Source organism: Anas acuta, chromosome Z (assembly GCF_963932015.1).
Source record: "Anas acuta chromosome Z, bAnaAcu1.1, whole genome shotgun sequence".
Lineage (NCBI taxonomy): Eukaryota > Metazoa > Chordata > Aves > Anseriformes > Anatidae > Anas > Anas acuta.
Window position 1 is genome coordinate 13,654,313 of NC_089017.1, and position 72,089 is coordinate 13,726,401.

The 72,089-nt window shown below is 40.7% G+C and overlaps 1 protein-coding gene across 1 annotated transcript; it reads right to left on the reverse strand.

The window, feature by feature from the left end:
• Positions 1-14,793: 14,793 nt before the first annotated feature.
• On the reverse strand, positions 14,794-52,616 carry LOC137847695 (chondroitin sulfate proteoglycan 4-like). The gene is made up of 10 exons (XM_068666026.1): positions 52,395-52,616; positions 43,549-43,712; positions 39,361-42,927; positions 37,998-38,468; positions 37,081-37,257; positions 31,900-32,098; positions 28,191-28,322; positions 24,154-24,326; positions 20,986-21,169; positions 14,794-20,461 (listed from the first exon to the last, which is right to left on the reverse strand). The coding sequence occupies exons 1-10, from the start codon at positions 52,477-52,479 to the stop codon at positions 18,408-18,410; spliced, it is 7,206 nt and encodes a 2,401-aa protein (XP_068522127.1). The 5' UTR covers positions 52,480-52,616; the 3' UTR covers positions 14,794-18,407.
• Between the last annotated feature and the right edge of the window lie 19,473 nt (positions 52,617-72,089).

A 72,089-nucleotide genomic window follows, 5' to 3' on the forward strand; every position in this document is an offset into this window, starting at 1 on the left:
CATGCTGTCTGCAGGTCTCCCCACTTAACACTGGGTTAAACCCAACCTTTCCATCTTCCTTCTGAAGTTGACGCAAAGGGTGAGAGACCTTCTCTCTCCACCAGCACCTTCCACTGAACACCAGAACAGCTAACTGCACCAGGGGGATTTGGGAGCCCCAGCACGCAGCTTTCTGGGCAGCTAACACAGGAAATTGGGACTTGCCTTTGGAAAAAAACTAGAAACACTGACAAGTTATTGTGCCTTTGGAATGAAACATAAAACTCATTTTTCCTGGATGGGAAGAGAACAAATGCAGTCAACAGCAGCACGATCCAGTGAAGCCAATTTTGCTGATTTTTTATTTTTTTATTTATTTATTTTTTATGAGCACACTGCATATACAAGATGAATAATTCTTAGAAAAACTCAGTGGATGGTTGCTGTTTTTCAAATTTTGCTATACAGCTCTTTAGGTACAATTGTGGCAAACATTCTTAACAACTTGGCTAAACACAACAATGCTGTGCAACTTTCAGAAAAAAGGAGTAGCATGAAGATAGTCTTCTTTGGTCACTTTATCATTCACATAAATCATCAAGGATTCTATAGAAATAAATAGATTAAGAAAAAAAATGAGAATAGAAAAGGAGTAATTTATTCTTTGTGCACTTCCAGAGTGCTTTGTTATTTAAACAGGGGGTCATATTTCTTGTTCTGATCATTTCCACTCTCATTTTTTTCCCTCTGTGTTTCCCTTTCATTCTTTAACCCTACATCAGGCCAAGAAAAATAAAATTGAGAAGGAGAGGTGCTCATGGAACAACCAGGAAAGCAAAACAATATGTGGGTGGAGGATGGAGGGAATGCACAACAGTGGATTCAGCTGTAAATTCATGTAGTTTGTAGCCTTGCCTTTTCAGACTGCCCAGCAAAATGCCACATTGCCCAACTTGGCTTGTTTCAATGAAAGAAAAACCCATGACTCTTGCAACCAGGAAATGTTGACATAATGGAGTTACTAAGAAAACCTAAACATTAGTCATTCTCCAAACTAGATGCATCACAAGCAAGGTTGCACAAACATTATTAACATTACTACCAACTGTTCTGTTGTCTTGACATGGACTGTGACAATCAGGCACCAATTTTTTGTTGGTGCATGAAACAAAGCAGTATATTCCCTTCAATACATTGAAAGGAAACATTGAGCCTGTGGTATGGATGTACCTGTGAAAAGAGAATAGGTTTATGGCAAGGAAGACTGCATTGCAGAGAATTGCCAGGACAGGTTCAGATATGGTGGGGTATCTTATTCCTCCAGCTGCTATTGTTAATATACATCTAAAGAAATTTAAATGACCATGAAGAGACATTAATCTTATATTCAAGAATTCTCTTTTAATATCAAAAGCCTGAACAATTAAATGCCTTTAAGCCTACACCACACTTTGATAACTAAAAGTCATCACTGAAGTAGTAGTAGCTGGATATATGGAAGACTGAATCAGTTAAATGCAATTACAGAACTGGATATATGTTGTATGAGGGCTCTGTGTCATGAACCGAGGAGAGGAAAGGAAGAATGAGCTGCATTATTTGACAAGGATGAACAAGGCAAGGACAGGAATAGAAAAATAGATAACAGATGTAGGATCTTACAGAGTTTTGGTGTTATGGGTAGCTTCTTCCCCTTGTGGTGGGAAAGGAGGGGGTGAGTGTCACTGCGGGCATGGGACCATCTGCGTGCAGCACGTTGGTGTGGTTTGTGTGAGCAGCAGTGGGAGTGAGAGGTGCAAAGGCAGAACAGCTGAGCCTGTACACCTGCCTTTGCATCTCAGCCCAGTGCTAAGCCACCTACAGCAACCTCTGCTGTCTGACCAGTTCTATCTGTTAGTTCCTCTATTTTCAGCAATTCATTTTCCATCATCTCCCATTTTCCCAAGAAAGGAATATGGCCGAATTACACCACTTTATACAAAATAAATAACTCAAAAAGTTGTTTGTTTGTTTTTTTTTTTTTTTGAAAACGTTAACATATAAAGCTTTGTAACAATTCAATGAAGATGAAGATTCTTACTCAGAAGTGAAAATTTTGAGGCAAAGATAAGGTTTTTATTTAACCATTGCTTTTTAACACCTTCATTTCTTAGGCTCATTGCTGTCTTGTAACTTCATTTTTAGGGTCAGAAAATGTGTGCAAATGATCCCCCACTAAAGCACTTTATCTAAAGGCGTGGACTAAGTCAATGCCAGTTAGGATTAGAAGCCAGGATTTCTAAAATTTTGGTCTTCCTGTTTAATTATCTCTATTTATCTATTCTCTCCTTTACAGATCATGCGATCACAGGGGAACCAAACAGCTACACATTTTGCCCATCATGTTAAAACAATGAAATATTTGGGTTTTATATTGAACTGGCATGTGAGGTGTATATGGACAAAATTGGAGTTGCTTCTCTTCTGTTCCTGCATACAGTTAAACTTGAGTCCTTGAATAAAAACATCCTCCATTACTACATCAACTTCAACTGAAGTAAGCATGAATTAAATAGAATGTATATTTTCCTGTGACAGTAAGTGACCACCAGTAATTTCTGGGTAATGAAAAAGATAGGTTTCACGGTGGAAAGGTCTCGGACGGGACTAACCACAAGCATGTGTCATTCATTATTCACTGTGAAGCTGAGAGGGGAAAGCTAGTCTGCCTTTAACATTTCAAAGCCAAAGGTCATATTCAAAACATTTTCAGGTTATTAGTAAAACTGAGGTTCTTACATCTGCTATAACCCCCTGAAATCTAAATACTTTGCCCTCTCTATATATATTAAAGTACACAGTTCTGGACATTAGCAATGTAATCCAGGCTCTTCAGTGTTGAAAAATATCCCTTTTGGAGTCATTGTCTTTCTAATTGAACTGCAAAAAAGGTTTCTTCTGGATAGCATTACCATCAAATGACTCTAAAAAGCATAAAACTACTGAATTACTGAATCTATTTAAACTCCACTCAGAGATCAGTTAGAAACCCCACTACAAATATGTTCTTCCTAAAAACAGGCTTTTGCTTCTAATTTGTGATTTCTGTGTTAAAAGAATTCTCTCAATTGTTTTAATCTCAACAGTTCAACTATCACAATTTAAAATAGCAATGAGGAAGAATAAGTGAGCTTTTTTAAAAAAGTATCCTCTTGCCTATGTATTTTGTGTCCTTTAATTTGACAAGTACATTTATTTCCAGACAAGGAATCTCAGGACAGGCACATAGCACCCGTCATGTGAGGTTTAATATTAGAAATACAACAATACCAAAAACTTGGCATTAGGGACACTCAAGATGCTTCTGTTTGCAAATTAAATAAATCAAACAGAAAAAAACCATAGTTTAATGGCCTAAAAAATTAAATTAACCCCATTCATTATGGAAAGGTTACTTACACTGCATACACCCCAGAGATTCTGGTCTCTTTACCGATTACTCTGGTAATTTCAATGATAGGGACACCTGTTCTCTGGACACATGGTTCAGGCTACCATCCTTATTTCATCTGGGACACTAAACAGCAGCCAGATGGCTGCTTGTTATAAGCCTTTTAGGAATTTGAATCCAAAGTGGGAAACAAAGTATGCTTTTCTGAGTTTCCCCAGAGAGTGAGCTGCATCCATACTGTGAAAATCCAGTACAAAACAGCTTAAAAATTTTCCTCATGTGAAATGGACATTTTTTAGCCTGACTTTGTAGGGTAATAAATAAGTTATTTTGTGAATAAATACCAATGTCATTTCATTTTCAAAAGGATTATTAATTTCTTCTGTTTAGAAGTGGTGAAGCACTTGAATTGTGTCCAACAGGGCAGGAGGAGAAGAACTGTGCTCTTGAAGTACTGCACTGTGAGTACATTGCTGGACTGTGACACAGGCAAGTGGTTGTAAGCACAAGGCAAATTGACTCTTTCAGTGTAATCATTAATTAACAAAATCCAAAGCAATTATTAGGCAACCTTTCCCATTGTGCTTTTTCTTTTCCAAATCAGAGCCTTAGTAGATCAAGAAAAACATCTGGGATGACACTATGTGCACCAGGGCTCCCATTTAAAACCTAAAGCATCTTCAGTTAGGCATCAAAATCCTTAGCAGGATACCTGTACAGTAGTCAAATTCAAAGATGTGAAGGGCATACTATAGCTCTTTTATGAATTTTGGAGAACATCAAGACAATTTTGCTTGTCAGAGCAAGGTGTGAACTAGGCAAGAGCCTCGTGAAAGGCTGCATTTTCATCCTACCACTTCAGAAGCCCATTCAGGAAGTCCATTCAGGAAGACGATTCCCATCACAGGTGAAGTCAGAGGCAGGAGATTGTCAGGGTGGGAGAAATTGCAGATCAGGAAGGAGGGATGTGTTTGGGAACTGAGATATGCCACCCTGTTAATTTCCTCTTCCCCAGACAAATGAGGTGGGCAGGATCCCTTTGCTTGGCTGCTGGCATTCCTTTTTCTACCTCATTGTATTGCTAGGGCACTTCTGTTTGACAAGGCTTATCATGAATTCATAGATTTTAAGTCTCTAAGCCTGTTTAAGCCTGTAACTCTCTTGGAGCTACAATACATATTCAAGAAAGACTTTCAGGCTTAATCTGAAGGCTTTTAAGTAAACACAAGCAGGATGACATTCCCAAGTACATTTTTGAAATGGTTAAGTTTTGTACCCAGAAATGTTTCCCATCATTTCTTCACAGTCAGCTTCATATGACTGTTTTTTTTGTTTTGTTTTGATTCTGTGAAGAGTCACCTGTAGTCAGAAATCTCTTCTCCAGAACTGCAATCTTCTAGGCCATCATCAAAGCAGATGACTTTGGTCACTTTTTTTCTGTGAAGAGAAAGCCTTCTCATAGTCTTCTCATAAGAGCATGAGGTTTGATTTCCTCAAGTATTCCCCTTCACTAAATCACCCTGTTTTAGATTCCTTTCCTACTTTAACTGTTTTACCAAACATGCACAACAGCATTGAAAAATCTGCTCCTTTCTGCTCTTCTTAATCCAGTACTGAGATAATACTTCATCCTTAAGCCACTTTGACATTCTTCTGCTTATAAGGTCAAGGATTATCCTTGTCTTTGATCTAATGCAAGACATTGCAGACCAGGTTGAACAGCTTTTTTTGCTGTCACCTATAGTCATCTACAGTTCCTGGTCAATGTCACTACTTTCTAGGAGACAAACTCAACTCTGACTTGTAGTCTTCCTTCAAACACAGTTATGTTTGAAGCTGGTTGCAGGTTTTTCAGAAGCTCAGTCTCTCAGTATCAACCTTTATTGTGTTTACATGGCAAGGTTTTGTTAGAGGGGGGCTGCAGGGGTGGCTGCAATAAGAAGAGCCCAGCAGCGGCCCCATGTTAGATAAGGGCGAGTTCCCTGGGAGAGAGAGGAGTGAGAAGCAGCCGTGCAGCCCCCCAGGTGAGTGCAGCAGGAGGGCAGGAGGTGCTGCAGGCAGGCAGCAGCAGTTCCCCTGCGGGCTGTGCAGGGAGAGGCCCCTGGTGGAGCAGGCTGTCCCCCTGCAGCCCATGGGTCCCCCATGGAGCAGATCTCCACGCTGCAGCCCCCCCATGGGTGGAGGAGCCCCCGGTGGAGCAGGTGGATGTGGCCTGGAGGAGGCTGCGGCCCATGGAGAGCCCCCGCAGGAGCAGGCCCCGGGCCAGAGCTGCAGCCTGTGGAGAGGAGCCCACGCAGGAGCAGGGGGTCTGGGGGGAGCTGCCACCCGTGGGGGCCCCTTGCTGGAGCAGTTTGCTCCTGGGGGATGGACCCCGTGGGACGGAGCCGTGTGGGAGCAGTGCTTGAAGAGCTGCTGCCTGTGGGCAGCCCCCGAAGGCTCAGTTGGGGAAGGACGGCATCCATGGGAGGGACCCCATGGGGAGCAGGGGCAGAGAGGGACCGAGAAGGAGTGGTGGAGACGAAGCATCAGGGACTGACCACAGTCCCCATTCCCCATTCCCCTGTGCCACTCAGGGGAGGAAGCAGGAGAGGGTGGATGAGATAAAGGTGTTTTTGGTTTGCTTCTAGTTTCTTGCTTGTTAGTGATAGGCAATAAATGGCATCAGTCTCCCTGTGCTGAGTCTGTCTTGCCTGTTAGAGAGCACTGTTAGAGAACTGTTGAGAGATCTCCCTGTCCTTATCTCAACCATTGAGCCCTTTTCATCGTATTTTCTCTCCCTTTCCCTTTGAGGAGGAGGAGTGAGAGTGTGGTTGTGGTGGAGTTCAGCTGCCCAGATGGGTGAAACCACCACAGAGTATCACAGGGAAGAGGAGAAACTGTAGCAGCATGGTAGCAGTTTATCTTTGACAATCACAGAGAACACATTTTAGAACTTAATTCCTCATTCTTCAGCCACCTACAAAACACCATTCTAGCATATCGCTTCTGTGTAGCTGTTTCACACATTTCAGTCTTTCAATATTTGCAACACTTGAAAACTTCTTTGAACTACAAATCTCCTTCTTCATTTTTAGCCTGGTTTCCTAAGGGAACAACCCCTGTGCAACTGTGCCATTTACCTGTCTCCCAACTCCAATATCAGTGCTACAGCCAACTTCATCCAACTTTGAAGGGGTGCTGAGATCTATAAGATACCATGTTCTTGCAAACTCCATGAAAAACGGCAGCTGAAAGGAGGAAAGAAGCCCTGTTTAGTATCTCCTGATGAGTGAAACACATGTTCAACTCAGCATCCTCTCTGTTTGAAGAGGCAGCAGCCATCTGGCCAGTGCATACACAGATTTTGGCCAATTTGGCAGGATGGGTAGCTCTGCATCAGCCAGAGAATACACCGAAACTTCACTGTGTGAGATACGTAGGAAGGAGCTGCAGGTGAGCCTGCAGAAGAGCAGGGGTCTGTAAAACACAACTCCATGGGAAGCTAGGCCTTGTTCATCTTGCTGTACGTCATCTTTCAGTTATTCCTCTTAAAGATATGACCATCTTTTTTTCATGAGGACAAGGAAAGGAGAACTACTGATAACTTTTGGCTACAATGTCAGATCACCACTGGCTTAGTTAGTTATCATACAACAAAAAAAGGAGTATCAGCACGATGAGAAACTAGAAAACTCCTTGGGAGCTCACAAAACTCCATAAAAAGATGACAGCATTATACTAATATTCTGTGTCACCTGGCCCAGTGCATACTGTCACTACCTCCCACTGTCGTTGCCATATGCAGATGGCTATGCAGTGTGCATGAAATATCTGAGCTGACCAAACTTTACAGCAGTTTCTATTAAATATTGCTCTCATTACACTTGATGAGGGATCTTGCTTTCCTTCTTTGTGCTCAGCAATATTGTCGTTAATCTATTCGTAGCTTTGACGCATACAGCTGCTTGTATCACTTCCAAAGTAATAAAGAAACAGGTTTTGAAATACCCTGACTAGAGAAAACTGTTGGGAAGTCACAAGGGACTTTGACATTGAAACCAGCACCTTTATAATTCTGTGATTCTATAATATTATTTCTATATTCATAAAAGCAGCTTCTAATAAAAGTTATGTCTGCAGCAAGGACAGGCAGTGTTCTCTTAAGGCTGTCTCCTGTGTTTTTAAAAACAATCCAAAATACCTTCTTATGAAGTGGTCCCAAGGAAGCTCAAAACCAGCATGGATTAAATGAAACTGTGATTTCATTCTGCACACATCTGACAGAGAGAATCTGGTGTGGTAGATTCACATCTGCTGCCAGCTGAGCTCTTTTATCGGGTGTTAAAATAACATTAGAAGCTGGAGCAGCAATGGGAAAACAACTTGTCAAGAAAGAAGCAGGCGTAGATTAATATAACTCGTTAAAACTGGAAAACAAAGTAAGCATTGTTGCAAAAGCAATGGGAAAAATTGTCTGCTGGGTAACTGCTGGATGACAGTAAAATGTCAGAAAAAGTGCTTTGCATGAGACTGCAAGGAAAGTTGTGATATGATTTCTCTGACACTGTTTATCTGAAAACAGAAAACAAAAACATCAAAAGCTGTAAAACAATGGGTAAGAAAGCCCCTGTCATTAACATCTAAGGGCAGTTCTCTGGAGAAGAACATTTATGCAATGCCTTTGTGAGAGTGTATTTGAATGCTCAGACACCGCCACTCTGGCAGTTAGCAGTTTTGTTTATAATAAATAATAAATTAATAAAGTCTGCAAGCTAGTGGGTTTTCAGGAGGAGGGGAGGTGTCAGTCAGAGAGGAATAAGATTTAAATCCAGATTTCCCCAGTGGTACACGGATGTCCCAGTCACTACATGTATGAAAACCATCCCTACCTGCCACCACCACCACTTTCCTTGAGTGTAGGGAGTTTGCAAACACAGTGGAAAGGGAGTTTGTATTTCACTTCGTTACCCTAGCCAAGGTGCAGACTACATCAAGAGGCCAAGACTTTACTTATTCTTCAGCTGCTGCATTTATATGCCCAGTAGCAGAAATAGGACTATTGAGAGATTTTGGGACATATTATTGCTGTCTAGCTTCATTGTCACTCTTGCACTGGTGGATAAATTTGCCAGAATGATGAAAAATTCAGGTCATTTTCTACACTGAATTGGTAGTCCTGGGCCCCAGCCCAGAGTCAAGTCTAAGGCAAGCCCAAAGACTGGCCAGTGTGATGGCAGCCTCTGCCCAGAGCTTCCTGCATGCTGATGTGTGCCGTGCTGTGCTGGACAGTGATGATGCAGCAGGTGCAGTGACACCCTAGTCCTTTTCCTGATTTGCCCTAAATGAACCGTAGAAATATAGAATCATTATGTTTGAAAAAGGCCTTCAAGATCATCTGGTCCAACCATCACCCTACCACCAATATCACCCACTAAAACATGTCTGTAGGCACCACATCCAAACTTTTCTTGAACACCCCAGGAACAGTGACTCCACCACTTCCCTGGGCAACCCATCCCAGTGCCTGACTGCTCATTCTGAGAAGAAATGTCTCCTACTTTCCAACTTAAACCTCCCCTGGTGCAACTTGAAGCCATTCCCTCTTGTCCTATCACAAGTTCTGTGCAAAAAGAGGCTGACCCCCAGCTCCCCACACCTTCCATTCAGGTCACTGTAGAGAGCTATGAGGTCTCCCCTGAGCCTGCTCTTCTCCAGACTAAACAACCCCAGTGCCCTCAGCTGCTCCCTATAGGACTTGTGTTCCAGGCCCTTCACCAGCTTTGTAGCCTTTCTCTGGACATGCTCCAGGGCCTCGGTGTCCTTCTTGTAGTGAGGGGCCCAAAACTGCACAGAGTAAGCAATCACTAGATGTTTCTCTTTTTTACAGTGTATGTGGTAAACACAGAGCAAAATCCCAGCATTCACTCCTGTTTCACCCCCTGTGACAGACCTCTCTGGGCTGGGTTTGGAAGAGAAAATTGACACAGAGAAGTCACTTCCAACCAGCCAAGCTACCAGTCAGCCGTGTAGCTGCATGAGCTCAAACACTGTGATTTCCAAAGGATGTACCAGTCCTGTGTGTCTGCCTGGGATGAACAAGAAACCAGGCCCTTTCCTGTGCCTGGGAAGTCTTCAAGGGCGGGCTGCAGAGGCCTTGCGTCAGGCGTCTCCTTTGCTCTGAGACACGTGCTCGTACGGAAGCCATTAGTCACTTGTGTCACTTGTTCCAGAGTGGTACAAAAGGTTGAGCTCAGAGCAGTTCTTTGTAAATATAAATGCCTCCTGGTAGAAAAACAAACAAGCAAACAAAACAACAACTTCCGTTCCTCTGTGGAAACTGTAAAAATGGAAATAAAATAGCTTCGTGAGATACTTGCTAGATCCACCTTTGGCATTTCTTAAGCATGTGCTGTCAGCATAACCAGTAGCATGACTTCCCCATGTGGTACTCAAGGGATATTTCCAGCTCCTCACTTCCCACAGAAGGGCAGTCCCAGTCTCACCAGACTCTCTGGAGGTCACACAAACAACCAGCTTCATCATTTTTGCTTTCATGTATGGATGGTATCAGTTGCCAAGAAAGAAATGCATCTATATTTCTCATCATCAGGAAGGAGTACAATGAAGGTGGTTATTGCTACTTATTTTAAAAAAACTCCGCTGGGAGACAGAGTTGTAGAAGAGTTGGTCTCTTTTTTTCCCAAATGAATAAAGGTTGGAGAAGTTGCCAACAGCAGCCCTGCCATTCCTTGTCAGCCTTGGGGGGATAGCTACAAAGCCTTTCAGTCATCAGAGTATTAGGAACTTACTGCTACAAAATCTGTGCGCTGGAATTGCTTCTCACGGAACTCTTATGTAAGGAAAAGGAACGTGTATTGTGAGCAGTGAACATTAAACCGTGTGACAGATCCATAGTGGAGACACATAAATGCTCTCCCTCAGCAGCCAGAACTGTTTGAAGGAAATGGCAGTACCCACAACTGACCATGACAGACAGTGCCAGTGAGGTAATGGGCAAAGATGAGTTTGGATATGTAGACCTGTTAGATCCATAGCTCATATCTCTAACACCTCAGAGGTGACGCACAGTTTACAAATAAATTATTACAATTTCTTCTGGCAGAGGATCTGATGTATGTATATGATTATATATTCTTGTTCTGTTTGTGCTAGACCTTCCTCATAATAAAAAAAAAAAGAAAGAATAATAATAATTAAAGTTTTTAAAAAGCACAAAAAGGAAGTTAAAATCTAAAGCAGGAACTGGGTATGTCTAGGTTTCTTAGCAGAGAACTGCCTTCTGGTCACAGCTGTTGGCCTGAGAATTTCCCAGCAAGGTGGAAGTGGGAAATCTGTGAAACCAGAGCGAAGGAGCTCTGCTACACAACAGCCCCTCCGAGCACCTCCTTCCCCTGCAGCTGTGCTCATTGGGGCACAGGAGGGGACCTCTCCCTGATGCCTGAAGCAGTGCAGAGAGGTCTCACAGAGCAAAGACTTTGCCCTTAGTTGCTGCGAGGGACACCCCAAACCCTGTTTTAGAAACTTCAAGGTAGCTTGGGAACCAAAGAAATGGGAATGGGGTATAAAGTATCTTTAAGTGTAACTTGTGGGTTCAGACTAGGGTAGGCCACATCTCCATTCAGTGGTGACCAACAGTAAAACCACTCTGCTAGCTCTTAGGTGGCACACAGAGAAGTACCAGGCTTCTGAGGCCAGATCCCATGCTTGGAGGCAAGAACCACCAAACAGATATCCCAGCATCCCAGGAATTAGCACAAAGGGGAAAGGCTAAATGATCCTAAGTCCTACAACCAGGAGCAAGGCGATTTAGGGTGGGAAAATTGGTAACTTGTCTCACTGATTCTTAAGCTGCAGCATTCCTAGCAGCATATAGGATCTTGGCTGGATAATCCTGTTAGGCCAAGAGATGGTATGAAGTAGGGAGCTGTTTGATTTTTCCTGCTAATTTGTACCACTTCTGCTTACTTCTACACCTGATCTAATTTTAGTCCTAGAGCTGATCTTTAACAGCATTTTGTGCAGCCATGTGTAAATGTGAACAGTCCTCAAGCTACTTTCATTTCTTTCGGGGGCAAGTTCAGCTCCATCTCCATCTGCATTAGTTCAGTGCTCCATGTCAGGACCTTTATCACCATGCTTTCAAATACCTTCCAGCATTTACAACTAACAAGAGTTACCACAGTAATTGTGGTAACAATCAGTCAAAACCTCAGAAAAGTTCACCCTGTTCCTTTCTGCATTTTGACCAAGACACTGGGAACACTGCAGCTCTATTTTTAAGGCAATATTCATGCCAACAGGCTTTAATATCTGTTATACCCTCTCCAACCCTGCTCGGCAAGACTGGGCAACGGTTATTTATATAAGGAAGGATTTTAGTGATGTGATCTGATGAATCCCCACAACTGGACTTCTTGACAGCCAGACACCTTTACAAGTCAACATTCAGTATGTTCATGCCATGGTAGGTTTAATTCAGCTAAATCTCATGTAAGCTGCAAAGAGATGCAGAAAAAAGAATAAAAAATAAAAAATATATATTTTTTTTCCTTGAATGTCAAGCAAACTTGTCATCTTGATTCCAAGTCTTCTCTGGCAGTGAGGTGACTTCCCCAAACCCTGTGGTGTGTCGTAGCTCTCTTCCCACAGGCACAGCTCAGCACACCTGCTCTGCCTTTCAAACAAGCCCACGGCTCTGCTGCTAATCAGAAACAGTGTGACCAGCAGGGCTAGGGAGGTGATCGTCCCCCTGTACTAGGCTCTGGTGAGGCCGCACCTTGAGTACTGTGTTCAGTTTTGGGCCCCTCGCTACAAGAAGGACATCGAGGTGCTTGAGCGGGTCCAGAGAAGGGCGACGAAGCTGGTGAGGGGCCTGGAGAACAAGTCCTACGAGGAGCGGCTGAAGGAGCTGGGCTTGTTCAGCCTGGAGAAGAGGAGGCTCAGGGGCAACCTTATCGCTCTCTACAGATACCTTAAAGGAGGCTGTAGTGAGGTGGGGGTTGGTCTATTCTCCCACGTGCTTGGTGACAGGACGAGGGGGAATGGGCTTAAGTTGTGCCAGGGGAGTTTAAGTTGGATGTTGGGAAGAACTTCTTTACCGAAAGGGTTGTTAGACACTGGAACAGGCTGACCGGGGAAGTGGTGGAGTCACCATCCCTGGAAGTCTTTAAAAGACGTTTAGATGTAGAACTTAGGGATATGGTTTAGTGGGGACTGCTGGTGTTAGGTCAGAGGCTGGACTCGATGATCTTGAGGTCTCTTCCAACCTAGAAATTCTGTGATTCTGTGATTCTGTTGTTTTAAAACTTCCCGTCTACCCCAGCAAATTCACTTCTGTCCTGTCCTCCTAGCTACCTGACTTTAATTAACATCTTCCCCAGCACTCCTAACACTTCCCCAACACTAACAAGGCAGCTTCCCCAGTGGCTTTGCATGTCTGAAACCAACTTCCTATGTGTCTCTGCCTTACTGATTCACCCTCATTTATACATATTTGAGATTAGCCTTGTATAGAAAATACCTGTGATGCTTCTGATTATTTTTAATTTTCTCTAGAATCTCAGCAATATGTTTTTCTGTGTTATACATAAAAGTTGATATGTAAGATAAAGTTTAATCAGTCATCTGCTAATAATTGAACTTATTTATTCTGATCTATTGCCTCTACTCTTTCAGGAAGCTGTGACGCTCAGTCCGTTCCATACCAGTGCTCAGTCAACTCAGTCTTCTTTTCTCCCCAGTGAATTTATGAGATATGACGCCTCTCTGTGAAGCCATGAAAATGTGATGCAGCTAAAACCTCAGTCTGCAAACAACTTCGTGTTTAGGTAGTGGTTACCAGCACGTAAAAAGCATTACCACAAAAATAACCAAGAAGCAAGACTGGAATTGAGGAAATGAGCGTGCAAAGCAAGCATTTCACCATACCGAGTCTCCCTACAAACAGATGTGAAACTATAGATTTCACCAGTTGCAATGAAAGAACATTTTGTTCTGGGACTGCATTTGGGATACACAAGCTCTGGCAGGAATGATTGTTTCGAACAAGTGAAGATAAATTAATAGAGTTTCCATTGAATATGCCAGGACAATTATTTTCAGCCCATTTAAAAATATTCACAGAATGTACTTCTACATAACATCACGAGGGCTGACTTGAAAAAAAAAAATGGTGCAGGCAGAATGTAGGCCTGTAGCTTAGGACACTGAAGTGTATTCACTACTGAATTTGGTCTCTCAGGTCTTAACAGGCCATTGCAGCACACACTGTAGCTGGTGCTTATGGATTTCTACGTTTGCTGACAGTCAAGGAGCTGCAGCATGGTGCAGGGGAAGCTGCTCTCCGGCTGCCACCAAAATTTCTAACATTTCAGAAAAGAAATTCCTCATCTCAAGTTACAGAAACAACCACAAACCATCTGAGTTCTGATTAAATAAAAATGAGAAACAGCTCAAACAAAGCATTTCATGTGGTAAGTGGGTAATAATATCTTAATTTAGTATCCTGAAGTTGGGACGCAGTTTTATTGTAAATTAAGTTTAAAATTGTATCAACCTAAAACACATAATTGTTCAAATTGTCCTTCTTCCTCCAGTTTAACAATCCTTCTCTGGTATAACTGGAGCAGAAGGTTTATTTGAACAATATCAGGCCTTTTCATTGTTGAAGTCAATCAGATCAGCATTTTCTGACCTAAAACATTTGAAGAATGATTTATAATCAGCTCCAGTACTGGGCCAGGACTCTCACAGTGTGAGCTCAGATGCTGAGATCTTCCCCAGAGAGGCAGCCAAGCAAGATGCACACCAGTTTATTTTGTAAGACCAGCTGCTTAAGTTTTCTCAGTATCTGGTTAGACACTTGGACCCACAATTAATATTAAAACAGCTCGGTAATTCAGCACTACTGAAGCAAATGGCTGACAGGTCATGAGAGGTTTCTCTACTGCCTTATGAAAGAGAGACAAGACAGCACTAGTATATTAACATTTAAAAAACTGATATTTTAAGACCTTCTAAACATGTGCATTGAAAGAGAAAAAAAAAAAAAAGGAAAAAAAAAAAACTTTAATCCTGAAATACACCCAACACAGTGCTGCCTGAGCCAGTTCAAACAAATGTGTTAATTTTGATGTTATGTTCATGCCAGTGCTGAACGCAGCCAGGTGGATGCATGATGAGGTTTCTCTCTTTTTCCGGCCATGTGCATTATGTTAGAGGCACAGTGCTGGGCACAGCACAACACAGACCTCAGCACGTGTCTCATTTAAAAAAGAAACATCTGAAAGCTCATTAGAGCACTGTTACTGGCAGTGGGATCCTGTTCTCTTCTTGCACCGCAGTACTCTGTAGGTCTTCAAAGAACACACGAAAACCTACGTGTGTGGATTATGAACAAAACAATTTATTGATTTTATATATATTTTCAAGGCACTTTTTTGCTGCAGTTTAAAACTCCATTTGGTAAGAAAGGGAATCCTTCATAAACCACATCTTCAAGAAATAAAACACACAGCTGCAGGACTAAGGAAACAACCAAAAAATTCAAAGCAGGTCTTGACCATAAACTAGCTATGTTCCTGGAATCACAAAAGGAATCCATAAGTACAAATCATTTGTTTTCCAGCAGACTTTTTTGATCGATAGTTATTTAGGAAACAGAGGATGAGACTAGCTCATTTAGAGTCAACAAGAAAAGACAGGCACCTCAGAAAAACAGCTCACCTCACCTGTATTAAATATCTACGTTTAAAAAAAAAAGATGAACTCTCCTCTGCCAGAGACTATTCTGTATTGTCCACAGGGAGAGCTTACATGAAGGCACTCAATTTTTTTAATACAGACTCAGGATACAATATTAAAGTAAAAAACATACATAATTATCAAATACAATTTTCAATATAACATTTTATATGATAGCCAGTAATCACTGATACAATATACTTCTCCATATAGAGTTCTCATCAGAATGTTCCAACATATGGCAGGTATTATGGCAAAGCTGTATCACAGCAGCACCAACTGAGAGAGCAAACTGATTGCTGGTACACTTCACTGATGAATTAGGCCTTTACATTGTTTTTAATAATTAAAAAAAAAAAAAAAAAAAAATCTCAGTGCTTTTGAAATTGAGCCAATACTCAAAATACTCAAAATCACTTGTCCCATACTGCCTGATTTACTTGAACATCTGTTGACAGGCAAAAGCATTTTTTTGAAATAGAGAACAAGGGTTTAGTCCATTATGTTTACATAAAAAAGAGCCAGCACAAAATCTGCAACCTTTTCAGTATTTTTCATGTACAATTTCTTGCTCTAAGCATATAAATACAGACATTCAGCAGGTCCATTCAGTTCTGGAGTTCTAAATCCATTGCTGTTATTTTGATTCACTTGATACTATGTAGTGATCTCATTTTTTACCATTATCATCATTACCGCAGCCTGATGTTACATCTCCACTGCACAGTGAACACAGCAACTTTGGGCTTCATTGTCTTTACAGTGATACACACTTAGCAACATATTTCACTTTCATATTTATATTCAGCTTTTCAGGGGTCCACAGGACTTTGTCATCAGACTCCAGCAGCATTATTTGGTACAGTGTTGGAAACACATCACTTAGTCTCACGGTAGGTGTTGGAGTACGACACCTCTTTTGCTGTTGACAGGAAGGTCTTGGTGGTAGAGAAGTATTAGACATGCTTGTTTAAGTGTCCAGGAAGTGTTGGATTATAGTTCTGTATTCCTTGTTGGAGTGGAGCCTTGAAGGAGGTACAAAGGGATCGGGTTCCTGCTACCAGCTAAAAGGCTTTGGAGGAAGGGTTTTGCAAATGCTCAGCTGACAGCTGGGATCTGGAGGAAGCTGCTGTTTGCTTGGAGCTAGCAGAAGAGGTCTCAGGAAATGGCAGGAGATGTGCAACTGCACCTCCACAAAGGATGCTGGGGTGTTCTTGCAATAGCTGACAGTACCACCGCTCTGACTGAGAGTTTCTAAAAACAGTCCCAAAGATTTTCTTTGGAAAAGTGGAAAAAGTCTATATATAGAGTTTTGTAACACAGGGCTGCAGCAGTCCATCTGCGACATCTCAACATCCCAGCCTTTTACACTGGCAGTGCTGGGTGAGCTCAAGCCTGCTTACAATGGCACCAAGGAAAAATGGTAATGACAGACAAAATTGTGTATTTGGGTTCAAATGTATTTTAGTCTGAGCATACAAAGGGTTCACATCCTTACTCACTATTGCTGTACTAACCCAACCAGCTGAAGATGTGTCCTGTATATTTCTCATAGACACTGACCTCTCTCCTGGGAGTGGGCTCTGAACAATGCATTGTTTCAAAATGCGCCAACTGAGGCTGCCTGTGGCAGAGGGAACGATTAGAAGGACTGCCCCCACTGCTTGTGTGTTTTGTTCCTGGGACATGGCAGTAAGCAGTGACTTAGTCTGGCCTTCCTCATGGGTGAAAATTTCCTTCAGCTGAAATATATAAATGTCAAAAACATAATCAAGCAGCAACAACAACAAATAAGTACCATGAAATGAATAGCACCAAGGATGTTCAGTCCCATACATTCATTCTACAAAAGCAAGACCGGCAGTACTTGGGCTCAAATGAAAATGTCATTCCAGTGTGAATAATAATAATGCAGCAGTGAGACATCTTGACACTGACCACAGTGTTTTTAGAGGCAAGCTAATTGGAAGCTGTAAAGCAAAGTACAAAAATAGATGAGAAGTTCAGTGGTCAATTTGTCCTCTGAAGTCAACAAGAATTTTGCAGTTTTCAGTGGAAGAAAGAACGGACCTTAACAGGAGGCTGCATATCACTACTGAGGTTGGATTTCCGTAAATATAAAAATATCCCCTTTACAGAGAAATTATTGCACATTTTATTAGCAGAGCTGAATTAGAGTAGGTAGTACTTGTCACGGGGTATAAGGCACATTTGATCTGCATTCTAGGAGATGAAGGGTAAATTGTGAAACTTCAGAAGGGAGTATGTTTTTAGTCACAGCATTGTTTCTGTCTCTAGTTCCTCAACACATGCTAGTGTGCAGCAAAGGACTTGATGCTTCTGTCATCTAGCTGAACTCACAAACTCCAGAGAGAGTTATCCTTGCTTCACTGAAGGCAGAATTTAGCCCTTATTCAGGAATATAAAATTTGATATGTACTTCCAGATATAACCTAAAGCTAAAGGTAATGCAGCAGACAGGCTGTCAGATACATTGTTTTTGCCATGTGGATTAGAGGTCATGGATGCATTTTACTAGTCTGCAGACATCAAAGACTAGATTTCAGCAATAAATAAGGAAAACAAAACAAAATAAACAAGAAAAAAGCAACTAACAAAAAAACCACCTCATAATGTTTTACCAGAACACTTATCCACTGCCACTGGTGTAAATTATTGCTGAGATGAATTCTAGATTTCAAGTTCGTTGACGCAGATGAACACTTGGCGAAATAACACAGCTTTGTTTCTTTAGTACTGGCCTTTGAACAGCCTTCAGGTCAAACCAACATTAAAGAGATTAGCACCTTGACAATTACTCGTAAAAACAGTTGAAAGTTCTTACAACAGAAATGACAGTTCAGGAAAGTACACAAAATCTTTATAGCAAACTTAGTTCTTCAAAATAATTATTATGTTAAAATACACATAATCCACAACAGAAGGTTCTACTTTATCCCTGTCATGGGAAATAAGAAATATTGTATACACAGGATGCACTCAAAATCTACAGTGACAAATTATGCACTGACTTAGGTAGGAATCTTGCTGAAGTATGAACTGTAAATCTTACTTTATGGCCACTGTAACCAGTAAGATTTTTATTATTATTTTGCAGGTATTTGGGTTTTACCTAATAAACAGTGCATCATTTGACTTATAATAAATAAGCATAATAAAGAACAAATTATATGTCAATAGTGTATACTCTCTTTTCCATGCTACCTCAATTAGCATGACCAAAAGTGGCCATGAACTACACCCAGTACTGATTGCGCTTCAAAGTTGGGTTTGTTTTTCGACAATACTGGATCATTTCAGGATCAAGGTTTAACCAGCTATTTTGCAAAGGCTGTCCTACAGTTGGAGACACCACCATAGGAAGTAGCTGTTCATGTCTTACTGCCATCGGTGTCGAGGCAGTACTTTGCTCAGCTCCCTTCAGGAGAGGGGTCACCGTAACAGTAGGCACAGTCAAGCTTCGTTCCAGACAATGACCTGGACTACTGAGGATTACATCCATCTGATTTTTGACAGGTGGTTTTGCCTTCTCTTTCTTCTGACACATTAGCAAAATGCACACAGAAATAACAGCAATGATAAGCAGCATAGACACCACGACCAGGGGGATAATGATGTACCAAGGGTTGCTGCTTTCACCTGCTTGCTCTCTGGGACTCTTGGCATCAGCCCGATCTGTGGTCTCAATCCCTGCAGATCCCCTCGTTCCCACTGCTAGGTTTAGCAATGGGCCTTCCTCATGTAGATTTCCCCAGCGATTCTGACCTGGGAACATGCTTGGGACGGTCTTCTGTGGTGCTACTGTGGGTTCTTCATTACGGGAGGAAACTGGTGCATCGTCCTTTGAGGTACTATGGATTTTTAAAGCGGTCGTGCTGGTTATGACAGGCACTTCAGCTGTAAAACCCTGCACAAGCAGAGGACTATATGGCACTATGGAATACTCAAAATGTCCAACAGCAGGCTGAACATCATCTGCCCTGAGCATAAATGTGAATGAGTCATTTAACAGATCAACGCCTGTCATATTTGCATCTATGTCAAGAAGCACAACACCTCTATCAATGTCAGCTTGGGTGAATGTCTGAATATCTTCAAACTCTGCATCATTCACAAACCTTTTTTTTACAATCCTTCCATGAGTTGGGGGCACTAGCACTTCAAATCTAGGATTACTGTTTGTTAAATTAGCGAGCTCAGAAGCATCCAGATCACTGCTTCTGAATTTATACACAGCTTTATTTGAAATCTGCATGTCAGATACGACTTGCACTAAGGGCTTCATTGTGATGTTCAGTACTTGTCCTGTCAGATTACTTTCTGCAGTGAATATCATAAACTCTAGTACTTCTTTGAACACAGTGAGATTTGTCAGGTGGTAAGACAGTCTTCCTGAGTACAAATCTGCTTGCTCAAATTTACTAACCTTCTCGTTTCCAATCATCAGGTGCCCATTCTTTAGAGGCTGAGTTATTTCATACATGATATTAGTGCTTCTTCCATTTGAGACAGCTGAAAGCTGCACATTAGTAATAGTGACAGATGTCTGGCCCTGTGGAAGTGCAACATTGGTAAGGTTGACCAGGACAAGAGCGATTGGTATTACTTCAAGACTGAAAAGTTTGTATAAAGGACGATGTTTACCATCAGTCACGCTGAAATAAAACACGCCAGAGGAAGAACTTCCATCCTGTACAAACCAAACCCTACCATTGTCGATATCAGCTTGTGTGAAATCCTGTATAGAGACACTGAGATTGCTCTTCATTGCTAAATAACCATTATTGGGGTTGCTAACTATGGTGTATTTAAGCTCAGCTGGGTTGTTATCTAGGTCTTCAACTTTCAGATTCTCTGACCCCAGCACTGACACATCTCCCTGCAGGACTCTCAAGTGCAGCCTTTTAGTCTTCAGTTCTGGAGCTTGATCATTCACTGGAACAACAGTAATATTAAATATCTCCTCCAAAACTTCACTATGGGGCTTTGTTGCAGACTTGGTCTTTAGGTTTAACCAAACAGCAAAAGTGAAATTGTCACTAAGCGATTCAGAATTATCGTGCATGTACACAATTCCAAATTTGTCCAGGATGTATTGGGAGAAATTAGGATTTTCTTTTGTAACATTCCTTTCTCCAACAATAATCACACCATGTAGGGGTAAAGATACAACTTGATACCAGACTTCATACATGGAGCGCTGTACCTCAGGTAGCTTTATCAACAGATTTGAGGCATCTAAATTTGTTTTGTTGATTAACACTCTACCTCCTTCCTGGACTATGGTACCTAGTAGAAACAAAAAGAGAGTCTTAGAAACTGACTGTTTCATAGCTGCAACGTTTCAGAAATTAGGTAATGTGTTTTAAAAATTTATGATGCTCAAAAAAGAGACTACGGAATCATATATTTCTCTTTCATGGTATCCTCGATTCCCAAATGTCATGGCTAGAAATATATTATCACTGTTCTTAAAATAGACTTGCATATAAGATATTACATATTCTATTGATCATAGAGCATGATTAAAGAAATATCAGTATCTCAAAGCTCCAGATGACTCTTTCATTATCTCTATTGTTACAGCAAAATGGAGGATACCGACTACAGCAGTAGGAAGAATCTAACATAGGTGGTTAATTGCATTTTTAAAGACGCAGTGATGCAACTACTATCTACACTATACTCTGTGATGAAAGTATTCCAGTCATTTGCTACCAAAGAAAAATTATCTTTCGTTTTTTCTCATTTGTTCATTGGAATGCTGACAGATCTTAAACAATCAGAAGGTCCAACCAGCACACCATCTTTACCTGTATTTGCTAGAAGACGACTGTTCTGACCATGCCTGGTAATTTCATACGAAATGACAATATGGAACACCTGGAGGTCCAGAGCTGACGGTGGAGAGGAGACAGTAAACGTAAAGAAATCTTCTGCACTCCAGGCAGCTGACTCTGCATCTAAGTGCTCATACATGATCACACCTTCATTCACCTGTTTTGGGGAAAAGATAGCAATAGGTATATGAGGAGATTAATTTTAAATACAGGAGCGTAAGGAGAGAAAAAAATCATAAGACATAAATCATAAGAAAAAAATCATTGTTCAAGAAAGGGTTTTGTAGCTTAGCTCACACACAACGGCTGTGTATGTAGCTTATATTATGAAGTTATTTTATCCTGCATTTCTCCCTTTGAACATACTCAGTGTTGCCAGACAAGTCTAGTTGAAAAACAGATTTATGCTAGATATAACCACGCATCTGTTCAGACCCAAAACCAAAAGCTAGTATTATCATACAGGATAATCACCAGCTGAAACTACACCAGAAGTTTAAGATCAATACCTTCATACACTGACACTTCAGTAGGATTCCTAAGAGTCACAAGACTAGAACACTTGCTATTTCTCATTCACTATTTCAGCTTTGCTTGATAATTCATTCTCTGACCTCAAGAAAAGACAAGCTACCCATTAAACCCTTTGCAACTTCCCAGGCAGCTACTGTAGGCTTGCCTGTATTAGTTTGTAATTGCCAAAGAGATCCCTGTCTATGATGGTGGCAGTTTTAAGTCTACAACTCGTAACATGGGTTACACAGCTTTGCAAACAAACTGAAGGAACTTATTAGCACATGTTCCCATGACATATGCTTGAAAGGTGTGAAAAAGAAATCCAAAAATCCCTGCTGCTATCAAGGATGAGGCACTTAAGCACTACAGAATCTGTAGCTACAGACAGAGCTAATCCTGAAACCACTGAAACAGCCCCCTCCAAGCTCACCAGGGAAACAGGCTTCCAGAGGCAAGTTTTCTCACCAGCTTCAAAACTGTCTGACCATACTGCCCATAGAATTCAGACTGATGTGCATGTCACCAGGTTTTCCCTATACTGATTTAATCCTTAATGGTTATTATGGGACCAAACACACAGAAGTGGTATTAAAATGTTGTGCTGCTTCAAGATAACCTTCCAAAGCATGCCTCTAGGACTTCAATTTGGAGAAAGCAAACTAATGTAACAAGAATAAGAATGACATCCTATAAATTCAGCGGTGTTTAGTTATCAACTGTTAATCTTTCTAGTTTTTATACCTTTTTTTTTTTTTTTAGTAAGTCACAAGTCCATGCTAATATCTGCACTGACAAGAAAATGGAATTGGTTAGCAGTGCCTTGTTTACCTCTGAAATGACTTTAAATGTAATGATGACATTGTGGCTTGCTGCAAGATGAAAACTCTTCTAAGTTATCATAGAACATACTGTCAGAGAGAAAAAACAACTCATTGAATTTAAAGAACAATTAATTTCTTTATATTGGCTACAAAACAACTGTTCTTGAAAAACTTCACTGGAATGCGATACTGATTTCAGCTTCTTCTTCTATTTTTTTTTTTTTTTGGCCACAAGGCAATAAGACACTGGACATAAGGAACATGCACCTCAGAAAACGTAATAAATTCTTTTTTAATCTAGCTGCATACTACTTCTCAGAAGTAAAATTCCAAGTTCTACAATACAGAATGGAGCCAATGAAGACAAACAACAAAACTAACCCAAAAACTTTCAAATTAAATCAGATTTACAAGCCTTTTGTTACCAAACAGAAACTGAAATTCTTATTCTCTGTGTAATGGAGAATATACAATGCTTGCAATATCATTGTCATTTTTTCACTGATATTTAACTTCATGTGGCTATAGCACACTAGACAGTGGAAGTTTATTTTGGATCTTTTTTCTTCCCCTTACTCCTCATTCTCTGCCAGAACAAATAGTGAGCTGGTTAGGATACCTTAATTTTACCTGCAATAAATCACTTAGCTCTACTTGTTTGAAGTGAAAGTGGCCAATACAAATACCTCCAACAGAGAAAAGACACACACACATTATTACATCTCAGATCCTTACACAATTTACGAAGTTCAAAGCAAAGTTATCTACACATTAGTAAGAATTAAAGCTATAGAGAAAAAGTGGCATGTTCTGACATGGCACCATCAAATAAACACATGTAGATCATTATCTGTAGGCAAAGAGATCTAAACTTCAAAACTCTACCTGAAAGATCTTGTCTGACATGCTTAACTGTTTCATTTAATGCTCATAAAAACCGTTCATTTTAGGAACAGAAGGAAACCGTGTCATTAGTCAGGTTGTTTCAAAGTTTGGTAGTAACTAACAAGAATGCCAACTTTTTTCTCAGTCTTGTTGGTCAAGTTTCTGTTTCTAAACAACAGATTTTCTCATTATTTCATTTACCAGTCACTTTTTAAATCTGTAAATGTAGATTAAATCCAAATTGTTTCTTATTTTTTCCTTCTGTAAAGTCAGATGATCGAGCTCCTTTTATCTCCCTTGCTAGGATTTTCTGAGAACAACTTACAGCGCGCAGAGCACACAGCTCCATTAAGACTCAGCCCACAGACGTAAGTCATCTCAGTTGCAGAAGAATGTTTTCCATCAAGTTACATGAGCTGCCATGTTTTAGCCATTCAAGTGCGGGACCCTGTATCACAGTTAAGATTCTTTAAACACTTAGTATCACAGCCAATCAAGCCAATAAAAGTCCTCTTGGGGACACCCATGAGGACTGTGCACAGCTGAAATGAATCTGTTACTTGGAGTTTTCATACGGCACAAGGCTACTCCTTCTGCCAAAAAGTCAAGGCTTCCAACCTCTGACTGCCGGTTAATGGCACCAAAACAGCTCTTCCCAAAAAATACTGTTACAAGCAAAACAGTGGAAATTGCCAAGACTCTGCTAGTATCCAGAGAGAGGGGAACAAAGGCTCTTCTTGCATTCATTACTACATGCCAGATATTTAATGACACAGCAAATCTGGGCAATCGCACTGATGGGTCACATATGCTCAGTTACTAAACAGATATAAATGGACCAGGCAAGGAAAAAGCAATTGGGATGCCCTTTGAAGTAACAATCTACCACTGAACTATCCAGTATAAAGTAAATGCTTACCATAGACTGTGTAAAACTGAGGATTTCCTGAGTGGTATTATCAGAATTTACTCTGATCAGCCTTCCAAGTTTGGGGGAAGTTACAATCATAAAAGTTATAGTTCTGTTTCCTGCATTGGTCACATCACTGGTTACAGCTTTCAGATCATGTTGTGAAATAGGTTTCCTGGAACCTAAAAACCATCAATTAAAAGTAGATTTGCAACAGCAATTTTTCACAAAATGGTAAAATTTTATATGTACAAATCACCCTTTCATCTAGTTATTCCATTTAGCATTTTAATAATGTTTTGTAAAATCATCAGGTTTACCCTTTTCCAATTACTTCCAAATCACACAACTCTTACACAATGAGTTCAATCAAAAAGCACATCAGTATAAAGTAACTTTGTTTTACAGAAATGGAAAGGTACAGTTATCTTCAGCACATGTAATTGCTAAATTCTAGTTTCTGCAAAGGCAACCTGAAGTAGAAAGTAGTGCATATATAAGAAGCCCTGCCCCTTTTTTTTTACATGTCTAGAACTGAATTTAACTCCAGCTGAAGTGACCGCTGGCAATGTATTTAGCAATCCCAGTTGCCCACAGAAGGCTGGTTGATTTGGCTGAGAAAAGCCTTAACAAAGCACATTTTTTAGTGAATGCACCCAAACCAAAATAAATAATTATCAAAAACTTGAACAACACTTTATTAATATGAAGGACAATTTTCATTGAATGAAGTTTAAAAAGTAAACACTGAATTAAACAAATAAGAAGGACACTGCACAACAGAAATAATGGCCTGAAATAAAGTATTATTAAGATGGATGGAGGACTGAGGGATTCTTTTAATACACAGCACTGTATTAACCAGTGCCTTCTGACTTGAAGATTATAAAGAGCTTTCTGGAATTTAGCCAAACCACGACAATTTTTGACATAGCTGTGACAAAAACAAATCTAATAGTTTCCTAGAATAAAATAAAATAAAAAAAAAGACTGGTTTAGTGATTTTTTGATGTACTGTTTCCTGATGATATACACTCAGAAAACTACAAAGGATGTTAACTAACACTTTTAGAAGAGCAATAGATTCACACAGTCCTGTTCCCTCTGAGCCCAATTCTGCCTCCCTTTATACATTTTTTTTCCTCATCAACAAGCTTTTATAGGCATCAGTGAAGAATTTCAGACACTAGCAATACATATCCTTCAGGTCTGCATTATCAGTCTATCTCCACTTAAGCTCGGTGTTTATAGATGAGTAAACCAAAATAAGATCTTTCTCCTGTAAAATTTGGAGGTGGGGAAGAAAAATCCTTGAAAAATCCTCTCACGCTATCCAATACAAGGAGTCTCCCTTCTTTTCTCTCTACTGTTCTCCCTCTTCTGTGTGACAGGCAGAAAGGGAAGCATGACCACGTGTTCAGACTACACCAGATGTGATCAGGAATGTAGAACAGAGAGCAAAAGTTCATCAGACCACGTGTATCTGGAAACAGAGTTATTTCTCAATAACTTCATTTATGCAAATCAGGCCCCAGTGCCATAACAAATTGAGACAGAGTAAATCACAAACACGGTTATGCTGTAGTGATGGATATACCCACTTCGAGTTTTCACAAAGCCCCTGGTCCTTCCCAACGGCCCTGACTTCTCTCAGGAGCTGTGGCTTGACCATGAGGGACTTCACAGTGCAGCAGAGGCTGAGATACCAAGCAGGGCCATGGGCACTGGAGACTCCCACACCCTCCTGTGAAGTGGGAACCTCCCCACATACAACCGTCTCCTGTGAGTGGTGAACACCCACACTAAAAGTGGGTGAGCACTTTTCTCCTGAGACACCAAAAACCTTCTCCAGCACCTGCAGTGGTTCTGCTCTGGTCCAACACCTCACCAGGGAAGCGATGGTTATTTGCCAGCCAGCAGAGTGGGCAAAGCAAAGGGAAGTGAGAGCACAGCCTGCCTCTTCCCCCGCCTAGGAGCTGAGAGGTCACACAGCAACACCACCCAAATTCTGCAGAAAGGATCAGAGACAGGGGATGGGTGACAGAGTAGGGCCAAGCTAATCTGTACAAGCGGAACACAATAGTTTAAGGCTGTTATCAGTACCTAATAACTTTGGCCTCTGTTTTTTCTGCCTACTTTTACAACTGGGAAACTACTCTGGTATGAGCATTCGGCCTATCACTACTAAATAGTTATGGATCGTCATGTGTGCTGACCAGCCTTGGCAGCTCTGCTTCTGAATACCTACAACTCTTTCCTTCTCTAAGGACAGCTCATCTTATTCCTTCTTCAGTCAATTGCTTCCCTGAAGAGAGAAAATCTTCACGTTCTAGATATCTAGCATACATAAGACAAACTCATGTATCTATCCGTCAGCTTACTGAGCTCACTGAATAAAATGATCTGCTGTTGGATAGAAGAAATCTCTAAACCATATAAACAAATCTGCTATATTCAATACAAAAGAAGAGAGTGGTACATGCTTTTATAAAATTGCAAAACAATATGCTTGAGAAAATAGTTTATACCCAGTCATGAAAACATGGCAAATTCTTCAGAAAATATTCAAGTTTTACTTCCCTAGAGGGAAGGTTCTTCAAGTTGTCTCTTAACATTTCCCACAGTGCTATAAAATATAGCTAAACACTGGCTATTGTCTTTATGTGTGGGGGTTAAGCAACCGGCACCATCACTGTTTTAATTGTCATTCCACAGTGAGCAAGTATCACTGAAACCTGTACAGCTCCAGAACGTCTTTAAAAATATCAGAAAGAGAACAGGTACAAAAGCTAGCAGTACTTTTTAAAACCAGTATAGGAATTCTGCTAACTCAAAGCAAGCAACTATTCAGCAGAAACTGTAGGCTTGGATAAATAACAGCCTGCAGCGCTGAAGGAAGCACTGTATCTTCCAAGCTGGAGAATGGATAGAAAATCTAGAAACTATTCCCTCTATAGAAGTATCAGGCACACTTTTCTTACAATTATCTTTGCTTTAAGAGGGAATTTCTGCAAATCCCTGTGCCTGAGGCAACCTTACACACTGAAATCACAGATTAATAAGCCTTTTAAGTGGATTTACGTGAATCTCATTTATACTGACTGAAGAAGATCATGCTGCTACAATCTCATTTTTTGTTGCCTGTGTTTAAATAGCTTTTGCTGCAAGCCTTTGTTTATGCAGTTTATATTCAGGAAGTCTTAGAAAGTGACATGCTCCTCTTCTGCATGAAATTAATAAATCAAGACACAGATTAATACCTATAGAGATTTCCCATCTCCCTCTGGCTTCCAAGAAAAAAGAAGGCAGCACAAACATGAAGTGTGATACAAGATGTTGCTGAGAGAAGGCTAATCTTTCTTTCTCCTTTAATTCTGCAATTAAAGTCAGATTACTAACTCAATGAGGGATTACTCTTGCTAATGCAAAGCAATATATGACTCTGGTGAGAATCTCTGTACTCGTCAACTCCTGTAGGAGTACAATTTCTTTAAATATAGTACTTAGCTGCTGACACAGCTTGCTGCAAATGCATGAATACAAATTTAAACTGTTCAATCTTTCTGATCCATCAGTGAGTCTCCGCTGCTCTCCGTAACTCTGCTCAAACAGTAAGAAAGTGAACTAGAAACCTGGTGAACTTAAGTGTGCTATTCAGAGTTCGGTGGACACAAGCTTCACTGTTTGCTCCAGGCAAAAATCCCAACCATCTAAAACAGCCTGAATACTCTAAGCAGCACTTTGCACCTCTAATTCTATGAATATTATATAGAGCTTTTAAATTAATCTGAATGAGGAATGTTGAGAGCTTAGGCAGACAGTGTTTATTGTCACACTGTGCTTATATATTTTACTGCCAAATTCCATCATCCCAAGCACACAGGCATATCAAAAATGTAAAGACCATAAAATAAAAACATTTGAAACAACATAACTGTTCTTTTAAAAAGCACAGAGATAAAATTTTTTTTCAAGTACAGCTATATATGGTCACCTATGCAATTTTATCAAGTGGACAAAATCATGATAAGGTGTTAAAAACAGACCTGGAAAGACTCCGAGTCCTTTGTTCACTTCAAGACTAATGACTAGAGTCCGAGCTGTGATGCTAAAGATCTGTCGTGGTGCAAAGTTCAAGCCATCTGTTACCTGAAAGTTGAAGCCTCCAGACATTGCTCCTGTAGATAACAAAAGCATAAATTTATTTAATTTTTAATCTTTTTTTTTTTTGTAATTTTTATTATTTTTCTATTTTTCATCTGAACACACACACGCTGGATACCTTTTGCTGTAGGCTACAAGTGAAATAAATGCCAAGTCATTCTAAAGCAGTTTTTGATCAGCAATTTTGTGTCTTAACTAGAATTGCATAAATTCAAAATGCAGAGAACTGCACACAAATGAGGAACTCCTGGCTATTACTTACACTGAAAGCCATATATACCACAGCTACAAATAAGCAGAGTGCCCCTTCCCTATTTCCCTCACTGACCTCAATAGACATGATACCCAGTTAAACTTGGAGAGAAACTAGCTCCCAGATTTTCTCCTCTTTTTACATCTTAGGAAGGACCCAAGCACTTAAACAGTCATTTTTGTCGTAAGAGTAATTTTGGGAGAAAAACAGAATACTAGAATACACTTTCATTTAAAATTTACATTTAAAGGACTGGATCAAATCACAGGTTGTTTGCTTTGCTTCTTTGCTCTCCTTCAGCTTTGTTGAATAGGATATGTTGTGACAGCCTAAATTATTTCAGAGGTTATGTTTACTCATAATAAATGCACATTTTTTTCTTTAATCTTAAGAGCTATATGTACTTTGGCACACGGTAATGGCAAAATATCTCCAGGAGACTGGGCAGATTCCTGTAAAAGTGCATCTTTTAAAACTGACTTACTGAGGTGTATAGTGCTTCCTAAGACTGCCTTCATGTTGATGGTGCCCAGGGTGTTTAACCAGGTAGAAAGAGAGAAGGAAAAATTAAAATATTAACTGTTGCAAATGGCTATCATTACCCTCCTGCTTGTTTTGCCTAATGCAGCTATGAGATATTGCTACATGAATATGTATCCTGAAAGTGAAATGTTGCCATGTATTTAAATTTAAAGATCAGAACTCCTTGCCTAACTCTAAATTAACCTATCAGAAGAATCAAATGTAGGTTCTAAGATTATAGTTCACAACTCCCCTAGGCTCCTCTCACAACTCCTCTTATATTCAGCCAGGCACCAAAGCAGCTCTGAAAAATCATGCCATACTGTTTTCTTATTTTAAGTCTTTATTCTCTAATGTTTTATTTTCATAAAAATGTACAAGCAGTTGCACATTTAAAGAGGCACTTAAGAGTCTACTAATTGCCTCAAGTTGGTCGAAAAAGGCTTACTCAGCTTCACTTGTTTTTTTGGCTAATGTAGAGCAACTGTCTGATTGACACAATCAGACATTTTGTCATTGACAGAGCCAGGAAGAGAACTAAATCCTGCTGCTACAGCGGAGCATGTATTGTTTTAACACAATTAATTTTTAAAGGGATATCTGATAGAGGTGATAAAAAGGACACCAGAATGAGTGTTGTAAAAACTGCACTGAGAAGACACTGAGGCTTCAGAACTGACAAGAGGTCATTTCAGTCCTTCCCTAAGAAAAAACAGTGGCAGGGTCTAAGGGCAGACCCCAAACTGCAAAAGCTGTGCAGGATCACCCTGGAGGGAAGCGAGGGTGGAAAAGGGAAGGCATTCTCACACTGAAAGAGTGGTACAGAAAAGGAAAGGTACGATCTGGTTCTGCATTATGCAACAGCGAACAAAAGATTTAAGGGGAAAACCTAAGAACAAAGGGGCCGATTTGAAACACAGCAGACAATAAGCAGCTTGATGTAATTCACGAGACAGCAAAGATGAAGGGAAAAAGTTATGAAGACTAATGTTAAAGGCATAAAAGCAATCTTTCTTTTGTACTGTAAAAGACCCTGAGGACAGAGAGTCAGTGCCATGTACAGTTAAAAAAACCCTCTTACAGCTGGAGCAAGCAATGCCAGTGGGTGGAAGAGCCAGTTCAGCCGAGAAGATGCTGCTCTTCCCCTTGGAAAGGCTCACGGTGAGTAGGAAAAGTAGAAGCCAGGCTGGGGAGAACATGAAATGGGCACACTTCCCGGCAGGAGCCAAGGAAGCTCATAGGCAACAGAGGACTGAAAATGGGGAACAGAGCAGCTGAGAAGGAGGTTAAGAAGCATCGTGATACCAACAGGTAAGGGAAGGCTCCAGGACAAGGCTGGGAATAAGATTAGCACAGCACGCACACTTAAAACAACAGTCCAGGTTGGAGGAGGAAAGAAAATCTCCGACTGAGGAAGGAAAAGAAGTGAAATGTCAAGAGTACTTTCTGAAACACTGAAGGTGATGATGCTGCCAGAGCAGCTGCAAGAGCTGATGCGTGACCTGGGCAATTTTACATTTCAGATTTACTGTACATCCCACACTCCCACTCACTGAAAAATGAAATTTGCTATTGTTTTTACTTTTGTTAATCACGATTCACTTCCTAAGGCTACAGATGTGCATTCGCCCTTTCTGGAACACAGAGTGAATTCATTTCCTCGCACTCAGACTACCATCTTCCTACCACCACTGAGGTTTTTACATATCAAAGCCCCTGTTGGAACAACATAAACAGCTTGGCTCACTTTTGCTATGTTCTTGACCTTTCATCTCCTGACCAAATTATTTGAGTAGGATAGTAACAGCTCACCAACAGCTGCTTGTAAAGCAACTTCAGCAACACATGCACTCAGCAAGATACTGCACTGGAAGAACACTTTAGAGCGCTTTAACCTGCATCAAGCCTCAAGGAGCCACAACACAGACCTGGAGAGACTGCAGGACGCAAGGGAGCCCTGGAAGTAATTCCACCTCACCCCAGGGCTGGTGAGGCAGTTCTGGACCTCTTCCACCTCCTTGCCCACAGCAGAAGGTTTATTCCTTCTCTAGCACCAACTTTCTTCTTCCAGCTGGTACAATACGGTAATAGAGCTGGGGCAGGAGAATAGCAGCTCCTGCCTCATAAAAACCCCACGTGTTCCTCAGACTGGAACCCCACTGGGAAGTTAATTCCTGCAGCTTCTCAGCACTGCCGCTTAAGGATCCAGGAGGCTGCCCTGACTTCTTTCATATGGCCCACATATTCTTTCTGTAGCAGCAGCATGAATAACCCAATCTCTAGCTCTTACCACTGGCTTAAAAGAGTCAATGGTTAAAGCTGAATTCATTCACAGCCTTAAGGGAGGTTCACATTACCCAGGTGAGCCACAACTTTATTTGCCCTGAGCTCGTTAGGAACATGAGGGTACTGTGACATGTCTCTGAGAGACTGCCAGTCCATGAATAACTCAGCAGTGCACCAAGACTAAAAAAAAAATAAAAATTGATTATCAATGACAATGGTCAAAAACATTGATTTTGTATCTCTGCAAGCTGCACGGTGATGTTCCCTTACTGCAAACAAAGGTTTCAGTTAGGAGACTGCTACCAACTGAACTTCTAGTGCTTCTTCCAACAGAACACCAGGCTTTCTTGGTGAGCATACACTTAAGTGTATGGGACCCTTCCTGTTTAGGTTGTGAGACCATGGATCACATAACTAGCTGTCTGAGATTTTTGTGACATGACAAGGAGATTCTCAAAGGATTACCAACACAAATAGACTGAATAGGAGCAGTATACTGTCAACAGGTGGTATTTTTTGAAACTACATACCATTGTGTACAAATAACAGCTGCCCTTCCAGTATATGAGCCTGAGTAAAATTAAGGATGCTCTTGTTTGGTGAATCCTTCAGAGCCAAGTGCCCATTGCTAGGTGGAGTAATTGAATATATCAGTTCTGATGGTGAGGAGTCCTTATCTTCTGCAAAGAGGTCATCAGCAGTTATTTCTGTGACTGAACCCACCCAGACCTAGAAAAACAAACAGAAATAAAAAATAAAGAATAAGAAATGCATGCATATGAAACACAGAAGATAAAAAAAAAGAATAAAGATTTATGCTGTACAGCACTAGCAGCTATGACAGATTTCCTTATTGTCCATCCAAATTTCTGATCATGGACTGGAATGGTTAATGCTGGCATGTGGTTTTCAAAAGCAAGATCACAAAATAAGACAAGCACAGATATACTCCATCAGTTTTGGTTTTTGAAAGCTGAAGCACAAGTGCTCTATTTGTCAAGCACTACCCAAACTCTTACAAACATAACAAAATTGTATTTTGATAACTGAGTCAAGCAGTTCCCATCCAACACATACACATGAATATTGGAGTCATGTACTTCACAGCAGTCACAGCATTCAATACACTCCACTTTCACTAGAAAAACGAAGAAAGAAGAAAGAAAAATAGTCCAAGGACAGCACAATCTCTAATACAAATGGAACACTTGTTGCTGCATTATTTCCTTTTAACACTGCACTAAAAGCCCTTTTTTAGTGTACCAAACAAAGTGTACCACAGAGATGCTCAGTCTGGTGGCAGAGGAAAGAACCATCACCTCTAACAGCTGCTTAGCACTTTGCAAGGTCACGCAGACAGGCAAAATAAATAACTAGTATTTGGGAAGATACTACAAAACCTAGTACTTATTTCTACTAAATCAACATGCTTGGTGGTTTTTGTTTTTGTTTTTGTTTTTTTAGCTTAAGATACACACAAACTGACAGATTCTTTTTTTTGAGCAGAAAGAACTAATGTCTCAGATTCATTCACATCTCACTAGATCATTTATTTGGAAGTGATAAGCAACAGCTCACTTTACTCTTCATCTCTTCTCTATATAGTTAGAATATAGACAAAAGTACTAACAACGGACAATATGTATTTATCACAAAATATAGTGAAATTTCTAAATATTCAGAATGTCTATGTCAATTCTTTCCATTTAGAGTTCGTATCACAGTGTATAATCTTAAAAGTCTGGGTTTTTAACAAACTTATCCTGAGGTTCAAAATACATATTGCATCATTCCTCTCTGTCTTCCTAGGGCCTCACATAACAAATATTTGGTAGAAACATCATACCAAGTGATTAAAGAGGAAATGTGATCCTTGAAGAACGGGCATTTTACTTCTGTCAGAAACAAAATTGTCAGCCAGATTTTTCCTTAAGTATCAATACTATTTTTTATTAAAAACTATGGATGAAATCCTATGGGTTTTTTTTTTTAAAGCCACTGGGATTTTTGCCATGACACTTCAATAGAAGAAAGATTTTGGCCTGGATTGTGTCACAAAATATATTCCACAGGAGAAGAGACATTAAGATGAAATTATATATTTTCTAATTAGGAAAATAAGTTTGGAAATGTATGTGTTACATTTTGTAGTGGAAAACATCTTGCAACCAGGAAATTGTTATTTTCTTCCTTTAAATATGTATTTCTCTGAAATGCAATTACTAGTATCTAAGTTTGACAGAAGATGCCACCTGTGAAAACACAGGATGAGAACTAAGCAAAGTCTGATTGACCAAAAGCAGCACCAAATGCGTACATCAGTGTCACTGGTTTCATAACGAGACCCTTTTGACTCATGTCAGCAGCACTCAATTCTGCACAGAAAGTAAGACGTCACATACAGAATATGCAAACGCATAAGAAAGGACAATGCAAATGTTATTGCATATGACTCGGGTTAAATGGAAGTTTGGAAAAAAAAAAAACTCTTATTAAAGGAAAAAATCAGCTTTTTTACCTATAAAGCCAGTGTTTATTGCAATTGTTCCAGCACACTAACACACAATGCTTTTTAAAGTACTGTACATGCTGAGGTCCTCTGTGACCTGTAACATGATCCTCAAGGAATGAAAGGAGATACAAGAGCTGGAAAGGGCTGTAGGGAAGCGGACACTCAGTGCTGCAAGTACTGTGCAAGTGGCTTACTTTCCACATCTGGGATCAAGCCCTCCTTGAAGAGCACCATGAAAACTGTATTTGAACTTCTAGGATGTAGCAATACACTAATTGTACATTTGCCTAACACATTCCACAGACCTGGTCCAAAAAAGGGTTCATGACCCTGCCCGCTGGGAAATAATCCATTCTGCTCTGCTTACAGCATTCAGCTTGTCAGTTATTCCTTCCGTGCTACATACTCCACCAGACAGTCTATATTCACAGCCATTTTAAAACTCCAGTAAGTGAATGATTTAAAGAAAAGAAAAGAAAAAAAAAATCAGTGTTTGATTTAAAAAAAAAAAAAATCTATTGTTAGGAAAATATGGCCCTCTTGTGGCAACAGGATGATGCAGTCATTTCAGAGCATCCCTACTGAAAAATATGTTTAAATGCAGAAACAAATGGAGCAAGTAAGGCCAGGATACTGATTATCTTAGTATTGTCACATTACCCTTTCCTGTCCCCGCTACAGCAAACAAACAAACAAAACATAAAAACAACAATAAAACCAACCAGAATTTTAGGAGATGATGCATAAAATGCTATATATGAATCCCATAAGCATTTATTGTTTTAATGGAAAAGCTATAAAATAAATGCAAGGATTACTAGCGAGCACAACAAAAGCTTTCACTAGAATAAAACTTTCTGTATCTCACATGTTATGTTAATGTAAATACTTCAGCATGTCATAAATTCTCAGCCAGAGGTTAAAAAATAAATAAATAAATAAATAAATAGATTGCTTTCACTTCCTAAAGAAAACCATAAACAACACCAGAAATATTTGGTTGTGTGTCCTTCTGAAACCCTCTGTGGTGTTCATAACCTTCACGTACACAATGGACACAGTGGTTTGAATAAGGGATGTTACAGATGCCTCAGAAGTACTGCTTTTTCTAGAGCAATGCACAGGTTATTACTCAACATTCATTCACCACTAGCAGCATCCCTGAGGAGCAGAGTCTGCTTGGTCAGCAAGCACCATCCTACACAGGAATGCCAACTCATTTCATCATTTAGCAGCACCATGAAAAATCCATTTTCTCCCTCCGATTTGGGATGTGCGAGGTTGCTTTGAAGAAGGATGATCTTAGCATATTCCTCCCAGTACGTAACTCACCTCTCACCTTTATTTCAGCATGCACATGCTGAACATATCCAACGTATGTGCATTATTACTACACACTCGTAACAAAACTAAAGCTTATTTCTCAGCAAAAGCTTACGCACGACCGGCAGACCACAGGCACAAAGGCAACATCACGGCTCTGGATATGCAAACTGCCTGCACAGCAGAGAGGACCAGCTTTGGCTAAGTTCAGCTGTGTTATCATTGTTCTTGTGAAGCTTGGACTTAAAAGCCATTTTTAGAAAAAGCCACGGGATGCACTGCAGTGCACTACTATGCCTCAGTGCTCTGAACAGACGGCAGTTCAAAGCCTGCACTGTACCAGAGGGGAGACACAGAAAGAGATCAGACTGACATACATCCCCCTTGTCTGCTACTAAATATTACCATATGCTGTGCTGTTATCTACAGGGTACAAATGTGATTAATTTAAGCAAGGAAGATTTTACTTTACCACTTGAATGCTTGTGAAGACAGTTTGTCCTTCTACCAGCACTGTCTGCATAGGGGTAGGGTGTCCTGTGCTGTGGGCACCTGCAGATTATCACAGGTTTGCTGCCATCACTGTGAAGATGCATGGTATTACCTCTATCGCTGCTTAAAAATTACAGCTTTTCTCCTGAAAAAATGCTGCATACACAACTCAAGGCTACGGTCACCTCCACAGTAACCCATTCTACCTAAGCAACACATGACTAAACATGTAAAATTAAATGTATGCTTTAGGTGTCACCAATTTTTAAACTGCAGCACTGGGAATGACGCAGCCTCAAAATAACCTGATGGGGAAGCGGGGAGGAAGGGGTATGAGGAAGAATGAGAGAACAAAATAAATAAAATGAATAAAATGAACAAAATAAATAAAATGAATAAAAGAACAAAAGAGAAAGCAAAAAAACAAAAAGCACTGAAGTGACAGTAGTGACTTTTTTCATCACTGGAAGATTAAAAAGCCAGCTGTGGTTATTAAGAGCAAAAAGCATAGCATCAGCCTACAGTTTTATAATTTTCTTCAGTAATTAGCAGGGGAAAAGAACTAGAAACAAGATAACACGTGATTTTTCTACCTCACCATATCGAACAATAATAGCTTCAGTGTCTGCAGTAATACCTCAGTGACCTCCACCAGCCTAGATTTTCACTGACTGCATTGTGTTATTACATAGTTGGAACTTTTTTAAAGACTGTCAAAGTCTTACTAAGGGAACATTCCTGTTCTGTATCAGGAATACCCAACACGTAGTTAATTAGCTAATGATGTGCAAGTGAGAATGTTGGTCCCTTCTCCTGTTCTGTCCTACTGGGGGTTCAGGGAGGAGCAACAGCAGGTTGCACCTCAGCAGGTCTGGCCCTTCAGTATATTTAATAGCAAGATGCACAGGAGCTGATAGCCATGAAAAGGCAACAGTAAGATATTTGTACTCATTATCAGTACTCCTGGTACTTTTTTAGCTGTCTTTATTAACAGCCCTGAAGACGCCCTAGTGAAGAAAATGGAAATACAGCAGTGCTCAAGGTACGAGCTGCCCAACCCCAAAAAGCCCTCTGTTAGCCCAAGAGACTTAATGTATCCTTAAAGTTACAAAAAAGCTCAGTGGGCCCTCTAGATAAACTTAGTCTGCTTTATAATACAGCAGCAGAAAACATTCCTCATTCTTCACCCTAAACACAAATTACCCATGTACTGCATCCCTTCGTTACAACTATTTGATTTAAATCCCAGGACTGCATTCCAAGGAATATTCCAACACTATTGCACTGAATATTCCAATAGATGCAAACCTCACATGCTGTTAATGAAAGCAAATTCAATGATACCAGATTAGAAATCAACATTTTAAAATGATGATAAACATACCTGAAGAATTCTGTTAACTTTTATAACAGGAGCTACATCATTTACTGCTTTAACTGTTACAAACACAGTCTGGGGCAAGCTTTGTTTCCACAGTTCTGTATTATTTACCATAACAGTAAAATTGTCTGTCAGTTCCTCACTGTTATCATGAATGTAGTAGATTAATTCTTGTTCCACCTGAAAAACAGAACAAACTGAAAAATGAGGAAGCTAAGAGAAAATAAATGTGATGTTAAAAAATAGAAGCATGTAAATCTAGTCATGCCCATCTGGATTTATAGCCTTATAACTTTTTATGACTTCCAAGAATTCATTTGCACTTGCCTTCAAGGAAAAATGGAAAACCCAATCCCACTGTATTTACCACAACATTTCCTTGGAGTTAACCAAAAATAGTGAGTAGTAACAGATGGTAACTTATTATACAGTTTTGCTTCTTAGAACTAACAAACTGCAAATTAGGTTGTCATGCACATACACATTCTCTGTGAGCAAAGAAATAACTTTAAAAATATATGTATTGTTTCCACTTCCCTCCTTGTTCAATCTACATACCATTTCCTCTGGTCAGCTCTTTCCAAGATGTACCCACTGCCTGCCTTAGGCTTCTGCAGTTCCATCTCTTACCTAGAGTGAGTTGCTCATCAATTTCTTATGATTATAGCACACTGGTATGTGTGACCAGTGGCACACAAGGCAGTGATGCAGTAGGCCACTAAAACTGGCCGCCTACCTCTCTACCCAAATTGACAAGAGAGCAACTGCAGCACTAACACTGCTACAAGGCCAGAACAAAGCTCAAACTCATGCATCTCACCACCTCCCATCAAACCCTCCCACTTCAGACAAAAATTCACATTTAGTAATACAAACAAACTAGAATCATTACTACAGTACAGTGAATATAAATGCATTACCTGTTTTCTGGTAAATTTGATTAACTTTATTCCAGGAACACGAGAATTTTCAATATACCCATGTTTTGGCTGCTCAACTAAAATAAATTCACAGCTGAGTCCTGCAAAGTGTCTACTAGAAATTTTTAGATAGTCTTCCACCAGGGCTTTTGAGCCACCTTCAATTACTGTGAAGTTCTGTACTTCCAAGGGAATCACTCTGGGAATGATGTCTACAGAGATTTCTATTCCTCTCACTGTTTGGACACCATTGGTCACATCCAGAGAAAAATGGTCATGTAGTTGGTCAGGAACTGTCTGCACATACTGAACCTTGCCCTCATCAACATCTTGCTGTGTGAAGGTCAGAACTGGCTTTTGGTCGGCACCGAGATAACTTCCTTCTGACGAAAATTTCCGAATGTATCCATATACTGGAAGCTGTCTTACTGTGAACACGATCTCAGATGAAGAGCTGTTTTCATGAGCAACCTAAATTTGAAAAACACACCCCAAGATCATTTAAACAGAAACACATGAAGTTATTTAATTATCTTCTGAATTTCTCATTTTTAACACTGGGATTATCAACCTAATTTTTGGCATTCCTGGTTTGGTTACAGGTGTATCTGCATATTTCTAATATGTAAAAATTCTTTAAGTACACATGCGTTAAATGGCATGGGAGTGTTTTGTAACTCCAAATATGGTTTGTAAATTGTAAAAGGACACACTCTGTAGTAAACTAATTGCCTGTAGACTTGTTAACTGTAGACTCCTGCTGGAAATGAAGACTTCAGCCAGCACAGCGATGTGCTGCAGCAGCCCCCTTGTGGTGGTTACTGTAAGGCTACATGCAAACAATAGGGAGGAAGGTATTAACCAACAAAATACAATCTCTTGTTAATGATTTCATGTTTTTAAAGTCTTATATACAATCCTCCATGTTAATGAGGATAGCTCCAAATGGAATGAAATGAAATCCTTTCTTCCTTGGCATATTCCACCAGTTCAACTAATGAACATACATACAAATGGTTGCCACATCTATAGCAAATATACAAGTAAAGCATCTACAAATATTAACTTTCTCAAGCACCAGTATGTAACAGAGTCAAAGACTACAGTCAGTCCTTCTCCTTCTTTAACATAACTGATTTTCTTTCCTAGGAATGAATGTTAGCTAGTGTCAGTGTCCTTACAGAATCAAGCATCCAGAACAAAGACATGCTAGTGAAAACCAAAAAGAGTTAAAAATGAAAGACAGTTTTGGTGAACAGAAAGAGTACAGATGCTGCAATCACTGAGAAAGCAGAGGAGAACACTCCCGACAAGATTGGAGAAACAGACAACACAATTAACTAACTTAATACAGTTAACTTACCTGCAGCTTTCCTTTACTGATTTTAACTGGTTTTCCTTCTTCAACTAAGAGATTGTTATTGTTCACAATCCTCGGTGGCCACTGATGACTTTCCAAATATATGCGAACATGTACACCAGCATCCAGAAGGACATCTTTAGCACGGACTGTAAAGTTAAATGTGTCAATAAGGTTGTTGCTGTCATCATGCCTGTAGGTCACGTAACCCTTTATCAGATCAAGTTGAGTGAAGGAATCTGTCGTTAAATTATTTACAAATATTCTTCCACATTTTGGGAAAGTGGATATCTTGTAGGTAATCTCATGATCATTTCTGATGTCTTGGTTTGTAACAGCACTTAGGTTAGCTGTTGTAAAAACTTCTTCTTTTCCTTTTTGAACCAGCAGGCCCGTATTATTTGCCAGCCTAACAAAAGGATCGGTGGCATTAACTTCTAGGAGGAAAGACGTATAGTGCTTGCCATCTGTCACAAAGAGCACAAAACGCCCAAAATCTGCACCACGGTGTATAAACAGGACTTGCTTTTGCTCCAGGTCTGCTTGCTTGAATTGGTAGAGCCTGTGCAATGTATCATTTGTTAGCACCAAATCCCCATTGGAAATGCCACGTCTAGTGTACAGCAACTGTCCATCGTCAAAGTCAGAATCAGGATCGTCATAGCAGAGGTCTGCCAAAGTTAACAATCGCTTACCATTTCTCACTACATTAAATACTTTATCGACTACACGTACTGGTTTTTCGTCATTCTTCAGCTGGACAGAAATGTTGAATCTAATTTCTACTGACAAAGATCCTGCTTCTGGATCAAAGTTTGCCCACTCCCCTGGTTCTTCACTGAAAGCTCTGGCAAGGAATTCATCAAACACTGTCTCAGAATCATCATGCACATACATAAGGCGCTTATCACTTATATCTTCACTAGTGAAAGAGGTGAGATTGTCATTACTCTCAAATGAACCTGAAAAATTAATGAGTTTTAGTTTCCCATGCTTAGGAAACTTTAAAACTTTGTATTGGAAAGTTCTATTATCCAGCGTTTGCACAAACAATTTTGTGCTTGTTATTAATTCTCCTTCACCTTCAGTAACAGTCAAGCCATTGTTAATCAACAAAACATTTCTGAAATCTGATTTGATGCAGACTTCGAATTCGTAGAAATTTGATTCCAGATATTTTGTTGAAATGAGGAATTTAAATGAATCACATTTGTCTTCATGGTATCTGCTGATTAACTCATACGCCACTTTTTGATCAGTAATATCTTTCTGGCTAAAGACTGAATGTTTTTTCAAAGGCTGGTCATTAAGCAGCATTTGTCCACTCTTTGGTAGGGATAGCAGTTTAAAATGAAGCTCGTCTTCAGGTATTTCTAGATCCACAAGCACAGCAAAAAGATTATCTGAATTCAGGTACTTCTTTCTTGATTTTTCAATTTCTAGAGGAGTATATTTCACTAAGCTGTACCTTAGCCATTTCACTTGGACTGGAAACACATACTCTTCACTGATTCTGTTTCCTATGCTAACTCTGAATTTAAATTGGTCAGTCACATTGTCCTGCTGAATTTCTTTAAAAGTGCTACAGTATCTCACACGGCTGCGCTGAACAGAGCGTTGAGAAAAAGAGCTGACTTGCTTCCATTCCCTGCCTGAATGCTGTCTTTGGACTTCCCCAAACTGGGGCGGCTCTGTGATCTCGTACCGTATCTCCAGCTCCTGCAGGTTGGCATTTGTTTCAACAGCCAGATGGCTAGGTGTGATCAGAGCTGCAGCACCCTGCAACAGTCTTATTCCTGAGCTGCTGACAACTTTGTAATCCAAAGGAACTGCCATGACACGTAACACAACAGTGTTGCTCACTTTCTCACCATCACTTGCCCTCAGAACAATCCTTGAGTTCTTGACACCTGTGTGAACAAAGAAAATATTACCTTTCCTTAAGTCCTCATTAGAAAAAGTAGCAATAGCTTTTCCAGGATGCTTTGAGTTTTCTAAAAATCCCGCATCTGCATTCATACTTCCAAGAACTGAAAGACTGAGGTCCAGAGGATCTGTATCATTATCTAACACTTTTATCAGGTCACTAGTCAAACGTTTCTTTGAGTTCTCTAACAGAAGAAGTACATTTCCCTCAGGCAGTGTGATCTCAGGAGCATCATTTACTGGAATGACGGTAATGTCAAACACATACTGCTCATTTCCTTGCAAGTACAGGGGCAGAGTGTTTCTGCTGCTGGCAGAAATAGAGAAATTAAAATGATCAGAAGTGTCCTCCGAGCCACCATGGACGTACAGGATCTTCCCTTGCCACAGGTCCTGCATAGTAAATGCATTTACCTCCTGCAGAGCTTCAGCATCCAATTTCAAGTTCCCATGTGAGGGTGATTGCTTTATTTCAAAAAGAACTTGTGACTGATGGATCCCAAGTTTCTGAAAGTCTAAGTTGACTTTAATATGTTTAGATTCAAGTGAAGCTTGTCCACCCTCTTGCACAATCAAGTTACTCAGAACTAAAAGGTGACTTTTATCTCCCTGGCCCAGTGAGACAGAGCTTTGAGAAGACATGGCAAATGTGGGGGCTGCTTTCGCAGTAGGATATTTTAAAGCCATCTCTAAAGAAAGATTTGTATTAAAAGCACTTTCCGTTTCACATCCAGCTGAGATGTCCTTTGTTACCAGAACATTCTTCAGAGATTTCTTTTCTGAATTGACTTTTAGGTCTCTCAAGCAACCTTTGAAGGACCCTCCTCTGGCATACTTTCCAGACACTGAGGGTAGCTCTAACTTAATCACTTCTGATCGTGTACTGTCATCTACGCCACCTACAAAGAGAGACCCCTTCAGAAGCAACTTGTTTTGTGGAGGGAATGATTTTTTCACAGTTTCTTCATCCAATGTCAGCTGTAAATATTGTGTGCTAAATTTCAGCTTCACATAGTGCCAATGACCATCATTGACTGGCATACGAGAGGAAAGCTGGGTTCTACTTTGATGCCTTCCAATACAGGCTTTAATTAATCCATCTTGCATTTCCATTGCAATGAAATTTCCTGCTTGCCCAGGATGATAAAGCAGCAAGCCACGTGCAGCTGAGGTTTGTAGTGCATACTCCACGATTCCCTCACCATCAACGTTCCACAATGGGAAAGAAACATAAGATCTGGAACTGAAGAAACTGATGGGTTCATCTTCACCTGCAAAGAATTCATCACTGCATCCCACCGAAACTTCATGAATACTTTTAAAGCCAGGAGAAGGTCTCAGGGGCATCAGGATGTCTAGCTGATTAAATGACACGTCATCAATACATCCTCGGAAGTTGGGCAGTGCTCCAACAAGGTCAGGAATGTCAAGTTCACTAGTACCACCTACATAGAATCCATGATCAATATTTAAGTCGTAGAGAATTCCAGGCATTTTTGCACTTGTTCTATCATGTTTATCAACTACCAAGGTGACGTTATCATGTTCATGATGCAGTTCAACCAGATGCCAAGCTAAATCATTCAGCTGAGATCTTTGCTGAGAATACAGTACTCGTTCCCCTGTGCCAAAGTTAATTCTCAACTGCCAAGAGACAGAATATTAAAAATACATCAAAATCCAATGTCATATTTTTTACAATCATATATTCATATAGACTTGAACAGTTACTTTTCATAATTTTTTGTATTTAGCGTATCATTTATAAAATGTAATTGGGAAAAAAAAAAAAAAGAAATCCCATTAAAATTCAGTCTGGGTTTACCTGTCATCACAACATTGACTTGTGTAATTGCAGAAGAGGGAATGAACTACACTCCAGTTCTCCTGAGACCAACAACTCCTGAGAACTCATGTGACAATGATGTTTCAAGAACTTGCCTTGCAGAATAACTATTATTTGGAACCAACACTTCTAAGATGCTAACAGCATTAAATCTGAAATGTTGCCCTTACTGAACCCTCATGCCTTGAACAGCAATCTTGATCTTAAACCTAGAGATCTAAGAGGCTTCAAGATAATTATTAAAAAGCTAGTTATCATTGTAAGAAGCACATACCACGTTTTGAAATTATCAATTATATTATACAAATTTTCCATTCTTTTTAACATAAGCTTCAGGAATTGTTACAGACAACAGCTTAAAGAAAACACTAAACAATAGAGGCTATGCATTTCTTTTTTACCATAGCCACAAATCTTACCTGCACCCTTCCTGACTGTAGCTCCATCAAACAATAATCTGTCTTCCCAGCTGCAAGAAAGAGCATTCCATGTGGCTTGCTTGTTCGAAACCGCAACTGTAAGGTTGTCTGTGAGGATGTTTCTGCCTTCTTCAATGCCACAAAGCTATCACCATAAAATGATACTAAAAGAAAGGAAAACAAGCAGATTTAGGTACACACACAGAATCTCGTCTATAAATATATTAAAAACTCATATTAACTCTCTCTATATTTATATCTGTATAAAAATAGACCTCATATATTAAATTCATCCAGTTCAAGCAACTGGGTAAGAGCCCTGCAGCCATACTAGTGTGAACAAGAACTGAATATAGCCCAGTATAGTATCTCCAACAATGACCACAGGGAATCATGGCAGAAGCATATTTAACATTTTTCTTCAAACACTGTCCTAGTTTCCAATTATTTTTCATTTCCGATGTTTTCATGAATTTGTCACAGTCTGCCTAAGTGCCACAGGATTTCTCCCTGAAGTACTCATCTGGTTTCTCTTTGGCCTCATGTAAACATCTTCATCTTCAAGATGTTTCCCCATGTCTCTGTCAGAGACATCCTCTGTCACCTCTGATGAGAAGACCAACAGGTCTCCTAGCGCCTGCAGAACCATATCCTTTCAAATGCTCCCATCTGTCTTTCAGGCTGTAGAGTCCTAGCTTCATCTCTTGGTTCCTATATGCAGCCTTCAACCATCCCTGCTGCCCTGTTGCCCAGTCACTTGGTTTTGTATAGAACTCCTGCAATATTTCACTCTCTTCTCCCCTCTTTACTGCCCTGAAGTACAGTAAAATCAATAAACTTCCTCATTTGACTACTCACTGCCTTTGCCATCTCCTTTATTACTATACTGAACAGCACAAATTGCAAGAGTGACTCCTGCACAGCTCAGCTGTTAACTTCTCTCCTATGCAAAATATCATTTACCCCTTCTTCCTACCTTTTAATCTAAAACTTATCACTCAGTGCCATTTAGTATAACCAAATATGAAGTTGCAGAGAGACGATATTTTTCAGTGTGACACTGGGCAACAGTTTGGTGTTTAAACTGCACTTCCTGAAAAAGAAAAAAATAAATGTAAGCTAAAGCTTTTGCCCTCCACAAAACACTTCAGCGTCAGAATTCATCACTGAAGGTGGGACTGGAAACTCAACAACAGCCTAGGCACTGATCCAACACCAGAGGAGATCTTGGGCCAAAACCACCTACTGTGCCTTGGCGTGATTTCTGCTTCAGTACCCACCAAACTAGGCAGCACGTTATTACAATATAGGAATCAAGTTCATCTTTTAGAATGATTTCTGGCTAAAACCATGTTATGAGTGACCTCAAAATGACTCCAGTGCCACAGTTTTAGAAAAGGGGACATTATGTCCTGCTCCATCTGATGTCACTTGTACCACTGTAGTGGGTTTACGTGGCAAGGTTTTGGTAGCAGGGGGCCATAGGGGCGGTTTCTGTGAGAAAGATCTAGAAGCTGCCCCATGTTTGGGAAGGGCCACATTGTTTTCCAGAGCTGAGCCAATAAGCAATGTTGTTTTGCGCCTCTGTGAGAGCATGTTTAAGACAGGAAAAAAACGCTGCGCCACACAGCAGCCGGGAGAGTCAAGGGAGTGAGGAACGGCACCAAGGTCAGTGTAGAAGGAGGGGGAGAGGTGCTCCAGGCGCCGGAGCAGAAGTCCCCTGCGGCCTGTGGTGAGGACCATGGTGAAGCAGGATGTCCCCCTGCAGCCCATGGAGTACCACGGTGGAGCAGGGTTCCACGCTGCAGCCCGTGGAGGAGACCACGGTGGAGCAGGTGGCCCTGCACCGACGGAGGCTGCCGCCTGTGGAAGACCCCTGCCGGAGCAGATTCCGGGCCGGACCTGTAGCCCGTGGAGAGGAGACCACGCAGGAGCAGGTGACCTGGCAGGAGCTGCTGCCCGTAGGGGAGCAAGGTTGGAGCAGTTTTCTCCTGAGGGATGGACCCCGTGGTACGGACCCATATCTGGAGCAGTTCTGGAAGAGCTGCTGCCTGTGGGAAGTCCACGCCGGATCAGTTCGTCAAGGACTGTATCCCGTGGGTGGGACCCCACAGCACAGGGGACGAGAGTGACCGAGAAGGAGCGGCAGAGAAGAAGTGCTGTAGACTGACCGTAACCCCCATTCCCCCGTTCCCCTGCGCCGCTCGGGAGGAGGAGGTGGAAGAGGGTGGATGGGGGGGAAGGTGCTTTTGGTTTCTTTCCTTTGTTTCTCACTTCTCTAGCTTGTTAGTAATGAGCAATAAATCTTAGTATCTGTCTTCTTATGCTGAGTCTGGTTTGCCCGTTACAATAATTATTGCATGATTTTCTTGTCCTTATCTCAATCCTTGAGTTTTTTTCACATATTTTCTCCCCATTCCTCTTTGAGGAGGGGGAGTGAAAGAGCGGCTGTGGTGGAGCTCGGCTGCCCACTCAAGCGGAACCACGACAACCACCATGGAAAATAGGTGGAGTTCAACCAACAATACCATCCCCAAAAGCTCCCTTGACATCGTAACACATGCGTTCAGTATATCATACAGGAAACAATTCCTTCAGACTGTGTGGGCAGACAATCCATTTTGCAATGTCAGTCCATGCCCCAAAGGGAAAAAGAAGGGTGGAAGCAGCTGAGAGTAAGAGTTTCATCTAGCTCAACTATGATTTCCCTTTGTGGGTATTTCTATGTGCTATATATACAACAGAACAGAACAGCTCAGTTGGAAGGGACCCTCAAAGAGCATCGAGTCCAACTGCCTGACCACTTCAGGGCTAACCAAAAGTTAAAGCATACTGCTGAGGGCATTGTCCAAACACCTCCTGAGCACAGACAGGCATGGGGCATCAGCCACCTCTCTAGGAAGCCTGTCCCAGTGTTTGACCACCCTCAGGGTAAATAATTTTTTCCTAATGTCCAGTCTGCACCTCCCCTGCTGCTGCTCTGTGCCTATCCTGCACATCCTGCCATCAGTTACCAGAGGGAGAGACTGGCATCTCCCAACACAGATACACAAAGCCTCAGAAAACAGAGGTCAAATCACTTGGGACATAAATTTAAAGATCTGCTCAACCTGAGTTACTGGCTAATTTGTGGTCCCCATCTCCCTTGTTTCTTCACTAGAGCACAGTCACAACTCCAATTAGAAAAAACACACAGGGGCTACAAATCCTTCCTAATATTTCTATCACGACAAGTTACACTTACATGAAAACCGTAAGTGTTGAGAATTTTGTTTCAAGTAATTTTACTGAGTATTCCTGACCAGCTCCATCCATAACAGCTTTCTTAGAAGTAAACACAAGAAGCCAGGCCAGACACAGCAGAAGGCTTCAGAATCACGCAGCAAGAGAGTCTTCACTCTTGTTACCGTGCAGAACCATTAGGCTGGCTCTTTGACCTTTCGCTTAGCTTCTTCTCTCTGCTGTTGAAAATATTACTGAATTCAACTACACTCTGCATTGCTTTTCTCTTGGTTTCTCTCCTCACTGTGCAAAGCAATCAAAGCCTCGTCTCTTTTCCATTTCCAAAACTAATAACCTCCAAAATGTACCTACAAAAAACGACCTCAAACAATCCACACAGTTATTACTTGTGTAGTGCACAAACATCCAAAACCAAAATCAAGACTAAAGACCTAAATGAAATACTGCATTTTTTTTTTCTACATTTTTCTGTATTTCTCATTTCAGACTCGATTGCATGTCTTCTCAGCAATGTAAAAGGACAAACTGATCTTGGAATCGCAATCCAATGCTCACTTCATAACTGGAAGTAATTTAATGCGGGCTTCACATTGCTCAACACCTTTCAGTCTACACTGTTGGCAGGAAACTGCCAAAGCTCTGCATATCTCAACCATATCTTTCCTTACCTTCTACACTCTCGTCCCAAAAAAAGTTGTAAGAGAAGGCTTAGGCTTGGACCTGTAACCCAAAAAGGCTTTTATATTCATGCCACATAGGTTTTTCAATCCACGTCAGTTGAAAAAGAGGGGCATTTTTTAGATGCTTGCCCTGCCACCTTTTGTATGAAAAACTCAAAATACACGATTTGATCTTCAAGCAGGAAAGAAAAAGACAACATTGCCATACAAGAGAGCATTTGGACAACGTTTTTGTCTTCAAAGTGTTCAGAAGGTATCGGTAAAAATACTTCCAGGCTTTATGAAAGTACAGCTTGAAGTCCCATTAAATGCCCTCAGTGATGCAATTTGAGGTAAACAATGAGAGACACCTTCAGTCTTAATGTGCTTCTGCTGTAACTAAGATGAAAAAAAATGGGAATGAAACAACACGAGGGCCTGGCAAGGGACAGCAAGAGAATGGGCAGCAGCAGCGTGCAGGGTGTAAAGAACAATGGAGCCTTACTATGTCTAACTGCTTTGTTTTTTCTTCCTGGTACTGGATTGCAGAGTTGTACCAATGGATGCGATAAACACCAAATGTTCCTAGATGCAGGCTGAACTGCTCCTTCTACACTGTGCAGGTCCCAACGTTTTTTCTGTTAAGCTAGAGGCAAAACAGCATGCAACCTCACACACAGATATAATAGAAAGTCTCCACCCTGGGAGAGAATTTGAGTGATGGAAGCAAGTGTTCAGAGACTATGAATACCAAATTTAAGCTGTTGTGATATTAATAACTTTTAAAAGCTCTGCTTCTTCTGATTGTACAGCACAAGTGAAGACATTAAAAAGGAAGATGCTTTCGGAGAAAGTGTACCAAATTCCAGTTCTATTTCCTTTCACCTTGAAGCTGCCATTAGTACATCTGAAATCGCTGTGACTACAGGAGAAGCCTAATACCAGAGTACATAAAAATGATTCAGAGAAAAAAATGCTGGGCTCCAACACCATTACACAATTATTTAAAAGTTTGTTAGTAATTTATACTAAACCTTTTGAAATACACACCTGCTGAGTGATGTGAAAAAGATGATAAATTAGGATAAAGTGAAGTGTTTGTTAGATGAAGCAATCTTCACTGAAAAATAATCCTTTCAGGCAGAATATTCTTACTAATATTCACCAGCATGACTAACATCTTCTTGCAAGTTTTGGAAAGGTTTACATATAATTTATAGTACATCAGTGATAAAAATCACTATTTTTAAAAAATACAATACAAATAGTAAAAGAAATAACCATTACAGTAAACCATACGTTTCATGGAGTTCTCAAGAGCTGCATCAAGTGGTAAGACAAGAGGAAATGGCCTTAAGTTGCACTAGGGGAGGTTTAGGTTGGGTACTAGGAAACATGTTTTCACTGAAAGGGTTGTAAGGCATTGGAACATGCTGCCCAGGGAAGCAGCTGAGTCACTATCCCTGGAGGTCTTGAGAAAACGTGTAGATGTAGTGCTTAGTGACATGGTTTAGAGGTGGAGTTGGCAGTGCTAGGTTAAAGGTTGGACTAGATCATCTTAGAGGTTTTTTCCAAACTAGATGATACTCTGATTCTAGATCATTCTGGTTATTCAAAGCTCACTCAAACTACAAGCTGGAAAAATAAAAAATGACAGCAAATACTTTAAGTAATCTCCCATTTGTTTTTTGCTTCTGATAGGTAATGAAGAAGAATCAGATCAGTAGCTGATTTTTCTCACATTCCTGATTGAAACCTGGCCTTATGTTAGAAAAATTTATCGTCTGTGTGTCTGCCCATTAAAACTAGATTGAACAGGCTTAAGAATACCAAGCAGAACATCATTAGCCTGATGAAATGAATAATACCCTTACATAGGTGTAATCTGATATTGATGATAATGCTCTTTTACAGTGAATCTCAATGTCTCTCTCTCTTGCAGAGAGAGGAAAATGTGAACCTCTTTCCAGCCTGATTCAGCAGCACTCACTAGTAATCACCTGGAAAAATAATCACAAAACATATCCTCACAATTAAAAATACACTCCTGTCTTCTTCATTTGATCTTACAGCTGGATGGAACCATATTTAAAATATTCCATTTTTAACCAAGAACTTGCTGCATCATAGATATGATCTAATTCAACCAGTGAGATGGAAAAACATTATAGGCACCACTGAATATCTTAGGTCATATGGCTTGCTTACAAATCTTTGGTGGGAAACTGGTTAAAAACCTTGTTCTAAACAAGGGGGAGAGGATATAAACTTTAGTCTCTCAGAATTCAGGTGCACTTCTTCCAAATATGCCTGATGATTAAATTACATGGAGATATTCATTGTTTCCTTCTCTCTTTAGCAAGGTTGCCTGAACGCTTTTGTGGTACCAGGTCTAAAAAGTACAAACATATTTCATTATTAAAATGCTTATGTTCTGCTCCACTTGAATGGTATGCAAAGATCACACCTGCACAAGCAGCCCGAGGGTGATCAAAATATTAATCAGGAGAAAAAAGGAAAAAAAAACAGAAGCTGTCAAACTGCACTCTGGAGGATGCATTTATTAAAGACCTGAAAGCAGAAGACATTCTGATACTTACAAATACCATGGCATGAGACTGTTGGGTTAATGTTGGAAGTGCCTCTTCCCAGATCACACAGTCTAAACTACATTCTCCAACACACAGTCCTGATACTTCATAGAACGGCAGTTTGGTTAATGAAATTTTGCTATGAGGACAAACAGAAGAAATAATGCAGCAGAATGACAGAAAGCAAACAGAGAGCCAAAGGATACTTCATAATGGAAAAGTACAACTTCTTTTGCTTCTTATTCAAGCTAGTAGCAGATGACATCGACAGCACTTCAGGGGCACGGGAAGAATGGACATGGAAAAGGACTGACAGATTTGCTGGGAAAGCCATTTACAGGTAATGTAACCATAGTGTTGAAGTGAATTCTCAGGGCTGATTCACACTTTACCACTGTTAGATTTAGAGTGAGATTTTGTGGGTAAATCAAATGCTAGTAAGAGTCTGCAAGCCTCTGATTCTTGCATGTAATGCAAAACTTACACAGTGAGACACATCCCTGTGTTGCATCCAGATGTGCTTCACACACCAGATTTCCAGATAAAAGATAGTCCTATAGTTGAAGCACTGAACATCAAATGAACAAAGGTAAAATGTTAATTTCTGGTTCCATCAAAGAAACATGCCAAAGAACTGTGCGAACCACTAACAACCTAATTTCAATTTACCGCCTAAAAGTTGTTAGCGCTTTGTTTTCCTTCCAGCCTCCAATTGTTTCTCAGTTCCTCACTAAGATCTTAGGGACAAAAATCAGTCTACCTCTGAGCATGGCTACAGTTACAGCAGCAACTGCAGTAAAGAGACAAGAGCTAGATTTTGACACACAGTCCTGGTACAGATGCCAGCCCATGGATGGTAGAGATCCGCATGACAGCTCTGCTGAAGCATCCTACATTGCTGCACTTGGGCTAGCACAAGCAGCAGGCTGTGATTCTGACATCCTACCTTGCAATCTGGAAATGTTCCCTGCAGCCCTGTATTTACCGTGCACTGCCCGGAATGCTGGGCACGGGCAGCTCTCACCACAACAGTGAGGCATGAAGTGGTTTGTCAACTTCTCAAAGTACTGTTTGCAAAACCATACTGGTTGGCCTAATATTGCTGCCAACAAAATCACTGACAAAACCCTTAGACCATGATATTTATGAAAATGCTACCAGCACTAGAGAAATTTCAGTGGCAATCTGATCTCCCAGACATCTGTGATAGCTCAGAGACACTTCTATGAGCAATAAAATATCCTCCCTACTCTGCATACAGGCTTCTTGTCCATGAAACCAGCAAGAACACTGTTTAGAGCACCATACATTGAAATCCTCTTGCAAAAAGACAAGGGAGGCATAAGAACTGAAGATTTTTTTAAAGTTACAATTAAGCATTAGGCGTTAGTTCCTAGCTAGTCTATGGATCTAGAGAAAACATTCACAGTACAGTCACAGACAGTGAGACACTTGTGATTTTTAAGGAAAGGGAGTTATAGCAATTAGTTCCTGTCGCATGGGATTGCAAAGCATACTAGACAGGTCAATTCTGCAACTGTTCACTGGTCAAATATTTAAGTGCATATTTAAATAGCAAATCTGATTATCATTCCTTGGTGCTGTAATTACAGTTCACTGGAAGATGAAAACAAAGAAATTTCAAGCTTAAGCTTTTGTCAGTGCCAGTGGTTTTGGTGACAGCTCTGGAGTAGCACCTCTATTTGCACCACCGTCAGGAAGAGTGGCAGGCCCTCGGCATGTGTGGTAAGCCAGACAGCTCAATCTGGATGCCAAAACCCGGCACCCGTTGTCACTGGTTGGTAATGAACATCGAGGCTTCTTGCAAGCCAGAACAGGGGAAGAACCACAGGGCATACCCTTGCACACGCCGTAGAGCTTTTCTCATGGCACATAACTTCAGTCATACTCACGACTGTTAAAAAAAGAATTTTACGCCAGTTGCTCGCTATGTGTTTGTATTAAAAAGACTCTGGGACTCTGTCGAGTCCCGCCATCAACCCTGCAGCAGGCGCAAAGCGAATCACGCCTCAGCGGGCAGGCTCGGCCTCCCCTTTGCAGAAACACCTTCCCCTCGCCCCCAAAAGCTGCTGCTGTCGAAAACAAAGCTATTTCTGCACGCCCACCGCCAGGTAAGCCCGGCTGCTCCCACCACAGGCCTCACACTCCGGGGGCTGGGTGCGGGGCTCGCCCCGCCGCAGCCCCCGCCCGAGCCTCCAGCCCCGCGGGGCGCCCCTCCATGGGGGCTCCCCTCCCGCAGGCGAAGCCCCCAGCGCCTCCCTCCCCCTCAACCAGCGCCCTGCCGGCCTGCCCGGAGCCCGGCGGCTCCCCGCGACATGGCGGCAGCCCCTACCTGCGAGGGCCGGCCGGCCGGCGGCCAGCAGCAGCAGCAGGAGCAGCAGCGCCGCCAGCAGCGGGGCGCTGGGCCCGGCCGCCATGCCGCGGACCGGCCGGGCAGCACCGGCCGCCCCCAGCAACCGGGGGCCCGGCACGGAGCTCGCCGCCCTCCCCCTGCCCCCAGTCCCGCCTCCCGCTACAGAAACACGGCGGGGGCGGCACCGGGAGGGTGGAGGGACGGCCCTGGGGCTGCCACAGGCGTCCTGTGGAATAGGGGTGGCTCCTCGCGGTGTGTTTCCATAGTTTTGTTTCACCGGGCTCGGCGGCGGTCCCCGGGTTGTCCCAGCTGAGCACAGGAGGAGAAGGGTGTGAAGCCCTGTGCAGAGCACTCGGCGTTGTGTTTGTGTCCAGCACTTCTCTCCAAGTCTGCTGCCATCGCTGCATCCCTCGGGCTGGAAGCACTCAAGGTGGTCAGCACACAAGGTGGTCAGCACTCCCACATGTGGCCTTGTCCCCACACGATTCCAAGGGTCAGTTCTGGTGTCCCCTCCAGATCACTCCTAACAAGATCACAGAAGGTTGGAAAAGACCTTCAAGATCAATCGTTTCAACCATCACCCTTCCACCAATGTCAATGTCACCCACTAAACCATGTCCCTAATCACCAGGTCCAACCTGGTTCTCCACCTTTAACCAGCTCTCAGGATATGTGACCCATTAGCCACAGACCTGGGAATAATTAACTGACAGACCTGGGAATGGACGGCACACACAGCCCTGGTGCTGTAGGAGAGTTGTCTTAAGCACACCATGTGGCTCAGTAAGCATTTCACCTGTAATTTTCATGGTTTCATTTTGTTTCAAAAATTTAGTTTTGGATTGCTAATTCTCTGATGGCACTGTATGACTCGGATCCTTACATCTAAAATTGATAAACTATGGTTTTTGTACTTCAGAAAACTATTTAAGTATAAATAAATTAAACCGTACACTGATCAAATACTCTAGTGAGGGTGCTATATGCATACAAGGAAAAGAAGTCTGAAATGGACATATAACAGGTAATAAACAGCACATCACAGTCCCTTTAAAGTCCCTTCAAAGAACAGAAGGAAGTAATCTAGGTATGTTGTACTTGTACCTTGTAAATACTATTGCCTTTTGTAATCATGAAATAAGAAGTCTTATCTACAGCTTTTTTACTGATTCTTTTTGTACCAGATATGGGATATAACTACAATCATACTTGCATAAAGAAGTAAGTCATGTTTTGTTGTAGAATGAATATACAGCAGGTAGACAAAACAAAGTGAAATTATTATAAGCTGTACAGAACTTAAACTAGACAGAGGAAATTCTGCATTTTGCACCTTATCAGTGGTGCCCTGTACTTGAAAGCACAAGGTTCTAGGTTTTTTTTGTTTGTTTTGTTTTGTTTTTTTAAGAGCATACTTGAACTACTTGTGTATAAGCCACTTATCATACTTAATTCAAATATGCAGACATACCCTTAGTTACATACATCATCCATGCCAGGAACAGCCTTGCAGTCATAAAATTTTCTCTGATATAATCAGCTGGCAGGGTGCTTTCTAATGTGTCTCAACAGGTCAGTTGTTTTTTTAACTTGTTACTTCACTTACACATAGAACTGGAATTTGTGAGATGAAATGCTACACTAAATAAGCAGAATAAGTAACCTAGATAATATTCCAAGGCTGCAGAAATAAGAAAAGTTGTGATGGAATGAATCTCTTCTGGGTCAGCTGTCTGGTTCCTCTCTTCCTTTGAGGTTTGTAGTCATCATTTAGTCTAGATTTTCATTAGAAATTTTTGGCAGGCTTTGCTGTCTTCACAATTTTAGAATAATGTGCTTGGGTGGAAGCCATGTCCAGTGGGAAATCATAGGGAGTGATCTTCACCCAGATATTATTTAACAGATTTATTAAAAATCTCAAAGTCAGAGACCTGATAAACTTCTTTCTTTTCAGACTGGTGCTCTAAGAAGATTTGTACAAACCTTGAGAAGGAGATACTAAAAATGTATCAAGATAGTCCAGGATTCAAACAAGAAGGTCAAAAGCAAAAAGGATATAACGTGGAATAAAGATCCATAATGTGTCTGAAGCTGGAAAAGCAGGCCTGCAGGTGTGTGTCAGTGAAACTCTGTGCTTCTGATGGAAAACCTTGGGGAAAAAATTGCTTTTGCACTGACCATGTATTGCACAGGTATGACAATGTATCCCCAGTTAGGAATGATAGTGCTGAGCAAGACATTTGGATGAGAGGCAAGAGACAGGTAAAATGGCAGTATCCTGTACATGCGGAGGTGTAGAACTATACATTATTTTTAAATACTTTGTGATTCATGTCATAGGATGAAATTGGAGGACATGATACATTTGTTTTAAGGTATGTACAATTTAAAGTCTATTCCACATTGTAGTTTGATATAGTCACAAAAATATACTCAGTCAGTTAATGTGGTCTGTAACTCTACTGAGTAACTCTGCAATCACTGAACTAATTTTGTCATTAAATTGACATTTTTTAGTATGCTCATTTTCACATTACTTCTTGTCCAAAGAAAAGTAATCCACTCAATGTATGAGAAAGTTCAGCCTGGAGAAGAGAAGGCTCAGTGGGAATCTCATCAATGGGTACAAAGAGCTGATAGCAGTGTGTGCAGAATAAGGAGCCAGACTTAGCGGTATCGAGTGGAAAGATAAAAGGCAAAGGGGAAAAAAATGAAATAATGGAAATTCTATTTAAATACAAGAATCTTTCTCACATTGAGGGTGGTCGAACGCTGGAACAGGTTTCCCGGAGAGACTCACAGAATCGCAGAATCACAGAATTTCTAGGTTGGAAGAGACCTCAAGATCATCGAGTCCAACCTCTGACCTAACACTAACAGTCCCCACTAAACCATATCCCTAAGCTTTACATCTTAACGTCTTTTAAAGACTTCCAGGGATGGTGACTCCACCACCTCCCTGGGCAGCCTGTTCCAGTGTCTAACAACCCTTTCGGTAAAGAAGTTCTTCCTAACATCTAACCTAAAACTCCCCTGGCACAACTTAAGACCATTCCCCCTCATCCTGTCACCAGGCACGTGGGAGAACAGGCCAACCCCCACCTCACTACAGCCTCCTTTAAGGTATCTGTAGAGAGCAATAAGGTCGCCCCTGAGCCTCCTCTTCTCCAGGCTGAACAAGCCCAGCTCCTTCAGCCGCTCCTCGTAGGACTTGTTCTCCAGGCCCCTCACCAGCTTCGTCGCCCTTCTCTGAACCCGCTCAAGCACCTCGATGTCCTTCTTGTAGCGAGGGGCCCATCCTTAGTGATGTTCATCCTTAGTGACTAGTGACTCCATCCTTAGTGATGTTCAAAACTTTGTAGGGCACAGCCCTGAAAAACCTGATGTAGGTGACCCTAGTCTGAGAAGAGGAATCAGACAAGATAGCCTCCAGATGTGCCTTCCAGCCTCTGCTGTCCTGTGATGCTGTGACTCAGGCAGACACTTCATGGCCATGTAAAACAGGTATTAAGAGACTTCTGAGAAAAGAAAGGCCACATTCTGACGAAGGCCCAAGTGACCTATAGCTTTAATCCACATTTTCTTATGTCCTTCAGGAGTTCCCAAAAAGTCCTACTTGCTTTCAGTGAGACTTGTGTGGTTTGTTTTTTTTAAGAAGTGTAAATCTGAATTCTTCTTTGATTTTAAGCCTTGCATCCTTAGTTCCTGGAAAGCTTTTATTTATTTATTTTTGTTTGTTGGTAGGTTTGGTTTGTTGGTTTGGTTTGGGTTTTTGTTTATTTGTTTTGTTTTTATCATCTTTGGCATTTATTACTTAGGATTTTTTGTCTTCAAAGTGTAACAGTACTTGTTCCCTAAACAAATTCCTGGTCATGCAGTCAGACGGGCAGAAATCCAGTATGTAATTTTTTCTGTTTTCTGTTTGTTCTTCTTCCTCTGTAGGATTATTACTGTATGCCAAATGGATATCCTGTAGTCTTGACCTCCATGTGGAATATTTCTGTGAAAATACAAAAAATTTTCCAGCTAGTAAATAGATTCTTTCCTACTAATATTGGAGGTAAGCTTGCCTGCAGGTGACAGTCAGTCAGTCTATCGGTTAAAGCAGAATGTGTGGTATTACTGAGCTCTATAATACCCTGCACATTAGTTCCTTTCTATCAATTCCTTTCTGTTGGTTTTGGTTGGATAAAGATTTTACTGAGAAGAAAGCAGTTTCATGTCATACCAGAAACTACTTTAGAAATTAGTTTCTATTCAATTTTCAATGAACAATACTCTTTGCAAATTTCTGCTGCAGCCAAGACTTTCTTAGGGCCCTCATAGGTTTTCGGCCAATTTCATAAGCCAAAATTGTCCCCACATTTTGAAAAAAATTATATCAGATTTCTTTGGTTTTGGTTAAATTATGCTGATATGACAGTAGTGTAATTATAACAAACAATGAGAAGACAAATATTAATTATTCTGATGGGAAAGATTGAATGCTGCCTGCAAGCAGTTAGGAGATGTCCTGTCCTAATAACTTAAAGATTTCCAGCTAAACAGAAGAAATTAATAATCTTTAGGAAAAAAAAAAAAAAAAAAAAAAACGGTGGAAAATGAATAATTTATTGTGTTAAAATGGCTTTTTTATTATTATTTCAGTCTTAATTTTAATTTAACACTGTATCAGGTGGCAAATATTCACTTGGATTTTCTGAGTGAGGGGTCAACACTGTGGACTGAAGCTCTGAGGCATGTTAGACACAAGTTACTGATGTATGCTCCGTAGTCATCAAAAACAGACACAGAACTCCAGTGGTCCATGCAGTTCCATAAAGAGCTTGGCTGTAAAGACACTAGAGGGAGTCCTGAGGCTGCAATATAATCTTATTCCTGTATTTCTTAAGTAAATGGTACCCTATAAATAAAAATGTTGTTGAAATACAGCTTCTGGGAAAAATGAAGAGGTGTTTCGATTCAAGTAGGATCAAATGGTATTCAAATTCTAAATTCCGAGTTTTCCAATGATTCATTTAATAAGCCAAGTGAATTTAAAAAGGGCATTGTTAATAAGGACTTTATTTTTCCAGTAAAGAGAATATGTAAAGTCACCATTCAAAATGGAGTAAAAGAATCTCTTAGATTTTTCTTCAGTGAGTTGTCTTACCAGAGATATAAAATCTCTCTACAAAATCTGTGCTCTTCTTGTAATCCCTCATTATCTTGTGATCTTACACAAGTTAGACCATGTAAATTTTCAAGCTGGACAACTGAATTCATATTTACCTTGAAGATCAGGTTACATATTTATAGTAAAAATAATTTTACAAGAAGTGCATAGGTGAGTTGGGAGCACAAGTTACTGTGGGATGCTGATCCATGCATATTCCTAAACCACTTCAGCAACTTTGACAATTCTGTTTTAGGTGTCTGAAAGAGAAATTTGTGTGCACCCAGGACTGGCTGTCCTCAGTTGCTCAGAACGAATGTTCATCCTGTGAGATAGCCTAAGTTCATCAGTGAGATAGCCTAAAGCAAGTTAAGATGCTGTGTTCGATACAAAGGAAGAGGGTAGTGTTGGCCTTTCTTCCCCTTGGTGGCTCATGCATCAGATCAAGATTTCTTAGCCTGCTTCAGGTATTCTCCATATAATCCCTGCCCTTTCCAAGACATCACAGAGTGCTCAGGTCTTGCTCCTCTCTTGATGTTGGGTGAGCTCTATTAGAGAGATCTGAAGGTATGTTCAGTAATAGATCATCCAAGGAACAAAAATTTGTATTTTTCAGTAATAGAATAATACAAAAATTTGTATTATTCAGTCATAGATCATCCAAGGAACAGAGGGCTGGAACTCCTCTGTTCCAGCCAGAGTGGCACAACATGGGAGGCTCAGTACAGGAGGCTGCAGCTGCTACTGGGAGGAAGAGGTTTTGCTGTTGCAGGACACAGAGAAGTTGGTGGGGTGACACTGGTGGGCATTGGTGCCCTTCGTCTGCACAGCAATAGCGTGCCATGGAGAAGTTCTTAATGGTAGTCCTCCCTGGACTGTTCATGTGGTCAGCCCAAAAGAGATGTAGTACTGTTACAAGAGCAAGAGGAAAATCACATCCACCTAGCAGGCCAGCTGCTGTGCGTTCTCTCTGTTGCTAATCAGGGCGTGTGGGCCTAACCATTCTCCTCCTCCCCATTTTTTCCCTGTGGATAATAAGGCCCAAGTAATCGGTTTGATTCTGTGCAACAGGCTGTGTGATGGACCTGCTGTCCTCATGTTCATGCCTAAACTATTATGGCTGCTTTACTACCCCAATGAAAGATGCACCTCCTGACAGTACACTACAGTTTTAGAAAAAACATGCCATGAAGAAGCATGAGTTTGTATTATGAGGCTGCTATGCTGTAGCCTCTTCTTTAATCCCTGTAGGGTATGTGTCAGTGAACACAGGGTGCTCTATATGTGGTCTCTTCTAGTAAAAGATCAACCATAGTGCCAGATTTATTGCAATGGCTGGGTACTGCAGTGGTTTCACCCCTGCGGTAAACGTTGGGGATGCTCTCCTGACAATCCTGAAGAAGCTCCAAGAGCCAGAGTGTGGCTACGAGCAGCTTTGGAACGGAGGACCATTCAGGAGCTAACAGGAGAAGATGTGTTAGGTGCCTTTCTTTTGGGACACCAGATACTGTGTTTGGACAGAATATCTTTAGATCATGGCAGCCCACCCAGCCTACTGGTTCCCAAAATCAGGTCCTTAGAAAATCCGGTAGTGCTATCAAAGGGTGTTAGTGATGGCAGCTGAATTTTGGGGTACCAGCTCAAATTAATTAGGCATAAGAATCTGCCCACCCAGAGTTATTTTTTAAAACAGCAGCTTAAAACTGCCTCCTTTTTGTTTTGATTTTGAGTACAACCTCTAGTCATTTCTTAGCAACACATTTTCTTAATTTACAAGGTACACTGATGAGTATATTAGTTTGCATAATAAGTGTTATTGAAAAATCTGTGATTATTAAAACAGATGTGGGAATTCATTCAGTGTACTGAACGATGCAGCATCTTTAATTTGTGTTATTTTTCTTGTTTGTTCAGTTTCAGTATGCGGAAATGCGTTTCTGTATCTCAGATAGTTACAGACATAAGTGCAGGAGTCTGAACAGTCACACTGGCATAAAGAAAATATTTATTTGCCCCAAGTTCAGTGTTAAGTGTTGTAGTTCAGTGTCCTCTCCTCTGCAGATCCATATGCAAGTCTCAGGTCATTTCTTTCGAGGGAACCTGTGTAAAGCTTCCGACTCCAGCAGTATCCCCAGAGAGAATCTCTCAAAACTGGGAGTCCTGAACCAGGTCTTCACCCCTGTCTGCCAAAGCAAAACAATCTGCAGCCAGACAGAAGTCCAACAAAAGAAAAACAGAAAAATAACTACAGCAAAACTATGCAAATAATCTTAGCACAGGGAGAAGACTAAAACTCAGCCTTTGTATAGGTCAAAGGAGGGAGAGGAGCTTGAGGGGATGGTGCTGAAGAAAATGCTTTCATTCCCCTGCCTTCAGCACGCTGAAAGAGAGAAGCAAATCCCCAGAGAGGGCCTCAGTTCCAGGGCAGTGGCATGTGGACTCCCTCAGGATATCTGAGGAAATTAAGTTCTTAGGTTTTAGTGAAAAACATCATCTAATTCCATGGCATGGCTGATTTAGTGACTACCTAGGGATCAGACACTGCACCAGCCCATTTACAAGCAACATGTGCCAGAATGCTGAATAGAAGTAGTGAAACTGAGAAGAACCTTTCATACAGGTTGTCTTTTAAGTTGTGTTTTTCTTTCTTTCTTTCTTTCTTTCTTTCTTTCTTTCTTTCTTTCTTTCTTTCTTTCTTTCTTTCTTTCTTTCTTTCTTTCTTTCTTTCTTTCTTTCTTTCTTTCTTTCTTTCTTTCTTTCTTTCTTTCTTTCCTGATACACTTTGCTTCACTGATTTCTACAGTTTTACTAATCTTTTTGGTTTCTGAAGGTTATCTATGCTACTCTGGTTGATCGGTAACTTTGTTGTTTGTAACTCTTCAGCCAGACCCTTACTCTCTAGGAAAATCATTTATATTCATCTATACTGACCTGTTTTTCTCATTTGCCTGTGCAAACAATCCAGATTCTTCCAATAATGGTAATATATCTTTCTTACACCATGTGAATCCTAGATTAGTGAGAATTGTCCTCAGCATCATTGTTATCCTGTCTACACATCTGGTGCCTTTGCAAGCGCTGCTTTTAACATCATTAGAAATGAGTGCTGTCTTTACAGCCATTATGCTCTCATACTCGCATGGCTCCCATTCTTGTCGCCTATTTTGAAAAGTGCATTTGCAAATGTATTTTGTATGGCTTTGCTTTTGAAATTACTTACCAAATGGCAGCTGTAGTAGGTTCACACCATTACTATGCAGAAAGCTGTCTCTTTCTGTAAATCAATACCCTCCGTTGATAGTAGCTTTTACATCTGAATTGGGTTCCTGTTGTGCATCCATTTTACACAACTGCTGCTGGGCTTGCTAAATTATCTCTGACTCATGCTAGGTATTTTCACAGTCCTCACAATTTTGACTGTTTTGCTCTTTTAAAGCACTTGCACTGGAAGTAATGAGAACTGCTCTTTTTTCTGTTGGCCATGGGTACAGAATAATGTTGGCTGTGGAAGCATAACAGCATAGGATGGAAAGGACCACCTGGATCATTAAATCCCAATCCCAACTACTGCAGACATTACCTCATGTAATAATCTCTGTTTTTCATTTATTGAGCTCTATCTTAAAAACATTCAGATGGCTTGGTCTCATCCCTGTCCCAAGCCTGACTCCCCCTCTACAGAACTGCCACATGACATGGTTATCTTCACGGTCTGGAAACTTCTGATTTTAAGTTCCTTACGGGCAGCTGGTATCTCGCTTATGCCAACACTGCTTTTTCATCAGAACAGTTACCAGCCCCTTGGTGTTGAGACCTTTCCTCAATGTATTTGTAGAGAGCAGTGGTTTCTCTCAGCGTGGCTGAGCAAGCCTTGCTCACCTAACCTCCTCTCGTAAATTTGGCTCCCCGTACCCTTGCCGTTATCATCCTGGTGGCTGTCATCACCCTGCTAACCAGGGGTTGCAGCTTTCTCTCCCTGTGCTGATAACCATCTCTCCATGGCAGGTCAGCCCAATAGGAATTGCCAGACTACAACCATGCTTCCCTTTTCTGGATGTGTGATGCACCACGGGGACTGGCGTTGGCCTGGTGCCGTGGTAGGATTTAGCACACTTTTTGCAGCAACCTGGAGCCTGTTTAGTGCACAGTGCATCATGTGCACTATTGTGCCTCTTTATTCCTTAATGTCTGGATATCACCATTTATTTCACATGCATTTTCAAAGCCGTGCTGTTTGCTTTTTGCTGCATCTAAATTAGTTACCTCATTGCAATTTTTTCTCAAGGACTCTGCCAGTTCTCCTCTGTCACTTCATCATAAACATTTATTTACCTTGGGTAACCAAAGTGCTCTGGTAAGCGGTTGAGAAACAACTGTAGCCCAGTGGGTCAGGGAATAGTAAAATAGTGAAATGGCGAACTGAAATGAGGTGTGGGGGACTGAGTTGCAGAGTAGACTGTATGTAGATCAGTATCTAGGTTTTGAATATGTTAGGGATATGTTTGTGCAATGTTTTTTATATATGTTTAGGTTTGCCACAGAAGTGAACTTGGAAGAGTGGGATTTGAAGGTTGGGCTGGTGGCTTGGTGCCAAGGTGTTTGGGAGCAGGTGAGAGGATCCGGGAAAGTACAGGAAGGACTTTGACTGAAGAAGAGATAAGAAGAACATCAAAAAGAAGGTTAAATTAGCATCTTTGATCAAGTAGACACTACAAACTCAGAGATGGATGTCCTTGAGCGGGAAAACAAACAATAGTACTGAACTAAAGGTCTCCTAACACCAGAAAAAGCATTTTCATTGAGATTGACAGGGCTGGGATTTACTCCAGAAAGTTTGAATCTTGTACACATAGAAACAGGGAGATATGACAGGTCTTGAGGTGACATGGTCACCAGTAAATTCTAGCTGATTCCAAACAGCTAGAGATTTTGCAGGGTGGAGGGACAAGTACTTTCATAGCTTCAGTTTTTGTCACTTTGTGGTTAAATTGTTATCTGTTCAGGTTTCTCAGTGTTTCCCAGCCAGGTCAGTTCCTCGTACAAAGAAGAACAAGATTGTTTTAATTTTTAATCCCTTAATTTCCTTAAGAAGGAGGAGATCAGTTTTTAAAGCCACCTCTTAACACTTCAAGCATGTTTGACTCATCCTGTCTGGCAGATCCTTCAGTGCCCTAATCAACCCGCTGCGAACACTTCGTTCTGGTGTGTGGTATTCAACCCTGAGAGTACACTTTGGAAGCAGCCTGGTTATTGTATCCCACCCCACTGTCCAGACCATCTGAGTGGGAGCCAGTTCACTCTGCCTTGTTACTACTGAGGAATGTTTTAGTGGTTTGGGTGGCCCTGCAGGAGCTGGAAGGGAGTAAGACATACTCTGAAACCAGCATGAGTTACAGTTTTGGATAAGCACAGACTTTCACATCTGTAAATGGTGGCAATGGTACCTACTCCATTTTATGGAATATCTTGAACACTAAAGGTAGTGTTCCTGTAGACTGCTATGGGGGATATACTGGACTCTGAATTCCTTCCCCGCCTTGTGTGTAAGCAGTCAATAACCCTAACAGTCACCTGCCCCAGTGTCAGTGGACATAGTTCCACATCTCCTACACACCTGCCCAGCCACCCATTCAGGTAGGGGCTGCATCTGCTCCAGTATCAGTGACATTGTTCTGTTTTTTTCCAGCTGAGGCCAATCACATGCCATTCTGTGCATCTGCTCTAGGCTGATCACTGATGGAAGCTTGTTCCCTTGCTGTTATTCAGCTAGGAAAGTTTGACACAAAACAATGCATAGCGAAAAGATCTTCTGAGAGACATCAGGTTTCACCCTTGAGAGCTGCCATAACCAAATCACCTGTCTGTGTTCACGAAGGACTGCTTGTATAAAAAGAAATGTGAACGCAAGCCCTGTCTGATCAGAGGTGATGGTAGGATGAATCTGCAATGCCTTTCAATGTAAAATATTGATCAAATAGTCTGATATTTAGTTTTTCTTTTCATCTTTTACTGGTCGTCTCAGATCTATGTGGTCCTGCTGTCCTTCAACTAGTTCTTCAAGGTTTTAGGAAGAGAGGGATTGCTTTTCTCTTCAGTAGTTTAGAAATGATAGCTCTCATCTGCAGTCTTTTCCGCACTTTCCAGCTGTGCTCAACCCATCAGTAGCACCATCAGCATTAGTAAAACCTGTGTCCTAGTTTTAAACTAGGTCTCTAAACTTGCAGTGACAACCTAAACAGTAGGTATGGTCCTTCCAGCCAGAGCAACCTATGGATATGCTGGCTGAAGCAGAAGCCTGGAGACCCACCAGCACTCTGGACTGCAGCATCATACCAGTGGACCTGAGTTAGCGCTGAGAACAGAAATAGGGACAGGTGAGCCGAGTGCTAGTATTACATCCTGAACTGTACCCAGGCAGCTTTGAAGATATGTCCACTCCCTGAGACAGTTTCAGATTACAAGATTCTTCACACCACAGGAGTCACAAGCAACCATAGATGAATTGTTTCAAAACAGAGAGAGTTGGGTGCTCATGTCAGTCCAACTTCTGCAGGAATCAGGGAGGTCTGGAAAGGGTTGTGGGTGGTGGGTAATGAAAATAAAGAGAAAGAGTTGTTGACAAGGAAAAAAAAAAGAAAAAAAAAGCGTAAAGGAAAAAGGAGCAGAAGTGAAAGAATTTCTTACTTGCTTGCTTCCTTGCTTCCTTGCTTCCTTCCTTACCTTCATTCCCGTCTGCCTTGAAGGTACTAGATATGTGTGTGGCTGTGATGTAGATACTGGAAGGAAGAGAAAACAGAAGTTTCACTGATCATTTATTTCTACTGTCTATCAGCATCCTCTTTAAGGCCAGGGTTATACAGAGGGTTTATAATTATTTCCTAGGCAGTCAGAGTCCTGTCTCCCTTCAAAGGCAGGGAAAGTCTCTTCCTTACATTGCCCATGCTCTTCCTTACATTGCCCATGGAGGCTCTAGATTTGTATTATTTGTATAGAAGAACAAAACTTTTTATTGTAGCATATTCCAGCCATGCTTCTTCTGCAAATACTTTAACTTTTAAGCACAGCATGTCTGGTTTATTTTGGCTTCCTTACACTTTTTTGCCCAGGATATGAGGAAAATAGACATGCATCTCCACTGCGCTCTTCTCAGCTCCGTGTTCTCAGCACACAGCTGTGCAATTTGCTGGAGACAAGGTTGCTTCTTCTGGCAGGGTTGATCTTATGATCTTATGGCAGTGAGACCCCTTTGAGGCAGATATTGACCAAAATGTCCCAAAACTAGAACAAGTTTTGTTTTCCCAGTATCGTCCCAATTTTCCCATTAACAGTGGCAGAGGTCAGCCAAATCTAATATGATCCCTGCAAGAACATCTCAAGCCTAACTCCTTGTGTGGGTGTTTCCTATAGGATAGACTGCCCATGAAGACTGCCTGACTCCTGCCTCGCTCGTACTCGTGTGGCACCACTGAATCCAGTCAAATCCCGCTGTTCAAAATCCACTGACAACAAGAGCAGCATCCAACCCCCTGCTGCTCTGCGTTTTACAGGTCTGAGTAATTTTTTCCAAACCGCTTCTGACTCCACTTCAGGACTATAAAACTGATGCTCATAAAATAAAATGCTTGATAGATCAAGTGAGATATTTTTGTAATTCTTAAAGAGTGAAGAGTTTTGAAAGAAAGCAATTGGTTGCCTTCCTTTGTGTGAATGCGGTTTTTCATATGGAAAAAACAGAATTAGTCATTTGATAGCTGACATTTGAATAGTGTTATGTTGCAGATAGTCATTTTTCCCTCAAATATGGTGTGGAGGCTTTTTTCATTAAAAAAAAAAAAAAAAAAAAAAAAAGCCACAGCTTTTAGCCCTGTGATCCAATGAAAATAATTAGAAGTAAGAAAGGGAATCCCTATGGATTGTAGCAGTCCAAGTTTCTTTGACTTCACGAGTACCTGCTGTTTTGACCATCAGAATCCATCTATTGTAAAAATGTTCATAACATTTGGTTTTACTCACAGAGGTAGTTTTAATCCTTCACCTGATAGTCAAACAGGGATTTTGCCAGTACAGGCAGAGTTGGAGCTCTATTTTGCAATTGCTCAGAAGCCTCTAAATGCAATGTGACTTCAAAAAAGACCCAGTGAGAGCATTTCTTTCCCTGATATATAATCTTCTCTGTATGATATTCCCACCTCTGTGCAGTAGTCCTCAAGAGAAATGAAAAACAAAGGGATATGCACTTATTCTATTATTTACCTCTTCCGACAATACCACCATGCAAGGCTTGAAGCTCTCTGTCATCCAGCAGCAGGAAGAATTTCCTTAGCGCTTCCAGCCCTTTTTCCCTAAAGTGTTGAGCATCCACCAGCTCCTTCCAGCTCCAAATCAAACCACTGCGTGCTGAGTTGTTTTCAAAACCCAGGCAATCTGTTCACCTGCTGAGAGAATGGCGTTAGGAGTTGTACACATCGAAACCAAAGGGTATGACGTCTTGGAACTTAATATTCCCTGGCGGCTGCTGTTTCAGATGGCCAGATGTAGCAATTGTGGTATTTTGCCTGTTTAACACCTCCCTCCTATGTTAATTTTCAGTGGAAGAACTTGTGTTAAACTTGCAGTTTGTCAAAGACACCACAAAGTCATCCAGTATTTCTGCTTTTAAAATTAAGTAACTGGTAACTGACTGGTGAGGATATGCACAAGCCAGCACAGATGTGGCAGGCACCAAATCAGTATCAGGCAAAGAAACATTTGTAAATGTGAATGGAAATGCTGTGGGGATCATCTAGACTCATGAAAAAAAAAAAAAAAAAAAAAAAAAAAAAAAAACTCCAATAATTAATCACTGGAATTTGAACATTACAGTGATTTGCTTTTCCTTGCAGAACTTGTGCATCAGACTAATAGGACCCCGAGGCCAGCTGAGATAGAAACTGATTGAGTTTTGCTCCAACAAATGCAGCAACACTGATTTATCCCATCTGAACATCTGAGTTGGTGTTGCCATGTGTTACCATGGTGGCAAAGGTTTGATCCAGAGAACTAACTGAATAACATAGCATGCTGGGGTTTAATTCTTATTTTTTCTAGTAGTACTAAGTCAACTTACAGATCCTACCCATAGAAAAGAAAGAGTTCTTCATTTTCTCTTTGTCTTGTTAATATTACAAGCAACAGCAAGAGTAACATGAAAAAGAGGTACAGAAATACTGAGACAATATTTTATGAGTAACTTTTACAAACTTGCATTTGTTGAGATACAGCCCCGCAACAAGCTGGGATGTTTGGCCACATTTGTCTGCAAATATTTAGGTGTGCTCCAGGATCTGACACCTACAGCTTGTGGCAAAAGATCAAAATCTTAGGATGTTACATACCATTCATATACCAACATACATGTGATTCATTCCTAGTTTTATTGATGACACATTCCCCTCTTCTCCTCATCTTGACTTCTACAGATGTAAATCAGAAAATATATGCAGTCCTTTCTCAGAGCTGGTTTGATACCTAGAAGATGTTCACTAGGTGTTTTAAGAAATTCATAGTAAGCATGAAGGGTTGTCACATTGTTTTTCCACTACTGGAGAATAATGCTTAGCTTGAAATAGTTTATCTGTCTGTGTTAATGATTTTCTGAAAAACACTGAAAACAATCAAAGAAGCAGTTTTCTCTAAAGTATTTGTTTCTTCTACAAATGCTTGCAGAATGGTGTGAACTATTCGAGTTTTCAGTTCTGGGGCTAAATAAATTAAAAAAATGTGGAAAAGTGTTTTGGGTCTACCTTGAAAAAAAATGTAAGCATAGTGAAATAGAGTTGGTCTGCTTATAGCATAAGGATGTTGAAGCACTTCTATATACCAAGCAGATGAGTTTGCAGACTTCATTTACCACAGCAACACTAATTTATTGTTTCTCAGGGGCAGGAGGTATAACAGGCAGCTTTAAAACATGTTTAATTGCATTTAGCTGAGCTTGACCTTAAGCATGCCTTTCAGCTTCGGTTTTTGATCATGACAAATAATCAATTGAAAGAATACTTATAAGAACTCAAAAGCCAAAAATAACACCTCTGTTGCCAACACCACCTCCCTTTCCCATCCAGCTCTGAAAAGCACTTCCCTTCCTCTCTTTCTCCTCTATCCAGCCATGTCTTCCACCAAGCCCTGAGGCTGGGGCCTGGAAGCACACAGGAAGGCAGCTGGGGAGGGAGGAGATGAAAGCATTTGAGGTATGGAGAGGATAGAGATGTTTTCTCTTGATCCTTACATACTTTCTAAGCATCCTGCCTGCCTTAGAGGGGAAAGACAGCTTATCTGCCAGTCACCGTTAATTTCTTTTAAACCAATATCCTTTTCCTAGTCCACTATTTGGAAAATGGTGAAGTGTCTTGAAGTGCCATTTCAAAAGAACATTTGAAAAATTTAATACGTAAACTTTTTAAAATACGCGTCTTGAATTTTCTAGAAGTATCGAAATCATCTACTTTGTTTCACTCTGAGAATCCACCTAAAATGTGCAGATAGCTCCATCCAGCCCCGGCAGTGCCTTTTTTGACAAACTGGATGTCTGCAGCCTGCTCCAGTGCTTTGTCAGATCCCAAAAGTCATCTGCAGCCTACCAGCCACCAACTTACATCTTGATAAATCGTGTTTTTCATTCCATGTGAACTGAGTTTTGTTCTTGTTTATACCCAGCGGTATAAAACAGCTCCTATTGTCCATTGTTCCCTTATGTACTTTCAGAAAAACCTGTTTGTTGCTGGCAGCCTTCTCTTGGAGGAATGTGATGCAGAGCACAGATAAAAGCACGAGCATCTGTTAAGATGATTGGCATTATCCTGACAACAGTGTAAAAATCATCTGCTTGGGATGGCAAGCAGGCACAAGACAAACAAAATCAACATCAGCTTCAATTTGCAGTGAGTATGATAAAGCATATGGTGTAATTCAAGGAGGCTGTGCAAAGCTTGTTGCTTATTTCCTAGACATCCTATTCATGGCAGTCATGCACACGCTGATTCATTCAGCAGGAGCTGACGCTTACATAGGTGCTAAGCACCAAAATACTTTTGAAGATAATAGCATAGATAAAGGCAAAAAAATAAAGAATAAAAAAAAATCTTCAAATACTAGTCCATCACTGGGAGCTTTAAGGAATGTCTGTAAGTCCCAGATGCTGGTACTTATCAGGATAAAAGTGTTGATGCTTTATTTCAGCCCTGAGTGATGGAGGAAAGTCTTCCACAGTCACTGGTGCTATTTCAGACAACACTAAGAAAATTCTTGATATTTTCACATTCAGGCTTTGACCTCACTTGACCCTGCTTAACTTTAAAATCTGACAAGCATAGTCTGGAATTATGTTTCTGTAACTAAGGATTGAATGCATTTTTAAATGCTTTAAGCCTTCTACTAAAAATGTTAGTCTTATATTCAAGACTCATTGCTCTGTTTGGGTTTTGCATAGCTGATTTTGCCTTGGCATCCCTAAAAATATTTCTGTACGGAAAAATTGCTGCAAATTGACATCCTATGTGTTGTTGTGTTTTTTTTTTTTTTTACTATATATTTCTCTGTATTTTTAATGAGGAAGTAAGAAGCTTCACTCCTCTCTGCTGAAATTCACTGTGGTGTTTCTGCAATGAGATTTTCTTCTATTTGCTGACTATATTCAAAAACATAATCTTCCTGAAAGAGACCAACTGTTACTATTCCTTACAATCTCTCCTCCTCACTTAACATAAAGTGTTTTATTTTCGGTTTTGTAATATGAAATGCAACAAATCATTTCAGATGCTTTCAACAAATATATCAAACTCCCTACTGATGTCCCTAAACATCAGTAAGTGCAAATAGCTTTGGAGAGCCTTCTGCAAGAACCCAGTCTCCTGCACCACCATAACTGGATCAAAGTGACATGATTGGCATGCAGAAGAGGGAAAGACTCTCTCCCATCACTGATGTTTCTCTGTGGGCTGCATGGAGATATCAGGTTGATACTTTGATAGATTGCAATCTGTTTTCAGCAGCTGACCCAGACATAACATCATCATTTCCTGATTATATTGATATGTGTTTCTATTATTTGCTTATTTTGCGCCTTGAGAAACAATTCCTTTTTGTTGTTCAACTGTAAACAGCATTGCAAGGCCTCATATTAAATCATAATTATTTACCATGCTGTTCACGCACCTTTGTCCCTGGGGAATGTGGTGACGTGAATTTACAGGAAGATCGGGGTATTTCTCACCAACAGTTTCCTGTTATTGATATGCTTTTGTTTAGTTGTGATCTTTTTTTTACCCTTTCAGGTTCTCAGGGGAAAAATAAACAGGCACACGACATTAATCACACTCCTCGGGTATCGTATTGGAGGTCTCACAAATATTTGTGGTGTGGAATTGTGAACTGGGCTTGGATCTTTCCAAAGCACCAGTGACTGGTTGTTGTTCCTTCTTACTGAGTCTCCTATTCTGACAAATGATTCCAATAATTCTTAAAAATTCTTTTGTGATCGCGTTCCCTTTTAGGAGCCAACGAGGTTCAAAAGTTTATGAAGACAACCTTGAAAGTTTTGCATTTGTGTCCTTTTAAGAGATAATACAGGTTGTGTGGAGATACAGAAGTAATTCAAAAGTCTAGAGTTCTTTCAGCAAATACTAGCAAATGTGGCCAAAAAATGTGTTTTTCAAGATGCTTTGCCAACTTCTTTTCTTCATAGATAAACGAAGATTTCAGTTGTGGAGAGCCCATTTACTTTCTACAGAAAGGTAGGATATAAATTATATTCACTAGCATGTCAAAAGGCACAGCATAATAACCAGGGTAGTAGCACACATGTAACACATAAATCTTAAATATTTTTGCACAATTTTTGGCTATCCTACTTTTATTTCTGTCTCTGTGGACCTGTGGTGCACTCCTATCCAGTGACCTTTGTGTAGTGTCTTGATTTTGAAATACAGAGTTATAGCACAGCAACCAAGAAATTTAATATCAAACCAGAGTTTGGAAATTTTAGATTTTTTTTCCTTGAAGTGATTGTAGAAATATTGTGGTAAAAGGCAAAATGGCAGTATCTCCCACAGAACCCACACAAGCAAGACCACTGAGGGACAGACAGATCTGTTGGCTTGGCCAGCAGATTCTTTTGAGAAGTCATTCAAGGAATATCACAAGCTGCACAGTAGCTATTCAGGTTCACTACCAAAACCTCAATGTTTTATATTTTTGGTTCATGTCTTGGTAAGTAGCATCTTTCTGAGAAATTGTGTTGTAAGATTCAGAGAAAAATATTGCAATCAAGGCTACATGTCCATATCCTATTAGTGTCTGCAGATTCATCATGCTTGGTGCTTACTGCGCTGCTATAAATGAGGGACACTATTATTTTCCTGCACTACTTCTGCTAGTACTACGAACTACTAAGGATCGGCCAACAAAAGCTGTACGTGATAAAATCAGAAGAAAAATCCATGTTACATGACTTCATACAAGTTTTATTTTTTTTAAGTACATTGCTGTCTCCTTTCAGAGTATTTAACTTCTAGATCACCTGTAGATTTTATCTAAATTCTTTAAATACCCACTTTTACTCCTTCCAGAAGTCTAAGTAATGCAAAAGGCTCTGTAAAATGTTCTCTATGGCCATGCACATTAAGAGCACAGTCCTGCTTCCACAGGATTCTTGTGTATTTGTCCTCATCTGTAAGCTCAGCCAAGTGTTATCTGGCCACTTCACAGATGAGGAAATTCTAAGAAATCTCAGGTTAAAAGGTTATTCTAGTTGTGACATCTCATCTGTAATTCCAGGCCTTGAAAACAATTTGTTTCAATTTGTTTCAGACGTATTCTCTCCCAGCAGTGTCAGTTTAAGATTTCAAAACCTGAGCAAAAGAAACCTTTTTCTTTCTGGAAACTCCCACTAGAAAAAGAAAAAATAAAATAAAATTATGAAGAAATCCACAACAAAGCTTCCTATCTGTTTTTGTTCTCCAAGCACATTTATCACTCAAACCATAAGAGCATGCATTCCCACAAATGAAATTCTTTCCATCCTCAGTAAAACTCACCACTGACAGAGGAACTCCCACATGCATCAGCAAGCTCACCTCCTGTCTTTTATATCACACTTGAAGACCTTGTTTGCTTGGAGATACACATGGAGACCTCTAGACGGGTTCTCCTTTTACTTTCTCCAGCATGTTGCCCTTTTATTAGCACCTGTTCAGATTTCTTCTTAGTTCTATGGTCTAGCTATGGGTGAGCAATAGTGTGGTCTGCATAAAATTGTGGCTTAGCGTTTGCTTCATACAGTTGAAGTGTCCTTTAACCTGCCATCAGAGCTGATCGACCTGGTGAAGATGGACTGCGTTAAAATGTTTTACAAATGAATGAAATTCCATATTCAGTTGTCATATCCGCAGTTACTCACCCTCTGAACGCTCAGAGTTTTAACACAGTTCTTCCTTCCTCGGTAAGGGTTTAAGATAGGAATCTAGATCTTCTATTTAAGTTCC

Bases quoted from the DNA above. Each gene is read 5' to 3' on its own strand.
- LOC137847695 (XM_068666026.1), bottom strand. From the start codon at position 52,479: ATGGCGGCCGGGCCCAGCGCCCCGCTGCTGGCGGCGCTGCTGCTCCTG. The intron at 38,469-39,360 runs GTAAGTTAACTG...TTTCAAATTTAG, and splicing joins TCAGTAAAGGAAAGCTGCAG to GTTGCTCATGAAAACAGCTC. The intron at 28,323-31,899 runs GTATGTAGTTTC...TGTTATCTACAG, and splicing joins GCTGTTATTTGTACACAATG to GAGCAATGTCTGGAGGCTTC.